Source organism: Gopherus flavomarginatus, chromosome 2, assembly GCF_025201925.1.
Source record: "Gopherus flavomarginatus isolate rGopFla2 chromosome 2, rGopFla2.mat.asm, whole genome shotgun sequence".
Lineage (NCBI taxonomy): Eukaryota > Metazoa > Chordata > Testudines > Testudinidae > Gopherus > Gopherus flavomarginatus.
This window is the reverse complement of record NC_066618.1, coordinates 93,911,896-93,983,984: the sequence shown is the minus strand read 5'-3', so window position 1 is coordinate 93,983,984 and position 72,089 is coordinate 93,911,896. Positions and strand designations below refer to the sequence as shown.

Sequence of the window (72,089 nt, the reverse complement as noted above, 5' to 3'; positions counted from 1 at the left end):
AGGCAGTGTACTTGTGGTAGGCCATCAGCATTGCCACGGTGGCTTCCAACCCTGTGCCGTATGCAAAATTGGAATGGTTGTAGGGATAAGAACCACCTGGTGACCCTTTCATTCTTTTCCTTATTCTGCTGCATCCATTGGAGGGGTGCATGGTCCGTCACAAGAGTAGATCACCACCCTAAGAGGTAATAACACAGTGTCTCCATGGCCCATTTGACAGCAAGTCATTCTCTCTTGACTACTGCATATTTCTGTTTTCCTGGGAGAAGCTTTCTGCTTAGGTAGAGGATTGGGTGTTCCTCTTCTCCAACCATTTGTGACAAAACAGCCCCCAACCCCACCTCAGAAGCATCTGTAAAATAAATTCCTTGGTAAAGACTAGGGCTATGAGTATGGGGTCATTACAGAGGGCTGTCCAAAGGTCTGTGAATGCCCCCTCTGCTGCGTCAGTTCACTTCACTATGTCTGGACCTCAAGCTTTTTCCAGATCCATTAAGGGACTTGCCCTAGTGGTGAAGTGGGGAATAAAACATTGGTAATACCCTACTACATGCCCAGGAATGTGCAGACTTGCTTCTTCTGGGTTGGCTGGGGCCAATTTTGAATAAGAACATAAGAACGGCCATACTGGGTCAGACCAAAGGTCCATCTAACCCAGTATCTGTCTACCGACAGTGGACAATGCCAGGTGCCCCAGAGGGAGTGAAGCTAACAGGCAATGGTCAAGTGATCTCTCTCCTGCCATCCATCTCCAACCTTTGGTAAACAGAGGCTAGAGACACCATTCTTTATCCTTCCTGGCTAATAGCCATTTATGGACTTAGCTACCATGAATTTATTCAGTTCCCTTTTAAACATTGTTATAGTCCCAGCCTTTACAACCTCCTCAGGTAAGGAGTTCCACAAGTTGACTGTGCACTGTGTGAAGAAGAACTTCCTTTTATTTGTTTTAAACCTGCTACCTATTAATTTCATTTGGTGATCCCTAGTTCTTGTATTATGGGAATAAGTAAATAACTTTTCCTTATCCACTTTCTCCACATCACTCATGATTTTATATACCTCTATCATATCCCCACTTAGTCTCCTCTTTTCCAAGCTGAAGAGGCCTAGCCTCTTTAATCTTTCCTCTTATGGGACCCTCTCCAAACCACTAATAATTTTAGTTGCCCTTTTTTGAACCTTTTCTAGTGCTAGAATATCTTTTTTGAAGTGAGGAGACCACATCTGTACACAGTATTCGAGATGTGGGCATACCATGGATTTATACAAGGGCAATAATATAGTCTCAGTCTTATTCTCTATCCCCTTTTTAATGATTCCTAACATCCTGTTTGCTTTTTTGACATCCTCTGCGCACTGCGTGGACATCTTCAGAGAACTATCCACAATGACGCCAAGATCTTTTTCCTGACTTGTTGTAGCTAAATTAGCCCCCATCATATTGTATGTATAGTTGGGGTTATTTTTTCCGATGTGCATTACTTTACATTTATCCACATTAAATTTCATTTACCATTTTGTTGCCCAATCACTTAGTTTTGTGAGATCTTTTTGAAGTTCTTCACAATCTGCTTTGGTCTTAATTATCTTGAGTAGTTTAGTATCATCTGCAAACTTTGCCACCTCACTGTTTACCCCTTTCTCCAGATCATTTATGAATAAATTGAATAGGATTGGTCCTAGGACTGACCCTTGGGGAACACCACTAGTTACCCCTCTCCATTCTGAGAATTTACCATTAATTCCTACCCTTTGTTCCCTGTCTTTTAACCAGTTATCAGTTCATGAAAGGACCTTCCCTTTTATCTCATGACAGCTTAACTTACGTAAGAGCCTTTGATGAGGGACGTTGTCAAAGGCTTTCTGGAAATCTAAGTACACTATGTCTACTGGATCCCAGTTGTCCACATGTTTGTTGACCCCTTCAAAGAACTCTAATAGATTAGTAAAACACGATTTCCCTTTACAGAAACCATGTTGACTATTGCTCAACAGTTTATATTTTTCTATGTGTCTGACAATTTTATTCTTAACTATTGTTTCGACTAATTTGCCCGGTACTGATGTTAGATTTACCGGTCTGTAATTGCCGGGATCACCTCTAGAGCCCTTTTTAAATATTGGCATTACATTAGCTAACTTCCAGTCATTGGGTACCGAAGCAGATTTAAAGGACAGGTTACAAACCTTAGTTAATAGTTCCGCAAGTTCACATTTGAGTTCTTTCAGAACTCTTGGGTGAATGCCATTTGGTCCCGGTGACTTGTTAATGTTGAGTTTATCAATTAATTCCAAAACCTCCTCTAATGACACTTCAATCTGTGACTTCCTCAGATTTGTCACCTACAAAAGCCGGCTCAGGTTTGGGAATCTCCCTAACATCCTCAGCCGTGAAGACTGAAGCAAAGAATCCATTTAGTTTCTCCGCAATGACTTTATTGTCTTTATGCGCTCCTTTTATATTTCGATCGTCAAGGGGCTCCACTGGTTGTTAAGCAGGCTTCCTGCTTCCGATGTACTTAAGAAACATTTTATTACCTTTGGAGTTTTTGGCTAGCTGTTCTTCAAACTCCTCTTTGGCTTTTCTTATTACACTCTTGCACTTAAGCTGGCAATGTTTGTGCTCCTTTCTATTTGCCTCACTAGGATTTGACTTTCACTTTTTAAAGGAAGTCTTTTTATCTCTCACTGCTTCTTTTACATGGTTGTTAAGCCACGGTGGCTCTTTTTTAGTTCTTTTACTGTGTTTCTTAATTTGGGGTATACATTGAAGTTGGGCCTCTATTATTGTGTCTTTAAAAAGGGCCCATGCAACTTGCAGGGATTTCACTTTAGTCACTGTACCTTTTAACTTTTGTTTAACTAACCCCCTCATTTTTGTATAGTTCCCTCTTTTGAAATTAAATGCCACAGTGTTGGGCTGTTGAGGTGTTTTTCCCCCCACAGGGATGTTGAATGCTATTGTATTATGGTTACTATTTCCAAGCTGTCCTGCTATAGTTACCTCTTGGATCAGCTCCTGTGCTCCACTCAGGATTAAATCTAGAGTTGCCTCTCCCCTTGTGGGTTCCCGTATCAGCTGCTTCATGAAGCAGTCATTTAAAGTATCGAGAAATTTTATCTCTGCATTTCATTCTGAAGTGAAATGTTCCCAGTCAATATGGGGATAATTGAAATCCCCCACTATTATTGGGTTCTTAATTTTGATAGCATCTCTAATTTCCCTTAGCATTTCATCATCACTATTACTGTCCTGGTCAGGTGGTCGATAATAGATCCCTAATGTTATATTTTTATTAGAGCATGAAATTTCTATCCATAGCGATTCTATGGAACATGTGAAGTCGCTTAAGATTTTTACTTCATTTGAATCTACATTTTCTTTCACATATAGTGCCACTCCTCCCCCTGCACGAGCTGTTCTGTCCTTCCGATATATTTTGTACCCCGGAATGATTGTGTCCCATTGATTGCTCTCAGTCCACCAGGTTTCTGTGATGCCTATTATATCAATATCCTCCTTTATCACAAGGCACTCTAGTTCACCCATCTTATTATTTAGACTTCTAACATTTGTGTACAAGCACTTTAAAAACTTGTCCCTATTTATTTGCCTGCCCTTTTCTGATGTGCCAGATTCTTTTTTATGTGACTGTTTATTATCTGATCTGACCCTTACATTATCCTCTTCCGTCCTCTGTTCCTGACTATAACCTGGAGATTCCCTATCATCAGACTCTCCCCTAAGAGAAGTCTGTGTCCGATCCACATGCTCCTCTGCAGCAGTCACCTGTAGCTTATTCATTTGGGGCTTCACTAGGCCCCTTCCTACAATATACTCAGGTACTTAGTCTCTGCTAGCCCTGTGGTGCATTTAGCGGAACTAGCAGTGAGGCCAGCCCGCCTTAAGGTGCGCAGTACTGCCTCAACTTTCTCCAAGTGGGTGGTGTATGGATGATTACATCATCTAGGTATGTGACTGTATAACTAGTATCAGAGCGCAGTAGCTTATCCATGAGGCACTGGAAGGCGACCATGTAGCACAAAAGGGAGGATGGTGTACTGGAATAGCCCCTCCAGGGTGGAGAACACTGTCTTCTCTTTAGCTTCTTTGGTCAGGGGAATCTGCCAATACCGTTTTGTTAAATCCAGGATAGTCAGGAATTGGGCAGTACCCAGTTGGTCAACCAGTTTGTTGATGCATGGTATGGGTATGATCGAATTGGGATACCTCTGAGTCATGCCAAGGTTTTAGAAGATTGATGCGGTAAGTTTGCTCTGGTTTCCGGCAGCCTGGCTGCCAAACCTTATAGTTTACCTCCAGGGGTGAAAGTAACTTAAAGGACTTACCAGTATGCCAGAGTCCTGACCAGGGGCATAGCCTCAACCGGAAGAGGCAGGGCCTTTCAAGATTTAAAGCAGTGGCAGGAGCACTGGGCCCTTTAAATCCCTGCCCAAGTCTTGTTGCTGGAGCTCCGGTGGGGATTTAAATGACCCTGGGCTCCCCCCAGTGGCAGGAGCACCAGGCCATTTAAAGCCCCGCCCGAGCCCAGCTGCCAGAGCTCTGGCGGTGCTTTGAAGAGCGGCTGGAGCCCTGGACCCTTTAAATCACCACCGCAGAAGCCAGTCCAGTCCGGCACAGCATACTGGCTCTTGCCGGTACGCCATACCAGATCGTACCAGCTTACTTTCACCTCTGTTTACCTCCCCCATGGCTTTCACCACTTTGTAGGGTCACTGCCACTGGGCCAAAAGTTTACTCTCTGCTGTGGGCACCCAGTACCATCACTCGGTCCCCTGGTTGGAACTGTTGAACCTTTGCTTGGTGGTTGTAATGGGTTCATTGGGTCTCCTGTGCTTTCTCCGAGTATTTCTGAACAATGGGCATAACTTGGGCTATACGATCTCTCATCTGCAGTACATGCTCAACTATGTTGCTTCCGGGATTTGGCTCCTCTTCCCAGGCTTCTCTGGCTATACCCAATATGCCCCAGGGGTAGTGCCCATATAGTAGTTCGAATGGAGAGAAGCCTGTGGAGGCTTGCGTGACCTCGCAGATGGCGAACATGAGGTAAGGCAGTAAGGTATCCCAGTCTTTCCCATCCCAGCTTACCACTTTTTTGATCATGGCCTTGAGGGTCCTATTGAACCTTTCCACAAGGCCATCGGTTTGTGGGTGGTATACAGAAGTCCATAGGGCCTATATGTGGAGCAATGAACAGAGATCTTTCATCAGTTTGGACACAAAAAGTGTCCCTTAATCAGTCAGTATCTCTTTGGGTAGCCCAACCTGGGAAAAGATCTGTACTAGCTTCTTTGCTATTGTCTTGGAAGCTGTGTTGCATAGGGGATGGCTTCTGGGTACCAGGTTGCATAATCCAGGACAAGAGGTACATGTTGGCATCTCTGAGCTGTCTTCTCTAGGGGTGCTACCAGATCCATGGCTATTTATTCATAAGGTACCTCTATTATTGGAAGAGGTATCAAAGGGGCCCTTAAGTGTGGGTGAGGGCTATGCAGCTGACACCCTGGACAGGAGGTGCAGTACCGCTGGACATCTTCGTGTACTCCTGGCCAGAAGAACCTCCACAGGATCCATGCCTGAGTTTTCTCTACCCCTATGTGTCCTTCAAAAAGGTGACCCGGTGAGGCTCAATATGTTTTTTTGATGCTTTCATGGCACCAGAGGTTGCTGTATCTCTTGCTCCTGCATTTGTACAACCCAGTACAGGAGATCTTTCGTCACTATAAAGTAAGGACCTTGTCCCCGGACCTTCCCATCCCTGGGCACCCCGTCTATCTTGGCCACCTCTCTCCTGGCGTTATCATATCTGGGGTCCTCCACCTGATCCCACCCAAAAGTCTCTCTTCCAGGACTAACCTGCCTGAGCTCCCAGGAGCCAGTTTTTGCTTCTTCCAGCAGCTTGCTGCCATCACAGCTGAGGCCAGCCTCTGGCTCACCTTCTGCAGTGGAAATTTCTCTGTCTGCTGCTCATGTCCATCTGCCTGCTAGGGCAGTCTTCTGGCCCTGGGTCAGGATCCAGGTTCCCAAAACCTTCACAGCCTCTCTCTCTTTTTTGGTCTTTCTGGGAGCTGGGAACAGATTCTGAGAAATCTCAGAAGACATTGGGGGTTGACATTCCCCTGACGACAAGTTGCTGCCCTCAGGGTCCCCTCCTTCCTCCAGCGTTTCTGGGGGAAGTAAATTATGAAACCCTGGATAGTTCTGCCCAATTACTACAGGATATGGGAGTTTAGGAACTACACCCACTGACACCTCAATGGCGTTCCCCTGAACCTCTGTCTCTACCAGGATGGTGAGGTAATGGCTCACGGCTCAATGTATGCACATCACTGCTACGCGTTTGGCTTGTAGCAGCTGGCAACTTTTTACCAGCTTACCCGATATGAGGACGCTAGCACTCCCAGAGTCCACAAGCTCTGTAGTCTCCATCCCATTTATTATCACCAGCCTGGTGTAGTTATGCAGGGCTAATGCGATCACTGCAAGGTGGATAAGGGAGCAGAGGACCTCCCAATCCCCCAAATTACAGTGCATATGCTTCTCTGTACTGGGACACTGTGTTGCTATGTGTCCCCACTGCACACATTCATAACATCTATAATTGCTTCTAGTCACTCCCCGTCATGTGGGTTAGGGGGTTTAGTCTCAGGGTTCCCCTCACTCAGGACATTCCCTTCCATCTGGGTTCTCAGCTGGTTTTCAGCCTCCCTCTTCTTCCACCGAGGTCTCCCCAGGTTTTGGCCACACAACCTTCCAGGGTTGGGGTTGGGTGCTTGCTTCATAAGGGGCCTTCCTTGGCTAGTTGGGTCAGTTCCCTTGCTGTCATCCGTCTTTCTACCAACATGATCATTTCATTGTAGGTGGATGAATTGTTCTGGCCTACCCATTTGCGGAGATCTGGCGGCAGTCCCTACATGTAATGATCCATGACCAAAGTCTCCAGAATCTCCCCCGGACTGTATGCGTCAGGCTGTAACCACTTCTGCATGAGGTGTAAGGTTGAATAGCTGAGACCTCGGAGGATTGTTCTCCTGGTATTTCCACTCATGTAACCTCTGGGCCCTTACTGCTGCTTTCACCCCGATCGTGCTAGGATCTCTGTCTTCAGCTGGGATAGTCAACGGCGTCCTGAGCAGGCAGATCAAAGTAGGCCTTCTGGGCCTCTCCACACAAAAAAGGGGCAAAAAGACTGATACACTGATCCTGGGGCCACACCTCATGCTGAACAGTCCTTTTGAATGAATGTCTTTATACCATCTTCTGTCATCATCTTTGGCAGACAACCAGTGGCCTTAAGGGTTCACGTCCCATTGGCCCGCAGGCCTGGGTGGTGAGGGTCTTCAGCTCATCCACTACCTCTCACAAGAGGGCTTGATCTTAAATCGTCTGGCCCACTAATAATTGGTTGATTTCCTGCTGTAGCCACATAGATTCCTGTTGTGCTATCGCCTGAACCCCAGTGGCCTCCTGGTGAGACACCATGGCTTGCAAGGGAGCTCTCACCACCTCCTCTATTGTGGTACAAAACAAAACCTCAAAACCCCAGTGCACTCTCTTTTTTTTCTTAATCTCTTTCTTCTGCCATGTTGTGAACAATTGATACCACCCCTGACACCAGTCGTGACAAAGCTCCAACCTTTTCTCAGTGGGTCCCACGCTTCCTGGCAGATTACACTAGCCTCAGAGGCTCACTGTGACCCTCCATGTAGCCCTTCTCTCTCTAGAGGCACAGGTCACAGCCTACTGAGCCATTTTCATCATAAGCCCACAAGGGAGGTAGGAAGAGGCAACCTTTCCTTGCACAGTCTCTGTTGTCTCACAGTCTCTGTGTTTAATTGTGGAGAGTGCACGGGGAAGTGGGGGGAGCCCGGGTCCACCCTCTACTCCAGGTTCCAGCCCAGGGACCCTAATAGTAGCAGCTATTTGTAGCTGATTTTTTGAAGCAGGACAAGTAAAATTCCCTGGGCCCCTTCCCCACAGCAGCCTTCCACTTCCTCAACATCTACTTCACCTCTCCTTGTGTCTGTTAGAGTTTGTACTGCTCAGTTTCTCCAGCAATGTGGCTTCCTCATACAGCTCCTGACACATGCACTTAACTGACTAACTGGGAAGCTTTTAACTAGTTCCAGCCAGCCCTTGATTGGCTTCAGGTGTCCCAATCAACCTAGCTACCTATCTCTCTCCATTGCTTTCTAGAAGGATCTTAATTGGTCCCAGGTATCTTGATTAACCTGGAGCAACTGCCATTTGGTTACTATGGTAACAGGGATTTGTTTAGCCTGGGGCTAACATACCTGTTTGTCACTACTTTCCTATAGCCATCTGGCCTTGCCCCGTCATAGCACTTATTAGAAAAGTACAACATTCACCCATTGTTAGGCAGGTCAGCAGCCATTTCCATGCCAAAACACCAATAACACCACTACCAACAAAGTGCATGAATAAGTGCAAACAGTGAAACCATGTTCAAGACAGAAGACATCTACTGTTGCATGTCTCCTGGCCCCTCACTCTCCTTTCCCTTCCTTCCATGTTTGTCAAGGTCTTCGCACCAGGGCAGGGGAATCGAGGCATCCACAGGGGAGGGGATCAGTAGAACAACTTGGGCTTTCAGGTGTGATCAGTGTCTGTGCTACAAAAGGTTTCACTATCATTTCAGGCATTCCACATTTTGGAGGCCATAAAGGTAGGTGGTGCCCGATTGGCAAAGAGAAGTGTAATTCCAAGCCACCAATGAGAAACCAGTAGTATATGTCACTGAAGTATTCAAACTTATAGTGACTGAACAGCACATTTATGAGTGGAGTGGCCTGGTCAACTACCGAGGTGGCCCTGGAATATATGCCCGTCCCCAAAATGTGACTAATTATTTGAAGTTCCTGCTACGGGAAAAGTTTGCAGCTATCAGCATCTAGAATTGGGTCGGAATTCATGAGGAGATCAAAGAATGCTATGGTAGTGTCCACATGTTAGTGTGCCTATTATGACTGCTTGCAAACACACAGAACTTCACTGCCATCCCCCTTACCACCATCACCCCCTGGCACATTTATGGACACAATTCAAACCCTCAGTAGTATTTTGGACAAGTGATTTTGCCACTTATGGACTGCATGGACTACATGTAGCTGAAATCTACTGGATTTGTAAATGGAACATATTTCCACAAACTTTCCCTCCCGCCACCTCAGTTCACTGTTTTCAGGCAGCTATGACACTGTTGAGTGGTTACAGAGCAGCATTATTATTTTTAACAGGAATGGCCTAGCAAAATGTGTGCCTTTCCAGTAAAAATTCACTTTTCAAAGCTTACTTTACAATCTGCTGTTAGTGGATATATGCTGCTACCCGGGGCTTGTAATAACTTTCGCAATGGCTCACAGAATGGAAATCTCTCCCATTCCTATATTAATAAATGATAAAGTGGAGCCAGACACTTGTCAGGCTTCAGGGTGGCTTCTGCCACTTCTGTTGTCACTAGCTTCTGTTTGTCAGAAGCTGGGAATGGGGAACAGAGAATGGATCACTTGATGTTTACCTGTTCAGATCATTCCCTCTGGGGCACCTGGCATTGTCCACTGTTGGAAAACAGGGTACTGGGCTAGATAGACCTTTGGTCTGACCCAGTATGGCCGTTCTTATGTTCTGCTGCTAGTACCACAGCATGCTGTTTGTCCTGGGTACACCAAAAAGCTCCTCTGAGTATGGCCCCACCATGTTCTGCAGCTGCTCCTGTGGCAAGCCTCCTCAGGGACTGGTGTCAGCAGCAGAATCATTTCACTGTCTTCATTCAGAACCTGCTGCTGGCTCACACCAGTTCCCATGCTGGATTCTGGGGAGAGCAAGTTGTCATCCCAGCAGACCAGCTCAACGTTCACCATTGTTAACTGTGTGCTCAGTGCAGTACCCAGCACCTGGTGAAACTCATCACAAAATGGTCATGACATTGGTGAGTTACCCGAGGTGCAGGTCTGGTGCTGGTTTTCTGGTACTTGGTCTTGAGTCACTTAAGCCACTCCCTACCCTGGCCACTGGTCTGGTAAATTTCCAATAGAGCCAGCTTCTTTGCTATTTGCTTGTATGTGGCCGTTCCTGGTGCTCTTATTAAAATCCATTCTTGTTGGCCTCGTACCAAAGATTAACCAAAATCTGGCTTTGCTTTCACAACCACAATGCAGATTTGTGTGTAGATGTAATTTGGGTTTGGGCTCACACCTGAGTCTGAGCCTAGGCTTACATTCAGTGTAGACATACCCTCTAAGTGCATGGCCTCTAGCTCTCAGGCCATGGATCATCACCTCTTTTGTGATGGAATCACATGATTTTCCCACTTGCAGACCAAGCCCTGGGCTACAGTGCCTTTATATCAACTGTTGTTACCTCAGCAAGTGTAATGTAGTCTCAGACCCAGCAGTTCTGTTTCCTCCAGGGCAATGACAGCGGTATGCAGTGACCAAGAGCTTCCTTAAAGTAAAATAACCTTTATTTGGAATAAGAAGCATATAAGAGAAAACATCTTGCAAGCAATTAAACAGATTATATGCATATTTAGTTTGCATACCCTATGGTTTGCCATTCCCTGTATCTGGGAAGGCCCAGTTCCTTCACACTTCCCTCCCAGAGTCTCTGTGTACCAGTGTGTCTCCATAGGTGGCTTCTGACAAGTGTTCCCCCATCTCCTCCTCAGAAAGGCTTTTTAGCTCTACTCTTTCGATCTCTAGCTTACCAGTCTAGCCAGACAAGGTCTGTAACTGGTTGGAGACAGGATATAACTGGGGTTATTTAGTCTGCAGAAGAGAAGAGTGAGGGGGGATTTGATAGCAGCCTTCAGTTACCTGCAGGGGGGTTCCAAAGAGGGTGATGCTAGGCTGTTCTCAGTGGTGGCAAATGACAGAACAAGAAGCAATAGTCTGAAGTTGCAGTGGGGGAAGTCTAGGTTGGATATTAGGAAACACTATTTCACTAGGAGGGTGGTGAACCATTGGAATGGATTACCTAGGGAGGTGGTGGAATCTCCATGCTTAGATGTTTTTAAGACCCGGCTTGACAAAGCCTTGGCTGAGATGATTTAGTTGGTGTTGGTCCTGCTTTGAGCCAGGGTTGGACTAGATGACTTCCTGAGGTCTCTTCCAACCCTAATATTCTGTGATTCTATGATACCAGAAGCTAACAGCTTGACATTTTAATAGAAACTTCTTATTTGTTCTTATTTGAGAATCCATTTGTTTCACTTCACTCAGCCCCAGTTTTCCCCATTATAAGTAAGATCATACATTAAAACGAGATCAATACATTATAACCCAATATAGACTTACTTCCTCTCACTGACCAGGTCACACACTGTGTTTATAAAATTATTATATAGCAACTCCACTCTTGTCACCTGGATGAAAGACAAACAAAAAACCCACCATCACTATGTCATTAGAAATACTGTCCCCAATAAACAAAGAGTGTCATACTTACTTTATTATGATGTATGTGGTGGTACACATGGCACCTGTCTGCCTCTACCCTATGTCCTCTTTATGAGGGTAAAGACAGACAATGCAACCAACGGAGGTGCTCACGTACTATGGGGATGAGCGCCATATGGGAATTGAAATAGAACAGAACTCTGCATCAGCAGATTCAAATTTCTCTCACCCTCTTTTTCCTTCTTGAGTACAAGTAACTGAGCAATTACTGTAACTGTGAGAACGTTCCTCCCTCAGAACATAGCTGGCCTTCCAGCTAATTAAAACAGTTTAAGCCACCTGCTGAAAAATGAAATATGTGACAGGCTCCAAATGAACCATTCAGCAAAGTCCTGTCAGACTTGTCTTTCCCTTGTAACAAAAATAAACTTATTAAAAGAGACTTAGGAAGGATAAAAAGCATTTAAAATGAAGTGATTAACTAAACCACTTTCTGTTCCACCACCATCACGGCTTGCAAGTGAAGGATGAACTAGGCAGCTGTTAATGCCAGTCAGGGATTGTGTACATGTGTTCAGGCCACAGCCTGCACTACTGCCTAAGGATGGTCTCAGATCCATCACACCTGGTGGCTATAGTTTAGAGGCATTTTTCCCACTGGCGAAAGATCCACAGTTCAGCAAGTGTCGCTATTGAGCAGTTCTTTCCCACCACCCAGAATGCACAGGTTCCCAGACAGACTCTTGAGCTGAAGTAGTATGTTGTTTATTTGCTGCTTGCATTAAATATGCCATAACGAAGTCATTCACTCTATATTGTATAAACACTTTTTCTGCTTAGCACTAAGATTAGTTTGCTAACTCAGTTGTTTACCTGATTGGATTGCTGGCTCAGCTTTTTATCTGGCTGTTCTCTTTCCTTGCCAGACAAGCAGGCATCTTTTCACATATCCCAACACTTAAAATATACATTCTACATCTTACATCCTACAATCAATCAATAGTAAGAGTTCCAGACCACCTTGCCTAGTGGCAAGAGTACAGAAAGCATCACCCAGTGGTAAGAGCTAAAGCCGCCTTGCTTAGCACCTGTAGCTCAGGGCTCAGGAGTGGGGTTGAGAACCCCTAGCCCACCCTACTCCACTGGATTCAGACCCAGAGTCCTTTTAAACAAAATCACCATCTGTGCCTGAGAGTCTGGTGCTCTTGTGCAGGCTCCCTGGGTCACTTCTGACCCTTGATCCGGTCCTGCCGTTGTTGCTGCAATCTGGCCTGGGGATCCCCCGGGTTGTCCTCTGGTCTGTCTCTGGAGCCTCTTCCACTGGCGGTAGCGAACCATCACCCTTGGCTGGAGGGTTCCCAGAGCCTTGGCTAAGAGGTCTGGTCCCGGGTGTTTGGAGTCCCAGTGGCTTCTCTGCAGGAGGCTGCTGCATGAGACCGCTCTTCTCCTCAGTCATCCCAGACAGAGCTGAGTCACTCCCTTTTAAATGCTTTCTCCACTGGAAGCATGCCCAACGGGGGCGAGGGGGTGTGGCCTCTTGGGCCCAAAGCAGCTCTTTAAAGTGTCACAATGACATGGAGGCAAAGAAGTGACAACATGGTACTTTAAAATCTTGTACTAAATTGCAAGTCAGTTTATAAACTACTAAACATTCAAATGAGTACAAAATACTTTGAATTAGTAATTACTGTAGGGAAGTATTATTATCATTATTTCTATTATTATAGCACCTGGAAGCCCGAATCATGGACTAGCGCCCCATTGTACTAGGCTCTGTACAAACACAGAACTAAAAGTCCCTGCCCTGAAGAGCTTACAAACTAAATGTAAGACAAGAGACAACAGATAGGATACAGACAGAGAGACAGATGGGGGGTGCAAGGAAACAATGAGCTAATGTTGGTCAACATAACAAGCAATGGTCTCAGCACACCAGCAGCCTAACTGTTGTTAAATTTTTGTAGACATGATGGCAAAATGAGTTTTAAAGTGGGCTTTGAAAGACGATAATGAGGTAACTCTGTAGGTGTTTATTGTGAGCTCCTCCCAAGTGTGAGGGGGCAATATGTGGAAAAAATATCATTCAATCCCCTAGAAAGATACAGAATTGGATTCTCCACTGCTTTACCCTTTGTTTTATCACAGGTACCTGAGTAAATTGAGTACAGAGTGGGTTTCATCCTGATTTGGTAGCGCTTTACACACACACACCCTTAGAATATAGAATATCAGGGTTGGAAGGGACCACAGGTCCAACCCCCTGCTCAAAGCAAGACCAACCCCCAGTAGGGTGACCAGATAGCAAATGTGAAAAATCAGGACTGGGGTGAGGGGTAATAGGAGCCTATATAAGAAAAAGACCCAAACATCGGAACTGTCCCTATAAAATCAGGACATCTGGTCATCCTAACCCCCAGACAGATTTTTGCCCCAGATCCCTAAATAGCCCCCTCAGGGAATGAACTCACAACTATAAGTTTAGTAGACCAATGCTCAAACCACTGAACTATCCCTCACACCCTTGCATAGATGTAAAGAACTGCATCAAGTGCAAGACAAGAGAATGAGGCCCACATTGTTCAAATTGTAGTACTGTATTGACCTGACTATAGTTCCATGTTCAATTAGCTGTAAGCTTTCATTTTGAAACACTAGGAAAAAAAAATTCATGTTGGTTTTAAAATGTATGCGTCACTTTTGTCCATCAAGCCACAGAAACTGACAAGAACAAAACGAAATAGCATCTTCTGGTGATAATGAGGTAGAGGTCTGGAAAAGTGTTGCATAACATGCAGAAAGATTCAATTTCTTCAAGTTTTTAGCAAAGCTAGTTTGTCACCTCCCTTGTTAAGGATCTTTATTTTTTTTTATGTAGTCTGTTTTGTAGTGTTACAGTTTAGCTGTTTCTACCACGCCCCATGTGCCTCAGTAGCGGGGTGCATGCCACTTTGCAAATAAAATAATGCAGTAAAAAGGTTCTTGTATTTTTGAATATGAGCTTTCCTGGTGGGAAAGTTCTAGTTTTGCTCCAAAAATACTGAAATATTTGAAAGGGCCTGAAGTTGCTCAGATGCCATTTTAAATAAATTTCTTAGACCAATTTTTTACTCCAATATGCAGAGTTTATGGAGAGTTCAGGAGAAGCAGAATTTCTTTCCAAGGACTTTTTCTTATCTGCACACAAATCTAGGCTTTCTGTGAGACTTAATTTGCTTACTACTTCTGGGAAGGGAGTTATTTTAAATATAATGGTTAACTTGCACTTAATTATAAATCAAATACTTGATGCCATTCTTCTACAAATTGAAAACATACAAGAATCAGTAGAACAAACTGAAAGAATCCGATTTACAGGGAACAAGTCTCTTTAGTGAATAGGATCATACATATTAAAATTGATCTACAGAGTTCTAGGACGCTATTCAATACAGCAATTCAAAATAATCTTGCTATGCATCAGAGGTTGTAAACACTGGACATTAAACTCAGGGCTTCCATCCTTCATACATTAGGTTTAAAAGAGGGCGTAGAAAGGTGATCCTCTTTTGTTTTTCTTCCTGTTTTACTAGACAGGATTTTAAATGTGAAATTCAAACCTTTGGTAAACATTGAAAAAGCTTAAACATTTAGAAATTCATTGAGGCAAATGGGATCAAAGTGGATTCTCCTCACTGTTGTTTTTTTTAATTGAGCATTCTTATGATGCAATCTGAATACTCAAATGCTGTTGTTTCCTGACAGCTCATGGACTCACAATTTAGAAGAAAAAACACAGTTCATATTTCCTATTATGCGGTTGTCCTCCCTCCTCCTCATTGTTGGTCACCCTCACATTTCACCATGTTTAAAATTAGATTGCAAGATCTTTGGATTGCTTATTATTTGTGTTAGAATAGTGCCTGGAGGCTCCAGTCAGGATAGGGGTCCTAGTGTGCTAGGTACTCTGGAGATACATTAGTAAGAGATAGTCTTCTTCCTGAAGAATTTACAGTTTAATTTAAGGTAGGACAACAAATGGTGTAATGAAGAATTGGAAGGAATAGGGGAAGGGAGGGTGAGGGTAACTTTGATCTAAACACATGGTTGGATTCACCCGCACTTAAAGGATATGGAGTCAGTTAATTTTGTAAAAAAAAACCTGTATAAAATATAATTAATTAAATCAAAAGGTATAATCCCTACTTGCCTTCTATCCAGTCACTATGATTAAGGCTAAGATTTAGTCACGGGTATTTTTGGTAAAAGTCATGGAATAGGTCATGGGCAATAAATAAAAATTCACGGCCCATGATCTATCCATGACTTTTACCAAAAATACCCATGACTAAATCTCTACTTCTGGGGCCTCGCTATTCTGGCGACTGCTGCCTCAGGCACCGCTCTCTGGATGGCCTCCGGGTGCCCCTGGGGCCACTGCTCCAGTCACCTTGGGACTGCTGCTGTTTGGGTAGTCCCCGGGACCAGCTGCAATGGTTGCTGCTTGCATGGTCCCCGGAGGCAATTTCCCAGGGCCACCAGAGTAGCGGCTGGTATGTCTGGCTCTGGGGGGGCCCCCGGGACTGCTGCTCTGGCACTTCCCGGGACAGCCCCCAGGACTGTTGTTTGGGTGGTCCGTGAGACCAGCCACACCGACCACTGCTGGGGCGGTCCCTGGATCCAGCTTCCTGGGGCTTCCCAAGCAGCGGCTGATACGACTGGCCCCAGGGACCACCAGAGCAGCTGGTCCTGGGTTGCTCCAGCAGTGGCTGGTGCGGCTGGTCGTGGGGTGACCAAGCAGCTGACCCTGGGGCCAGCTGCTCCAGCTGTTGCAGAAGTCACAGAAAGTCACGGAATCCATAAGTTCCTCAACCTCTGTGAAAGAATCGCAGCCTTAACTATGATGTATGTCTCTTGTCTTCCTATGTTTCTGTAAACCACGTAGCCCACCTTCAGGCACTGTAATAAGGTGACTATGTTTAAAAATAGCAACTTCTTTCTCAATAGTGTATTTAGATACTTCACTGTGGACTTAAGTTTAAGAATTTGATTTTTACTCCTGCTATCCCTGCTGCAGAGTCAGCATACCTAAGAGTGACAGAACTGAATTCTGTTCTTCCTTTTGCATCAGAGGCAGTATTGTTTGTTAAATTCCAAAGTTAGTTGAAGACACTCATGTTACATATATGGGGACATAATCTGAAGACAGTGGGGTCATGTGGAGGTAATTGTTGAAGGCATAACTTAATTTAGCCCTGCAGGACCATTATTACAAGTAATAAAGCAATCTGCTTTGCAGTACAGCTCTCATCTTGAGGACAATATGGCCCTGCTTCTGGGTGTTAGACTAGTATTTAATATTTCTCCAAATTTTTCCACCTCATGTTTAGAAATGGGCACCAGTAGTCCCAAAGGATATCCCAAGGATGTAATGCTTCATATTACAGTGTTTGTTGTTCCATGATTAAAGGAGAATTTCTCATCACTTGTTGCTGGAATGGCTTTTTGTATGGTCCATAATGATTATTTTTTTTAGTTTTCCTCCTTCTCCCTTGACATTTGATCTTTCATCCACTCTATTGGAACCGCTTAAAATCTTTGGAAAAACACAGGACCAATTTCAGTAATGGTTTACACCATTCTAAGGTCTCTGGTGGTAAAACTTCTTCACAGGGGGAGTGAGTTATGGCAATGCAAAGTGGCTACAGTCCATTTTCAGACGGTTGTGTTCTTATGGGAGTGGGGGGAGGGGGATTCACTGTGACCCACAAATGTGGGTGATGCTGTTTGAAAATTAACATGCTTTGACTGTGGGAGATTCTCTATCTCTGTGAGGAAGAATCTGCCTACAGTTTTCCAGTGCAAATCTGTGGTGCTTGCTGCTTTTGTCAGCTCAGGAGTTTTCGAGGAATAGCAAAAATATCCTCTGACATTAAAAGAAATGAAACTTATTGATCCTGATAAAGATTTTTGTTTGAGTTGCACTTAATTGCAATGGTTTCACGTACTTTTTTGCTCCTACATAGCTTTATAAGGGGTTGTTATGGTGATGCATTTTGCACGCAGTGTGTTTCCATTTGCCTTCCGTTGCCACTTTTATCACACCCATCATATATTTAAATGTGACCGCTGGTGACCCACTATCCTGATTAGATTTGGAATTTGGTGATAACACATTTCACATTTTCTCACACATTTACTTTTTCCCTCACAAAGATGCATAGTTCACAGCTTGGTTCTGCTTGTGATCTCTCTTACAGAGTTCACTTCCTAACTTCACCTCTCGGGCTTTTCATTTGCTGTTATAATTGCTGCTGCCTCATATATATCAATTCCATAAAATTAAAATTTTGCTCATGTAACTTTCTAGCCTCATCATGTGTAATTCTCCCTCCTCACCACTGCTATTTTGTTATAAACAATGCCCTTTCAGAAAGCACATACACATCTTCAGCCATTCAGATGGCTTAACTAAGTGAACATTAGCATCCTTCACCAAAAGAGGTGTCGTGTTGGGCAGTGTAATGTTTAGCAATCCTGTGTGAACAGGCTGAGAATTCCACTTTCAGGTAGCAATGTACCAACAACATCGGAATTACACAGACTGCTACAAACATTTGGGTTACATTAATTAATCCCACACTCTACTGAAATGTATTAGTTGGAGTAAAAAATTAGATATACAAAAGCAAATAATTTCTTGTTCAGATCTCCTCATTATTTCAGGATAATATGAACAATATCATTATATATTATACTTTAAAATATAATTATTATGATGGCAGCTCTGGTCGTGACTATAGCTGAGGTTGTGTTCCAATTTCCATTTAAAGCAGGAATACCAGCTGCCTGCTAAATAATTGACATATTATGTATCAGAGGGTAGCCGTGTTAGTCTGGATCTGTAAAAGCAGCATACAGTTGCATCTGAGGAAGTGGGTATTCACCCACGAAAGCTCATGCTCCAAAACGTCTGTTAGTCTATAAGGTGCCACAGGATTCTTTGCTGCAATTGACATATTGTTATTTTTCACTAGATGAGGGTCAATTGCTCTCCATAGACTAAATTTTTATAATTATCTTCTTGATTCATTACTTAGTTTTTATTAAAAATGCACCTATTTTGAAATTTAGGCTTGGCTGTTAGGCCAAATGATCTCAAAAAATACAAAACATACTGTTCAGATTTGGCCTAGTAACTAAGGCTTGCTTACAACACAGGCACATTTCTTCTAACGAGTCAGAATTCCTCTTCAAGTTATTTCCAATATTTGTCATAACTATTTTTTATTTTATGATACTGAATGCCGACAATTAACATACCCTGGAAATGAAGAGATTTTGACTCAACTGCACCCCTTTGGGTGAAGCTCTGGAACTGCAACAGAAGGAGAGAAAACAGTAACTACACCGAGTGTGGTGTGGGTGTATTCTTAGAAGAATTACTTAATCTACATATAATTTTTCACAATATATGAACACTATATTTACTTCGTGTCAACATTTTACTGTATTTATTGTATGTAACTCTATCTGTTCTGAAAATAAAATTTTACAAAACTTTAATATAAAGCAATTTTTATTGAATTTATGCATATTTGTAGGAAAGATTTGAACGAAAAGATGCGTTTGTGAGCCAAACCACCACAGTTATTATTGTTATTACAAAACCATTATATAGTGTTGTTAAGGTATAAGTTGCTCTACAGACCCTACACCAACTATATGCTGCACACCAAAGATGACAGAGAAAAAAAATACAAACACAAATTTATTTTCACCTTCTCTCCCTGGTGTTATAGCCTTTGTTGATGGTTCCAAACTCTTGTTGTTCCACATGAGAATTACTCAGTCTCTCTCAGTTCAGGATATTATAACCTGGTCAGACCTACTGAGCAATAAGTAGGGAGTTCTAAGCATGAGAGAAGGCTCAGAGAAACGAATGGTAGACATCAACACAAGGGATATTAAGGAGAGCAGCAGTACATTTCATGTCTTGACACTAGACAGTGAAACAAAAGGACATGGAAGGTGAGATATATGAAAGGGTGAAGTTGTGCAGTCTTGCGATGAGAATGTGGGCAGAGCCATGAAAAAGAATTAATCAGAGAATTTGTCCAGCTAATGCCACCAAATTTACCAAATGAGTCACATATTATTCAACTGACTCTAGATGAAAAGTTTGAACTTGATGTAGAAGGCAAAAAGAAATGGAAATAGAAATTAACCATCTACTATTTTGAGCTACAGCCATCAATGATATATGTTCTCTATTGGGACATGTACAATACAGTAGATCTGTGTAGGCTTAAATATCTTCCACAAAGTGATTATTTTACATTTTTTCCTTAGCTTGATAATGGGTAATTCTAGGTTAAAAAAAAATCTCCAATACTCACCATGTGAAATACAACTGGCTGCTCAGTCACACCACACATGCTAACCTCATCCCATCCCAGCCATTGTTTCTATCTTTTTTACTTGCCCAGATTACAAAATTCTGTAGGACTAATTTTATCCCAGGGACATTCTGAGAGGCCAGACTACGGCCTTCAAAACTGGGCAAAAGTATCATAGAAAAGGAAATTATTGTTACCTTGGAGACTAAAATAAATGACCTGGAGAAACAATACAACTGCCGTCTGATTAATATTCCAAGTTAAATTATCTGTAGCGTTAACTAAAGGAGCTCTTGAAAAAACTGGACAACTCTGTGAAGAAAGAGAATAAACACTGGCTTTTGACTTGAACTGCCAATACTGAATATAGTGTCCAGTGATACGTAATTATTTATGGAGACATTTTTACAGCACAGGAAAGAGATAAATCAGACCTTTCCCTCTCACAATAAAGCCATTTTCAAAAGAGTGAGTTCAGTGGAAAAAAATTTAAGAGATACATTAACTGCTTGCTTTTTAGGAGTTGTATCAGTTGATCAATTGAACTAGAAAGCCATATTGCAGTGTAAGCCCAAAATTCCTCAGCGAAGACCTGTAGAACCACCACATTCTATCACAGATTGTTGTTAATAAATAACCTATAAACAGTACACATACAGATCTAGGAACTTCAAATGTCTATATGTTTTATTACATAAGCCACTATTCATTGACTTTGTGCTTTATTTTTCTCTCTCCACATTCTTTATAAATCATCTTGGGCTATTGCTTCTTTTCCATCTGCAGCAGGGGATTGGAACCTTTGTCTCTATTGTGATGCAGCACAGTTACTACCAGTCTGCGAGGCTGGCACTGTGAACACTGTTAAGTATTTCACCTACTCAAAGAATCTATGTTATTTTGCTGGTACTGTGTTTAAGGCATATAAAATAAATAGATACACATAATTTATAATGCTTTTTAAAAAAATACTGACAAAGCCATATGTTTTCCTCCCACCTAAACACTGTAGTGTGGAAGATGGTCTCTAAAAATGAACGAACCTAACAGCATGTAAGCTTGTCTCGAAGCATAACAATCTTTTGCTTAAAGAAACGGCTTCCACTTATAACAAATGACAGCAAATCAAGACAGCTGATGGCAGTTATACTCAGACAGATATCATTGTAAGTTTCTGATTGTTTTTCTTCTATGTGCTGTATGTAATAGACCCTAAAGAGGTGATATGGGAGGAAACAAATGATTATCACAGATATGAACATCAAGCTTTTAATCTGGGCCCAGAATTCTTGATGTGACCAGACAGAACCTGGAAGCTTTTTCACCACCTTTAGAATGATGAAGACTTGCAACCCCAAGAAGACACATGTGATGGCAGTTACAACGGCAATTATGACATAGTTCAGTGCTTTCACACTCTCCTTCTTGAGTTCTTGTTGGAACGTAAAACATGTGGTATTTCCATACTCCCCAGAATTTCCATACCGAGCAATGAACAAAGGCAGCACAATCACAATGGCCACTATCCACACTGCAGCACTAGCAGCCACAGCATGCAGCTTCCTGTAGAACTCCACCTTGTCCTTCCATTGAAAGAAAATGAGCCACCGGATAATAAGCGTGATTATGTAGAATAGAAGAGTGAGGTACATGTGGATGTGCATCATAGCACTCACTGCTTTACAAAAGGCAAATCCAAAAATCCACTTCTGACTGATATAATAATAAAGCCTAAATGGCATAGTCAGGAGAAGCAGGCTGTGCAACACCACGAGGTTGACAATCGCTGCTGTAGTCACTGACAGAGTGTTCATTTTAACCAACAAAAATGACATTGCGATGGCTCCAATTGTACCTCCAATTAATGCTACTGTATATATAGTGATCAGTGCGTAACGTTCAATGTCATTGGGCTGAGATGCATTCGGCAAGGTTGTAGTCTCTTCAGGCATGGTCCTGTAAATCTCTTTTGGACTCTATAAAAGAAGACATCAATGTCATTAAAGATTAAAATGAGATTTAAAACTAACTGAGTCTTCAGCCTGGTTCTGGCTCCAGGGCATATATTGTATATAACCCTAGGAATGCTTGGATTATTTCATTTCTGATATCAGTTACTGCAAATGATTTTCCCCACTACTGAAATGTGCTCTGTTAGGAAAGGAAGTTCAGCATTCCTGCTAGTTAGGAACGAATGGCTGCAAAAGCTGAATTTAAAGACGGAAAAAACCCAAGCATATACATAAGTTAGAGGGAGAAGCTGATCAAGTTATGGAAATGTTACCAGCCATGTACTTAAAAACAGTTACTAATTAATATTTCAAAACAAAGATAGGCAAAAAAGATCTGCTTCTTGGCCAAATTATTTGAGTACGATCCTTATGGGGAATGACAGCCAAGGAAGGAGTACTGTGGAAAGGGATCAGGGGATCATAGTGGACCACAAGCTAAATATGAGTCAACAGTGTAACACTGTTGCAAAAAAAGCGAACATCACTCCGGCATGTATTAGCAGGAGTGCTGTAAGCAAGACCCAAGAAGTAATTCTTCTGCTCTACTCCACTCTGATTAGGCCTCAGCTGGAGTATTGTGACCAGTTCTGGGTGCCACATTTCAGGAAAGATGTGGACAAATTGGAGAAAGTCCAGAGAAGAGCAATAAAAACGATTAAAGGTCTAGAAAACATGACCTAAGAGAAGATTGAAAAGGCTGGGTTTGTTTAGTCTGGAGAAGAGAAGACTGAGAGGGGACATGACAACAGTTTTCAAGTATATAAAAGGTTGTTACAAGGAGGAAGGAGAAAAATTGTTGTTCTTAACCTCTGAAGATAGGACAAGAAGCAATGGGCTTAAATTGCAGCAAGGGTGGTTTAAATTGAACATTCCAAAAAACTTCTTACTGTCAGGGTGTTAAGCACTGGAATAAATTGCCTAGGGAGGCTGTGGAATCTTCATCACTGGAAATGTTTAAAAACTGGTTAGACAAACACCTGTCAGGGATTTTCTAGATTATACTTAGTCCTGCCATGGGTGCAAAGGACTGGACTAGATGACCTCTCAAGGTCCCTTCCAGTTATTTGATTCTATGATTCTTATCAGCCCTTTGTGTTAACAGCTCAGATCTTTATTACAGAGGATCTACTTGGTGATCATAAAGAAGACACAGTCATTGTTAGAATCCTGCTATTTATTCATTAAAATTAAGTGTGCTGGGAGAGAAGCTGAGCCTTGATTAGGGAGCGGGGCTTCTTTGACTAGGGGTCCTATAAAGGCAGCAGCCAGCCAATTAGGCAGCTGCAGCAGCACAGAACCAAAAGCAAAGTGAAAATTGTAGTTCTGCTGCATAGATGGGGACATCTTTGCCATCCTGGGGGACTATTAACACATGCAGCAGAAGACAGAGCCATGGCAGGACTCTGCAGCTCACTGGAAAGACGAGATCTTGACATGTTGAAAGGTGACATGCTGGATGGGCAGACCACAGGACCACATGACCATATACTGTTTGGAGCAAGCAGGTAGATTGGATCTAGTATTCCTTCGCATACCTGACAGTAGCTGAATATGGCATGTGTGCCCTGAATTGTGTCTCAGTCTGGGTTCACCCCTGCCAGCTTCCTCCTGGGTCCTTGCGGGCGAAGCACTTTTATTTGAATTTGACTCATTGTACTTACAATGTAAAACCTGACCTGGTTTTCGTTTTACACCAAAGCAGCATTAGATTTGCAGTATGATAAGTAGTTCTTCTATTTATTGTATCACTGATCTTTTAGGTGATTTCCATTTTAAATAATACCCATTTTGACAGTCAAAAGACTATTTAACAGTTTCCTCATTTGTGGAGAAGAGGAAATACCTTTGATATTTCTAATATCAGGTTTCAGTTGCAATGGGACATTAATAATATGATATTTCTCAGTGACTTCATTTTTTAATAAAGATTTTAGCTGTTAACACGTTTTTAGCATGCCAATCATTGTAGTATCTGAGCTTTCTTTATACAATGGCCACTATTTGAAAAGTCAACACTTACTTTAACTGTTACCTCAACATATCCAAAGGACCAATTATTTCACTATATTTAGTATCAGCAATAACCATGGGACCTTAGATATTGTAGAGGAATTGCTGGTAAATACTGACTCTCTAATGGTTGACTCTGTATTTTAGAGGTTAAAATTATATTTGTACCTCAAAATGAAGTTCTCTCAACATTTTTTTCCAGTAAATTATGAGCAAGTAAAATGTGTTGCAAAAGGGATTTTTCTCTAAGGAACTACAATTTACAACATATTTCAACTATTGTACTGGAAAGGAAAGAGTACACATTCCTTCCTATTCTAATTATTGCCACTTCTATAACATTTCATTTTAGCTTTCAAATGTTCATACCGGAAGGGATTAGCAATAGCTGTTTGTATGTCAATTTTTTAAGTTGTCGAACTGTAATTAGAAAACATGTCACTATAATGTTGCATTATCAGACAGTCTCAAGTTGGAATGTGTATTTACAGTTTTAAAGTACTACTATACTAAAGGCAACTGCTGCAAATCTGGGTTGCTATGACAGACATATGATTATCTGCATCATTAACAGTAGTTCTGTGGTTGGGGTTGGATGACCCCTGGTGGTTGCTTCTCAAGTTCAAACAATGAACCCTTTTCAGAATGCACATAGAAGAAACAAAGTAGAAACACCACGTTTTGAATTTTTCACACATCTCTGCTACTGTTCAGACAGTGAAAAAGTTACCTGTGGATGGGTATAGTTTGCTCAGGAAGGATAGACAGGGGAAAAAGGGAGGAGGTGTTGCCTTATATATTAAAAATGTACACACTTGGACTGAGGTGGAGATGGACATAGGAGATGGAAGTGTTGAGAGTCTCTGGGTTAGGCAAAAAGGGATAAAAAACACGGGTGATGTCGTGCTGAGAGTCTACTACAGGCCACCTAATCAGGTGGAAGAGGTGGATGAGGCTTTTTTCAAACAACTAACAAAATCATCCAAAGCCCAAGATTTGGTAGTGATGGGGGACTTCAACTATCCAGATATATGTTGGGAAAATAACACCGCGGGGCACAGACTATCCAATAAGTTCCTGGACTGCATTGCAGACAACTTTTTATTTCAGAAAGCTGAAAAAGCTACTGGGGGGAAGCTGTTCTAGACTTGATTTTAACAAATAGGGAGGAACTCGTTGAGAATTTGAAAGTAGAAGGAAGCTTGGGTGAAAGTGATCATGAAATCATAGAGTTTGCAATTCTAAGGAAGGGTAGAAGGGAGTACAGCAAAATAGAGACAATGGATTTCAGGAAGCGGATTTTGGTAAGCTCAGAGAGCTGATAGGTAAGGTCCCATGGGAATCAAGACTGAGGGGAAAAACAACTGAGGAGAGTTGGCAGTTTTTCAAAGGGACGCTATTAAGGGCCCAAAAAGAAAGCTATTCCGATGGTTAGGAAAGATAGAAAATGTGGCAAAAGACCACCTTGGCTTAACCACGAGATCTTGCGTGACCTACAAAATAAAAAGGTGTCATATAAAAAATGGAAACTAGGTCAGATTACAAAGGACGAATATAGGCAAATAGCACAGAAATGCAGAGGCAAGATTAGAAAGGCAAAGGCACAAAATGAGCTCAAACTAGCTATGGGAATAAAGGGAAACAAGAAGATTTTTTATCAATACATTAGAAGCAAGAGGAAGACCAAGGACAGGGTAGGCCCACTGCTCAGTGAGGAGGGGGAAACAGTAACGGGAGACTTGGAAATGGCAGAGATGCTTAATGACTTCTTTGTTTCGGTCTTCACTGAGAAGTCTGAAGGAATGTCTAATATAGTGAATGCTTACGGGAAGAGGGTAGGTTTAGAAGATAAAATAAAAAAAGAGCAAGTAAAAAATCACTTAGAAAAGTTAGATGCCTGCAAGTCACCAGGGCCTGATGGAATGCATCCTAGAATACTCAAGGAGTCTGAGCCTCTAGCTATTATCTTTGGGAAATCATGGGAGACGGGGGAGATTCCAGAAGACTGGAAGGGGGCAAATATAGTGCCCATCTATAAAAAGGGAAATAAAAACAACCCAGGAAACTACAGACCAGTTAATTTAACTTCTGTGCCAGGGAAGATAATGGAGCAGGTAATTAAAGAAATCATCTGCAAACACTTGGAAGGTGGTAAGGTGATAGGGAATAGCCAGCATGGATTTGTAAAGCACAAATCGTGTCAAACTAATCTGATAGCATTCTTTGATAGGATAACGAGCCTTGTGGATAAGGGAGAAGCGGTGGATATGATATACCTAGACTTTAGTAAGGCATTTGATACGGTCTTGCATGATATTCTTATAGATAAACTAGGAAAGTACAATTTAGATGGGGCTACTATAAGGTGGGTGCATAACTGGCTGGATAACCGTACTCAGAGAGTAGTTATTAATGGCTCCCAATCCTGCTGGAAAGGTATAACAAGTGGGGTTCCACAGGGGTCTGTTTTGGGACCGGCTCTGTTCAATATCTTCATCAACGATTTAGATGTTGGCATAGAAAGTACGCTTATTAAGTTTGCGGACGATACCAAACTGGGAGGGATTGCAACTGCGTTGGAGGACAGGGTCAAAATTCAAAATGATCTGGACAAATTGGAGAAATGGTCTGAGATAAACAGGATGAAGTTCAATAAAGATAAATGCAAAGTGCTCCACTTAGGAAGGAACAATCAGTTTCACACATACAGAATGGGAAGAGACTGTCTAGGAAGGAGTATGGCAGAAAGAGATCTAGGGGTCATAGTAGACCACAAGCTTAATATGAGTCAACAGTGTGATACTGTTGCAAAAAAAGCAAACGTGATTCTGGGATGCATTAACAGGTGTAAACAAGACACGAGAAGTCATTCTTCCGCTTTACTCTGCGCTGGTTAGGCCTCAACTGGAGTATTGTGTCCAATTCTGGGCACCGCATTTCAAGAAAGATGTGGAGAAATTGGAGAGGGTCCAGAGAAGAGCAACAAGAATGATTAAAGGTCTTGAGAACATGACCTATGAAGGAAGGCTGAAACAATTGGGTTTGTTTAGTTTGGAAAAGAGAAGACTGAGAGGGGACATGATAGCAGTTTTCAGGTATTTAAAAGGGTGTCATCAGGAGGAGGGAGAAAACTTGTTCACCTTAGCTCCAATGATAGAACAAGAAGCAATGGGCTTAAACTGCAGCAAGGGAGATTTACGTTGGACATTAGGAAAAAGTTCCTAACTGTCAGGGTAGTTAAACACTGGAATAAATTGCCTAGGGAAGTTGTGGAATCTCCATCTCTGGAGATATTTAAGAGTAGGTTAGATAAATGTCTATTAGGGATGGTCTAGACAGTATTTGGTCCTGCCATGAGGGCAGGGGACTGGACTCGATGACCTCTCGAGGTCCCTTCCAGTCCTAGAGTCTATGAGTCTATGAGTCCCTCGGGGCATGCCAGTGCATTGTAATGCAAGTTTCTACAGCATTATGGAGAATCTACACACCATCCTTGCAATGATTCTGCAGGAAGGCTCATCTTCATTGTGTGTAAAAAGCATTCCTCAACAGTGATGTTAAAGCACACAAAATCAGCTTATCTGCCCACCACTGTTACAGCCATCCAGTTGAAACCTATTTATGTTGAGAATACATAACATAGCATGACATAGCATAATATGTTGCACAGAGAAAATTGCTAACTTCTCAGAAGGCACAGTTTCCTACTGTGCAGACACCTGAAGGGCCAGAAAACAATGACCAGAATTGCAAGTGCCAGGTCTTACAGACATAACTTTTAGCAGGAGACACATGGAATGAGAACACGAAGTCTTATGTATTGAAAGGTAAACACTTTATGACATTAGTCCAGGATCTTGGAATCTGTGTGCAGCCCAAGAGATAGACTGTATATGAGGGTCAAAGGGCAGACAAATAACTGCCATAGGCTGAGAAACAGCAGAGGAAACCACTCTGTGGCCACTAATGCAGCCTCAGGGTTGGTTGCAGTAGCTTCTGAGAGAGATGACTCTCCCATGTGGTTTCCCCACTCAGATTATATAGTTGCAGATCTGCTGGCTCAGTCCCACCTCCAAAAGACTCCTCCACACTACGGATTCGCTGCAGGATTGTGTTTTGTTGCTGCATAGGGTTGCTTTCATTCTGGCCCTCACCTCTGTGTTGCAGAATTACACCAGTTTACTATGCCCATGAAAATGGAGGGGGATTGGATTGACCCTGAAATATATATGTTCAGGGCTCTTCAGGGAGGGGCTTGTGTCTCCTTCCTTTCCTGGTTCCCTCTCACCCAGGCTACATCATGGTCAACGGTATTACGTGAGATCAGAAGCAAATCTCGAATCCTTCTCTACACTGTCTTCTTGTTTGGCTAAACTTTTGGGAGACAGGAGTTTTGAAGAATAGTAACACAAGGGCACACAACCACCTCATTCGGCATTATATAGAAGCTAAAGACACATCGGTCGATGTTGGGGGCTTTCAGGAAATCATCAAAACATCAGTATTTTGTTTCAGCAGAGGAGGTAGCAGATTGTGCTAGGAAGAAGTCTAGAAATTAGAGTCTTTCAGAATGGTGATTGACAAAAGGATTTTTGTGATAAATTTGAGCATTGATGTGTCATAAATTCATAGATTACATTATTATTATATGTTATTAATATGTCACAAGCCATAGGACTTCTCTGAATCATTCTTGTTTGAACTACAACATATGTTTTAGAAAAACATCCAATCTTGATTTAGAATTTCCAGTGATGGAGAATCCAATACAAGCCTTGGTAAATTGTTCCAGTAGTTAATTACCCTCACCGTTAAAAAATTAGCACCTTATTTCTAGTCTGAGTTTGTCTAGTTTCAATTTCCAGGATCTTATTATACCTTTGTCTACTAGACTGAAAAGCCCATTATTATCAAATTTCTGTTCCCCATGTAGGTACTTATAGACTACGATCAAGTTGCCCCTTAACCTTCTCCTTGTAAACTCAAGGAGCTCAGTCTATTTAGCATATCACTATACAGCATGTTTTCCAACCCTTTAATCATTCTTGTGGCTCTCTGAACATTCTCCAATTTATCAGCATCCTTCTTGAAATGTAACCACCAGAACTGGACATAATATTTTAGTACTTGTTGCACCAGCGCCAAATAAAGAAGCAATATAATTGGGGCTGTCGATTAAACACAGTTAACTCATGCGATTAACTAAAAAAACACCATGATTAATCACAGTTTTAATTACACAATTAAACAATAAAATATCAATTGAAATTTATTAAATATTTTTGGATGTTTTTCTACATTTTCAAATATATTGATTTTTATACAACACAGAATACAAAGTGTACAGTGTTCATTTTATATTAGTTTTAGTACAAATATTTGCACTGTAAAAATGATAAACAAAAGAAACAGTATTTTTCAGTTCATCTCATACAAGTACTGTAGTGCAATGTCTTTATTGTGTAATTGCACTTTACAAATGTAGATTTTTTAAATTACATAACTGCACTCAAAAACAAAACAATGTAAAACTTTAGAGCCTACAAGTCCACTCAGTCCTACTTCTTGTTCAGGCAATTGTTCACATTATTTACATTTACAGGAGATAATGCTGCCCACTTCTTATGGACAGTGTCACCTGAAAGTGAGAACAGGTGTTTGCATGGCACTGTTCTAGCCGGCATTGCAAGATATTTACATGCCAGATATGGTACTTTCATACTTGGCCACCATTCCAGAGGACATGCTTCCACACTGGTGATGCTTGTTAAAAAAATAATACATTAATTAAATTCGAGATTGAACTCCCTAGGGGAGAATTGTATGTCTCTTGCTCTGTGTTTTACCAGCATTCTGCCATATATTTCATGTTATAGTAGTCTCGTATGATTACCTAGCACAGGTTGTTCGATTTAAGAACACTTTCACTATATATTTGACAAAACGCAAAGAAGGTACCAATGTGAGATTTCTAAAGATAGCTACAGCACTTGACCCAAGGTTTAAGAATCTGAAGTGCCTTCCAAAATCTGAGAGAGACGAGGTGTGGAACATGCTTTCAGAAGTCTTAAAAGAGCAACACTCCAATGCAGAAACCGAACCTCAAACAGAAAATCAGCGTTCTGCTGGTAACGTCTGACTCAGATGATGAAAATGAACATGTGTTGGTCCACTCTGCTTTAGAGCGTTATGGAGCATAACCCATCATCAGCATGGAAGTATGTCCTCTGGAATGGTGGCTGAAGCATGAAGGGACATATGAATCTTTAGTTCAGCTGACACATAAATATCTTGCAACGCTGGCTACAACAGTGCCATGCGAATGCCTGTTCTCACTTTCAGGTGACATTGTAAAAAAGCAGCGGGCAGCATTATCTCCTGCAAATGTAAACAAACGTGTTTGTCTGAGCGAATGGCTGAACAAGAAGTAGGACTGATGGGACTTGTAGGCTCTAAAGTTTTACACTGTTTTATTTTTGAATGCAAGTTTTTTCGTACATAATTCTACATTTGTAAGTCCAACTTTCTTGATAAAGAGATTGCACTACAGTACTTGTATTAGGTGAATTGAAAAATACTATTTCTTTTGTACAGAGCATTGTACACTTTGTATTCTATGTTATAATTGAAATCGGTATATTTGACAATGTAGAAAAGATCCAAAATATTTAAATAAATGGTATTGTATTATTGTTTAACAGCGCGATTAATTGCAATTTTTTGAATTGCTTGACAGCCCTAAATATAACTTTTTTATTCCAACTTGATATTCCTTTGTTTATACATCCAAGGAGCACATTAACCCTTTTGGTCAGATGATTGCAATGGGAGCTTATGTTCAGCTATAATTCGCCATGACTCCTAGGTCCTTTTCAGAATCACTGCTTCCCAGGATAGAGTCCCCCATCCCGTACGTATTTTTTTAATTCTTCTTCCCTAGATGTATGACTTTATATCTTACTATACACATAGTAATACACATATTGTGTGCTTGTACCCAGATCCAGGAATACTCTCTATCAGTGACTCGTTCTTTTCCTTATCTACCACTCCTCTAATCTTTGTGTCATATGCAAACTTTATTATTAATAATTTTATATGTTCTCCCAGGTCACTGATAAAAATATTAAATAGCTTAGGACCAAGAACCAATCCCAGTGGGACCTCCCTAGAAACACATGATGATTAATGATGATTCCCCATGCACAATTACATTTTGAGATGTATCAGTTAGCCAATTTTTAATCCATTTAATGTATGCCATGTTGATTATGTATTGTTCTAGTTTCTTAATAAAAATGTCACGTGGTACCAAGCCAAGCGCCTTACAGAAGTCTAAATTCATTACATCAACACTATTACCTTAATCAAGAAAACCTGTAATCTCATTTAAAAGAAATCAATTTTGTCAAAATCTCTAAAACGTATTATAATCTGTGTTGACGAATGAATTAAGCTCTCTCTGTCTTTCTCTCTCTCTCGCAAGTGTCTTTGCAAAATTTACCCTGTGATAAAGATCTGTATCAGGACTGTCAGAGTTGCCCTCCATAATCATGTAGATTTCCATGTAATCCAAAGGTTGGACTCCATTGAAGAGGCATATATATTCTTTGTACAGCTGACTAGGACCTGTTTTCCCTCTCAAAATCTCAATGAGAATGAAAATTTTCCTTTTGAGTTGAAGTTTTTAGTAGAAATTGTTTTGGTTTTCATGATAGCTGAAAACCCTAAACCAACTTTTACCAATTATCGACAACCAAAAACCAATTTATTTTTTTTTACAAAAACCTGGAAATTTTAAACAAATTTTTTCACAAAAAATTTCATTTAGTCAAAAAGCTATTTTATGTTAAAAAAAGTACATCAGTTTTTGACTCATTCTAATGATTTTTGACTAATTCTAATTAAGAATATGCCTATAAAATTTGCAGATGACACCAAGCTGGGAGGGATTGCAAAAACATGGGAGACAGGATTAGAATTCAAAATGACCTTGACAAATTAGTCTGAAATCAACAAGATGAAATTAAATAAAAACAAATGCAAAGTACTTCACCTAGGGAAAAAAAATTAAATGCACAACTCTTAAATGGAGAAATAACTGGATAGGTGATGGTACTGCTGAAAAGGATCTGAGGGTTATAGCAGATCACAAATTGAATACAAGTCAACAATCTGATGCAGGTGCAAGAAAGACTAACATCATTCTGGAGTGTATTAATAGCAGTATCATATGTAAGACACAAGAGGTAATTATCCTGCTCTGCTTAACACTGGTGAGGTCTCAGCTAGAGGACTGTATCTAATTCTGGGTGCCACACATTAAGACAGATGTGGACAAATAGGGAAAGGAAGAGGGAGGGACCTACAATAAAGATAAAAAGTTTAGAAAACCTCACTGCTGAGGAAAGGTAAAAATAACCTTGAGAAAAGAAGACTGAGGGGGACCTGGTGGTGATCAATTGTCTTCCATGTCCTCCAAGTCCACTGAACATAAGACAAGAAGTAATGGGCTAAACCTTCAGCAAGGGAGGTTTAAGTTAGATATTAGAAAATCCCGCCCTATGTTTCTATGATTCTTCATGGTGTAGATTCATGATTGACAGTAACTACAATACCCACACTCCAACAAACAAACAGACCCATATGAAACTTGTAAAATAAATTTCTGCTTAGAAAAAACTGCAGTGATTAAATATATCAGATAGAAGAGCAGACATTTACTGTACATACCTATGATTTTTCCAAACAATTTTTGGAGATCTCTGTCACTTTTTCTGTAGTTCATTTACTGGATGTGAGATGGAGGTCCCTCTGTGTGTGCTGCCATTTGACTGAAACTTTGCAGTAAAAATCCAGTCTATCGAAGTAAATGTAGACAAAGGACATATAACTCACCATTGAACAAAGGAGACTTCCAAAAATGCTGTATTCTTAGTTCTGTTTTTTTGAAAATAAATAAATAAAAATTGTGTGATTACACAATAGAACTTTCCTCACAATCTTCTTTACCATCCTTGCTGCCATGGGCATGTTATCTGACTTACCACTAGCAGCGTAAGAGAAAAGAAGGGAGAACAAACCCAAGATTTATGCACAAAAGAGGGAGGAGGAAGGGAAGGAAAAGTGACCTCCGTATACCGGAAACCCAAAAGAGTATGTGTTAGGAAAATAATACCACAAAAGAGCAATGAAGAAATGTTTCTTCACGTATCAGAACAGCAGAAATAAGTAACAGTTATGAAAAATGGCCATACAGAAAAGATCTTAGATTTGTTTAAAATAAGAAAGAAAAAGAGCCAGTTGGATGCATTTCTTTAGTTACAAACTTTGCTTTAAAACCAGTTACAAATTGAATCACAAAATGGATTCTGCTTTGCCAAACACATACACTTTGTTCCTAATCAGGGTTTGTCCTCCACATTTTGAAGCTTATTGATTTGTATCTTCATTTTGTACAATCTAAAATAATTAAGATCCAGATTCTCAAAGGTATTTAAGTTCTTAACTCTCATTGAAATCAGTGAAAGTTAAGCACCTGAATACCTTTGAGGATCTGAGTCTAAATTAATAAGTGGTTTTCAATTTCAAATAAATGTCATTATGTTACTTTCTCCTTTGGACCCTGTCAAAATTGGTGACCCTGATCCTCAGCTGCATTAGGCAGCTTTGGGCCTAAAGCTGTTTTATCTAGTCCCTGGGTTTCCCCTGCATAAGGAGATGCTGTCATAAACAGATAGCTAAGGGTTAATGTCTCTTTAACCTGGAAAGGGTTAACAAACAACACCTGACCAGAGGACCAATCAGGAAACAAAATACTTTCAAATCTGAGTGGAGGGAAGTTTGGGTGTGGGTCCTTTGTTCTTGGGCTGTTCTCTTTCTGGGCTCTGAGAGTGACCACACAAATCTCCAGGCTCTTTAATCTTCTGTTTCCAATTGAAAGTACAGAGGTAGAAAGACAATATAGGGTTTTACATTGTTTTTCTGTATTTGCAAATGTGTAGTCTGCTGGAAATAGTTTAAATTGTATTTTTTCTGGATAAGGCTGTTTATCCATTTTCTATAAGCTAAAAGACCCTGTAACTGTTTACCATCTAAATTGCAGAGATAAACCTTTTACTTTTTTCTTTCTTTTTGATTAAAAGTTTTGCTTTAAGACCTGTTTGATTTTTTTCACCTAGTTAAGGCTCAAAGAAACTGAGTCTGTGTACACCAGGGAATTGGTGGGGAGAAGGGAAAGAGAGCAGAGGGGAGGGAAGGATAAGTTTCCTCTTTGTGTCACATTCAAGGAGCTTGAATCTGTATTGCCCTGAGGGAGGGAAAGGTAAATTTCCTCTTTGTGTTAGATTCACGGAGTTGAATCACGGTGATCTCCTAGTGTACCCAGGGCGGGAAAGATCTGGGAGGAGGTAAAGAGGGGGAAGGGAAATGGTTTATTTCCCTTTGTTGTGAGACTCAAGGAATCTGGGTCTTGGGGGTCCCCAGGGAAGGGTTTGGGGAGACCAGAGTCTATCAGGCGCTCTTCCTAAGTCCTGATTGGTGGCAGCCTATCAGATCTAAGCTGGTAATTAAGCTTAGGGGAATTCATGCTAGTACCCATATTTTGGATGCTAAGGTCCAGATTTGGGAATTATACTATGACAGATGCTCAAGTGGTTTAGAGCCTCAGTAACAGCTTTTATACCTTTTCCACCTCCCTGGAGTCAGTCCAGAGGATATGGGCAGGGGAAAGGACACTGGAATGCCATGATACCTTAGTAATCTCTACCTGCCTCAATGACCCTTTGGCAGTACCAGATTTACCATAGTGCCACTGGCGCCATGGCTCCGGGCCCACAGTCCAAAGGGGCCCTGGCACAGCCTGCTCTTCTCTGCCCCCCGGTCTCTCCTGTGGGGGCAGAAGCTTGATGCTCCCAGCTCCTGGGGCTCCTGCTGCAGCAGGGCAGGCTCCGCCGGCAGCCAAGCTCCTCCCCTGCCTCTTCCCCCAGTGTGCCACATTCCCGCCCCTTCCCCTCCCTCTCCCTGCCACCGAATAGCTGTTTGCTGGCACGAGGGAGAGGGAGGAGCGGGGCTGCAATGCGCTCGCCACTTGAAGGAGGAGGCGGAGATGAGGCGGGGGCATGGCCTTGGGGAAGGGTTTAGAATCGGGGCATACTCCTTCCAGCCCCCTGCCATAAGCTGCTCAGGGCAGGGGGCTGGGAGCACACCCATGCCCCCAGCCCCCTGCCCTGACTCTGGCACCCCCTCACAGACCGCCATGACCCCAGCCCTGACTCCTGCACCTGCCACGCATACCTAGTTCCCCCACATCCTATGCCCTGACTCCTGCACCCTCCACAACCCACCCCCACCACCAAACAGGAGCTGCCCCAGGTAAGTGCTCCACACGCCAACCTCCTGCCCCAACCCTGAGCCCTTTCCCTCACCCTAACTCCTGGCCAGACCCTGCACCCCAACCCCCAGCCTGCTCCTGCACCCTAACTGCCTCCCAGCCCCTGCACCCCCAGCCCTGTGCTCAGTGCACCCCACCCTCAGCTCAGTGCAGAGAGAGATGAAGAGAATGGGCTAGAACCAGGGAGAAGGTAGGTACCTGCTCTATGTGGGCGGGAATCCTGTTTACCCCCTCCCCAGCCCTGCTGCGCTTGCAGTTTACCCCCAGCCCCTCCCTTGCTCCAGGAACCAACCCTAGCTCCTGCCCCGCTGTGCTTTTGCCCCCAGACCCTGCCTTGATCCAGTCAGCAGGGACTAATCCTTCCCCCATGCCCCACTGTGCTCATCTTGCTCCTGGCCCCTGCCTTGCTCCAGCTGGGAACCAATCCTTCCCCCACCACACCCATGCCCTGCTGTCAGGGTGGATAAAAATCAATGATTTAAAAAAAAATAAAATAAATGATTTTATTTATTTAAATTAGATTTTTGAGGGAAAAACCGCATCTAAAGATAGTTTTAATTAAGATACATTATATCTCATCATGAAATAGGGATTATAAATTCTAATTCTATAGTATGAGACAATATATTCATGTAATGTTTAAGAGTTTTGTAAATGAGTTCTAATAGTTCATGGATTAGGGACCCAATTTTATGGGGTTCCACAGGCTTCTGTATAGATTATTTAGGTTAATCGTTATAGCTACTCAATGGGACTCAGTGCTTAGTCTAGAAGACACCATCCAAGATGCTTAATTTTGCAGTTCTCAAACTGTGGATTTGTGTCACCAGAGGTAATATGCTTGTTAACAGCAAAAATGTTTTTAAATAAATAATATAGAGAGGTGAGAAATAACAGACCTCAACTCTGTTGTCCCTCTGCAAATTTGTCTACATAGAGTCAATCCCTTACATCTCTCTAAAAGTGCAAAGTTTCAAAAAGTTCAATGAATAGAAGATTGTTGAGGGCAGAATAGATCTGGACAAGGAGAAGAAGTCTGTGAGAAGCGAGGGACATATGCTTTTTTGTTAAAATATTATGTTTGCTGTTGAAGAAAAAAAATCCAGAATACTTAATGTTGTTGTTTTAGTTAAATAAAACAATTTAAATGTCTGTCTGATGATGTTCTCCTCCTAATACAGCATGGTAAGAAAATCCTCCAAATATTAATGATTAACCTGTTGAATTGAAGATAGTTCACCTCCCAATGACTTCATAAATATCTGCTTCAATTATCTTTGGTAAATGAAATAACCAAACAATCATTCATTTTCTGATATAGCTGTAAAACTCATCTGAAAATTTTTCAAAATAAATCACTGTTTAAAAATGTATAGTGTGTACCTTCTAAAAACGAAGCCTACATCTCTGAGTTGTGAAGAATATGTATTAAGGTTATAACAGCCAACAAGAATGCACTTTTATGTAGAAATACATGATTAAATCGAGTCTTCCTGACTAGTGATTTAAATCATGATTTAAATCAAATCCACCCTGTCCGCTGTGCTCTTGCCCCTGGCTCCTTCATTCCCCAGGGGGGCCCACAAATATGTTTGGTGCCAAGCCCACAAAAAGTTAATCCGGCCCTGCCCTTTGGTGTAAGGGCATTCAGCACAATTTAGAGTAAGCCACAAGTTCCTTTAAATTATGTCAGGAAACTGAAGGAGAAATCAAACTAGGCTTGGAAAAAACAAGAAAAAATGGCAATACGAACCATAATAAAATCTTATAATAAGATTCTTTGTCACTTAATCTCAGTCTGGAAATTTTAGAGAAGCTTCCCCTTTCCCCATTCATCAGTCAAACTTCTGAAGCTTGACCTATTGTTCTTCACTCCCAGGGAGCCTCTAAGATAACTACTTCTGTTAGTACTAACCCCTTCTGTCCACTCCTCAGATGATCCTTGGATTTCATTTCCACTCTAAGCAAAGGGTCCAACCTTACTACCCAACTGGCTTTTCTTTTTTCTCTGGAAAATTTTTAAAATAGGCATGCTGTGAGTTTCCTTAGCAACTGGTATTCAGTCAGCGTAATGTTTTCTGTCGTATGCCCTTTGTATGCCACAATGGATTCTCAGATTTAAAATCTGAACAACACTCCTTTTCCTTCTGTGGCTCCCAAAACACCCCATATTTTATCCTGTGATCTTTATGTCCCAGAATCCTTTGCGTTCCATATCCCAGAATCCTTTGTGTTCTATATCCCAGAATCCTCTGTGCTGTTTCAGGGGAAAAAACACTGTACTATATAATGTTTTGCTTTAAAGCCATTATGCATATTATGCCAAAAGGACCTATTTACTCTGAAGTCAACAGGGTTTCTCATATGAAGGAGGTCTACCTATGTGAGTAGTGGTTTGCATGTTGGAGCCCTCAATCCATATAATTTTGATATTGTTACACTCTTCAGAAATATAAAAGTATCATTTATACATAGTTATAGAAAATTCTGTAAATTATACATTCCCCGGTGCTGAAGTGATTGAGGAGTGGGTGGATGTGGATGTGGAGAGTGTGTCTGTGATAGAGCAGTGAAATAAGCCAGCAAACCAGGATTAAGGCTGCGATTCTGTCATGGAGGTCGCGGATGTCACAGATTCCATGACTTTCTGCGACCTCCGTGACTTTCGCAGCTGCAATGGCCAGTGTGGTTGTTCCCAGGGCCGCCAGAGCAGCTGACCCTAAGGCCAGCTTCTCGGGCACCCTGCGGCCAACCACACCAAGTGCTGCTTGAGTGGCCCCGTGGTCAGCCGCACCAGCTGCTGCTCAGGTAGTCCCAGGGCGACTAGCCCCAGGGACCATCTGAGCAGCGGTCCCGGGGACGGGGCCAGGGCCAGCCACACCAGCTGTTGCTCGGGCGGCTGGCACAGGGAAGCACCCAAGCAGCGGTCCCAGAGCAGCAGGCCCCGGGACATTGGTCCCAGGGACAGCTCTGAGGAGTGCCTGAGCAGCTGTCTCCAGGGCAGCTGGCCGTGGGGAACACCTGAGCAGCAGTCCCCGATGCCTCGGAGCAGGGATGGCTGGGGGCAGTCAGCCCCTGCAGCCGTTGCAGGGGCTAGCACAGTGTCCTGGGGTCCCCCAGAGCAGCAGTGCCCAGGCCTCCGGCAGGGCCCTAGGATATGCTAAGTTTTAGTCGGGGGTATTTATAGAGTAAAATTCACGGACAGGTCATAGGCTGTGAATTTTTATTTATTGCATGTGACCTGTCCATAATTTTTGCTAAAAATACCCGTGACAAAATCTTAGCCTTAACCATGATTCACTGGCTGGGGAAGTTACAGTGAGAAGTGAGAATCTCAACCAGCAATCCACAGATATGTGGCTGGTTGAGGCTGCTTGGAGAATAGTGGACCTTGGAGCTACAGTCCTCTTAGCTTCTTAATTAGCAGCTCCCCACTCTTCATTCTCCTCCAGACAAAGGACTTCGCTGAGGTATAGACAGAGGAGATGAGCAGTAAAGATCAAAGCTGTAAGTTCTACTGCTGCCCAAACAGTTATAGTTGGTGATTTCTCGATGGATCATGGGTTGACACTCTGAAGAGCCACACATGGCTTTCCAAACTGAGACTGCTTGTGAGATTATTTCTTGGAATCTGGGAGGACATCTGTAGGAAGGGCTTTGAGAAGGCTTTCATGAGCTGCCTAGCTGCACTGACCCTCATTTATCCCCCACACATCCTTCTCCTCTACCTCCATATCCATCATTATTAAAGCTATCCCTCCAATTTCTCTTACGTTGGATGTCTTACTCCCACATGTATGTTCTGTGGATGTAGCTTTTCCTCCCCCTCTACCGTTCTGGTAATGATGAAAGTTTTTGTCAAACAGAGGCCACCTCAGGGATGAAACTCTCAATTCTGCTCTGTGGGAGTTGACACTTTTCCCCTCTCCCTGTTCTGTCTCTGCTGCAGTTGGAAAGACTGAAGGTAGCTCATGCTACAACACAAAGACCTGTAACATGACCTCACCGTGATTAGCTTATGTTGTGTGCTGTTATATGTGCAGTGACTCAGGCCTGGTCTATGTTAAAAAGTTTTACTGGTAAATGTGCCTTATTTCTGCATATCCTTGCGTGAGTCCACACTCAGTTTTGAGTCCTGTCGGTGAAACCCTGACTTTCTGTCAGTTAAATTAAACCAGCTCCTGAATGACTTAATCCCTCTACTGGCACTCATTCCACAGGTACAGCACCTGTGTATCACCTGTACCAGTAAAATGGTGCACCAGCAACAATTCCCCAGTGCCCCATGACAATGACTGCTCTGGTCACAGTGTTGAACTATTCTGCCCAGAGGTCACACTGACCGCAAGCCTACCCCCCACCTCCTTTAGAATGCCCAGGATGTTCTGGAAATGCCTCTCTTCCTGCTATCCCCCCTTTTTGAGCACACAGGATATGGCATCCTGTAAAGCTGCAAGGAAGCCTTGTGCTGCTGCCCAGTCCTGGCCCTCCTTAGCTTGGCGAGAAGGAGAAGTGCAGCAGGGAATGCCACAGGAATAAAAACATTTCTGCAGATGTTTCAAAGGAGCTGCAGAAGCTGGAGTGCAACAGGAACAAACAGCAGTATCAGGCCACAGGGAAGGAACGGCAATAGTGCTATCAAAAAGCAGCAAAGAGTCCTGTGGCACCTTACATACTAACTGACTTTTTGGAGCATAAGCTTTCGTGGGTGAATACCCACTTCGTCAGATGCATGTAGTGGAAATTTCCAGGGGCAGGTATATATATGCAGGCAAGCTAGAGATAATGAGGTAGTTCAATCAGGGAGGATGAGGCCCTGTTCTAGCAGTTGAGGTGTGAAAACCAAGGGAGGAGAAACTGGTTTTGTAATTGGCAAGCCATTCACAGTCTTTGTTTAATCCTGAGCTGATGGTGTCAAATTTGCAGGTGAACTGAAGCTTAGCAGTTTCTCTTTGAAGTCTGGTCCTGAAGTTTTTTTGCTGCAGGATGGCCACCTTAAGGTCTGCTATAGAGTGGCCAGGGAGGTTGAAGTGTTCTCCTACAGGTTTTTGTATATTGCCGTTCCTAATATCTGATTTGTGTCCGTTTATCCTTTTCCGTAGCGACTGTCCAGTTTGGCCGATGTACATAGCAGAGGGGCATTGCTGCCATATGATGGCGTATATTACATTGGTGGACGTGCAGGTGAATGAACTGGTGATGGTGTTGCTGATCTGGTTAGGTCCTGTGATGGTGTTGCTGGTGTAGATATGTGGGCAGAGTTGGCATCGAGGTTTGTTGCATGGATTGGTTCCTGAGCTAGAGTTACTATGGTGCGGTGTGCAGTTACTGGTGAGAATATGTTTCAGGTTGGCAGGTTGCCTGTAGGCGAGGACTGGCCTGCCACCCAAGGCCTGTGAAAGTGTGAGATCATTGTCCAGGATGGGTTGTAGGTCTCTGATGATGCATTGGAGAGGTTTTAGCTGGGGACTGTATGTGATGGCCAGTGGAGTCCTGTTGGTTTCTTTCTTGGGTTTGCAGTAGGAGGCTTCTGGATACACGTCTGGATCTGTTGATCTGTTTCCTTATTTCCTCATGCGGGTATTGTAGTTTTGAGAATGCTTGGTGGAGATTCTGTAGGTGTTGGTCTCTGTCTGAGGGGTTAGAGCAGATGCGGTTGTACCTCAGTGGCTGGCTGTAGACAATGGATCATGTGATGTGCCCAGAATGGAAGCTGGAGGCATGAAGGTAGACATAGCGGTTGGTAGGTTTTCGGTATAGGGTGGTGTTAATGTGACCATCACTTATTTGCACCGTGGTGTCTAGGAAGTGGACCTCCCGTGTAGATTGGTCCAGGCTGAGGTTGATGGTGGGGTGGAAGCTGTTGAAATCGTGGTGGAATTTTTCCAGAGACTCCTTCCCTTGGGTCCAGATGATGAAGATGTCATCAATGTAGCGTAGGTAGAGAAGGGGCGTGAGTGGACGAGAGATGAGGAAGCATTGTTCCAGGTCGGCCATAAAAATATTGGCATATTGTGGGGCCATGCGGGTGCCCATAGCGGTGCCACTGATCTGGAGATATATATTGTCATCAAATTTGAAATAGTTGTGTGTGAGGATAAAGGCACAGAGCTCAACAGGCAGTTGTGCTGTAGCATCATCAGTGATACTGTTCCTGACAGCTTGTATTCCATCTGTGTGTGGGATGTTCGTGTAGAGAGCCTCTACATCTATGGTGGCTAGGATGGTGTTTTCTGGAAAGTCACCAATGCATTGTAGTTTCCTCAGGAAATCAGTGGTGTCACGGAGATAGCTGGGAGTGCTGGTGGCATAGGGTCTGAGTAGAGAGTCCACATATCCAGACAGTCCTTCAGTGAGAGTGCCAATGCCCGAGATGATGGGGCGTCCAGGATTTCCGGGTTTGTGGATCTTGGATAGTAGATAGAATAACCCTGGTCAGGGCTCTAAGGGTATGTTGATTTGTTCCGGTGTTAGTGTAGGGAGTGGCCTGAGTAGATGGTGCAGTTTCTTAGTGTATTCCTCAGTGGGAACTGAGGGAAGTGGCCTGTAGAATTTGGTGTTGGAGAGTTGTCTGGCAGCCTCCTTTTGGTAGTCAGACCTGTTCATGATGACAACAGCACCTCCTTTATCAGCCTCTTTGATGATAATGTCTGGGTGGTTTCTCAGGCTGTGGATGGCATTGCATTCTGCACGACTTGGGTTATGAGGCAAGCGATGTTGTTTTTCCACCATTTCTGCCTGTGCACGTCGGCGGAAGCATTCAATGAAGATTTCCAGACTGTTGTTTCCACCCTCAGGAGGAGTCCATGTGGAGTTCTTCTTCTCGTGCTGTTGGTAGGAGGGTACCTGTGTATCAGTGCGCTGTTCAGTGTTGTCCTGAAAGTATTCTTTTAGTCGGAGACGGTGGAAGTAGGCTTCCAGATGGCCGCAGAACTGTATCATGATGGTGAGGGTGGCAGGGCAGAACGAGAGTCCCCGAGATAGGACAGACTTTTCTTCTGGGATGAGTGTGTAGTTGGATAGACTGACGATATTGCTGGGTGGGTTGGGGGTACCACGGTTGTGGCTCATGAGGCAGGTAGGAGTTTAGACAGCTTACAGTCCTTTTTCCTTTGTAGAGAGGTGAAGTGAGTAATGTAGATCTCCTGTCTTATTTTAGTGAAGTCCGTTTGTATAGAAGTTTTGTTATTAATGAGAGTCTCCAGGTTTTTTGATGTTTTCCTGTTTGCTGTATTGGATGCTGATCAAGTGGTTCCTCAGATTCTTTGATAGAGTATGGTATAATCTCTCACTGTGGTCTGTGTAGTATGTAGTATGTAGATAGCAGTGGATTTTTTACCTTTAGTCCATTTGGTATGATGTCCATCTGTTTGCATTTGGAAAGGAAGATGATATCTGTCTGTATTTGTGCAAGTTTCTTCATGAGGTTGATCCATTACACATCCACCAATGTAATATATGCCATCATATGGCAGCAATACCCCTCTGTTATGTACATCGGCCAAACTGGACAGTCACTACGGAAAAGGATAAACGGACACAAATCAGATATTAGGAATGGCAATATACAAAAACCTGTAGGAGAACACTTCAACCTCCCTGGCCACTCTATAGCAGACCTTAAGGTGGCCATCCTGCAGCAAAAAAACTTCAGGACCAGACTTCAAAGAGAAACTGCTAAGCTTCAGTTCACCTGCAAATTTGACACCATCAGCTCAGGATTAAACAAAGACTGTGAATGGCTTGCCAATTACAAAACCAGTTTCTCCTCCCTTGGTTTTCACACCTCAACTGCTAGAACAGGGCCTCATCCTCCCTGATTGAACTACCTCATTATCTCTAGCTTGCCTGCATATATATACCTGCCCCTGGAAATTTCCACTACATGCATCTGACGAAGTGGGTATTCACCCACGAAAGCTTATGCTCCAAAACGTCAGTTAGTCTATAAGGTGCCACAGGACTCTTTGCTGCTTTTACAGATCCAGACTAACACGGCTACCCCTCTGATAATCAAAAAGCAAGGAAGGCCAACAGAAAAGCTGGAGCTGCCCCCTCCCCCACATCCACTACTATGTGGAGCATAGTAAATGTGTCATTTCTAGTGTGTGTACAGAACTATGAGGTTTTGCAATAGAGCCTGGTCTATGTCAGTGTGTTATGTGCAGTGTGTTTCTTTCTCACTGGAGGGTGGAGGTTCAGAGCCTGTCAGTGACAATGGAAAGTGTAATAACACATGTGTGTTAAGAAGCGTGGCTCAGCTTTGGATTTCCTTACTCGTATGGGTTTGTATGAGCGGGTCTTGCATGTAAGGAGCCTTTCGTGGGTTTCTAATGAAGTTGTTTATTAGAATATAGAATACTGGATTTGAAAGCAAGCATGCAAAGCTTTCACCATTTAGATACCGTCTTACGTTATTACATCCTGTTGTTTCCCAGTGAGTTAGCACACATGATGCAATGTAGTTCTGTGGTATTTACACAATGGGACACTAAACAGTGGTGTTAAAGGCTCTTTGGCTTACGTAGTCCTAGTAATTTGGGTAATGGGTAATGACAATAGAGATGGTCAGGTATCAGATAATAGTAATAAAAAAATCCCTAGCTCTTTTTCAGCAGTAGATCTCAAAGCACTTTACAAAGGAGGTTAGTATCATTATCTCCACTTTACAGATGGAGAAACTGAGGCACAGGGATGAGAACTGATTTGCCCAAAGTCACCCAATGGGCCAGTGGTAGAGATGCAAATAGATCCCATGTCTCTTCAGTTCCAGTCTAGTGCTCTATGTGGCTAGGCCACTCTGCCTTGTCTTCTGCATCGGGTGGGTCTAGAATGTTTGTGTATCCAGGGGTCAGATTACTGATGGCAGAAATAGTCACAGTATTCTTAAGATCAGCACAGAAACCCACATTAGCTGACTGTTTCTAATGAAAATTACGCAACATTGGCATTTTCAATTGTTTTCATTAGGCTTCAGGGTTAATGTGCCACTATGCTTAATGGGAGCAGTGCATACCTTTGTATATCTGTAGAGTCAGATCATGCCATATCCACAAGGTTATGGGTAATAAACTTTGTTTTAAACGAGTGCATAATTTTTACAGAAAATGGTGAGGGCATAGGAGAAATAGTTTAATTTTGGTGGTTGTGTTTGGTGTTGGAGGGTGCAGTTGATAGCCTGTGATATACAGGAGGTCAGACTAGATGAGCTACTGGTCATTTATCTCTAGGATTCTCTGAGAACAGAGATGCAGAGTCACACTCAGCGCAGCCCTTAACAAGCCTATATAATAGTTTTGCTTTGGTTGGTATTAGAGCTAGTGGGAATTTTCTCCGATTTTCAATAGAAAATGCAGTTTCTGCATAATCAAAATTTTCCATGGGAACATTGCAATTTTGCTAAAAAAATATTGATTTTCCATGTAGGAAAATAAAAACAAAATGTTTGCTGTTGGACTCAAGCAATCTGAATTAAAACATTCGGGTATGTTGAACTGAAATGAAACATTTTGTTTCAAACCAGTTAGACACTGAACAGCATCTGGCTAAGGTGCCTCATGGGAACTGTAATGCAGTTGCCTCATGCCCCCATCTTTCCTTATGGGCTGGGCTCCCTGGCAGGATTTCATTACCCTGTGTTTCAACATTTCTACATTGAAATTCTTCAGAAATTTCCATTCTGTCAAAAAAATATATATTTTACTTTTCATCTAGATTTTGGATTAAGATATATGTTGATACCCTGGAATTTACTTTGGGACAGAAAATCTGATTTTTACTCAGCCCTAACTGGTGTCTAGTTTCAAGCTCTAGATAGGTATGGAAAATCTGGGTACACCTACTTGAAATTCAGTCATCCTCACTAAGCTAATGGCCAAGAATTTGCTACGGTATATATCTATATTTTTCTTTGGACAGTAAAAAAAAAACCCAAAGTGTTACATACCACCTTGCAGAGAATAGTTTATGGGAAGGAAAGTTTACATTTCCATCAGCAACAGACAGCAGCAAACAGGGGCTCTGATTACTTTAGCAAAGCTATATTACACAACTCCAGCTGTGTTAGAATGCAGGTGCTAGAAATCTACATTATTTTAAATTTGTGACTAACAGGGAAGTGCCTTAATAAAATGCCAAATAAAACAAATGCAAATAGGTAGTAGTTGCAGAATCACTATTTCCTGTCCTTTTGGCATCAGGGTCAGATACTCAGTTGGTGTAAATCAGCATTACTTCATTGACTCCAATAGACTACACTAATTGACACCAGTTGAGGATCTGGCCAGATTACTAAATCTTCTTGGCCTGACTGTATTGTGAGTGATTACTTCTGATTAGGGCTGTCAATTAATTGCAGTTAACTCACGTGATTATTTCAAAAAAATTAATCGTGATTCATCTCCGTTTTAATTGCACTGTTAAACAATAGAATACCAATTGAAACTTCAGTCACCATTCCAGAGGACATGCTTCTATGCTGATGACACCCATTAACAAAATAATGCATTAATTAAATTTGTGACTGAACTGCTTGTGAGATAACTGTATGTCTCCAGCTGCTTTATCCACATTCTACATATATTTCATGTTATAGCAGTCTCAGATGATGACTCAGACATGTTGTTCATTTTAACACTTTCACTGCAGATTTGACAAGACACGAAGAAGGCACCAATGTGAGATTTTTTAAGGTAGATACAGTATTCAACCGAGGGTTTAAGAATCTAAAGTGTCTTCCAAAATCTGAGAGGGATGAGGTGTGAAACATGCTTTCAGAAGTCTTAAAACAGAAACACTCCGATGAGGAAACTACAGAACCTGAACCACCTGGCGTCCTCCTCCACTTCCCCCACTGCAGCCACACATCCCCTTTTGCTCCTTCCCCTGCCCCACTGCGGCCCCAAGACAGGAGAATATCTGGCCCCGTGCCACGGCACTGGGGTGCAGTGAGGAGTGAGAGCTCCTCCAGTCCAATGGCTGCAGTGGGAGTTCAGCTGCTGGGGCTTCCCCTGCCACCTCTCATGCTTTTGCAGGAGACTTGGGTCAGGGCACTGGGGCTTCTCCTGCCCTGTCCGCCCTACTCTTCCGCCAGAGAGTGGGGTCGAGCGTGGGGGCTTCCCTGGCTGCCCGCGGCTTCTGTCAGGGATGAGTGGGGAGCGCTGAGGCTACCTCTGCCCAGGGGCTTAGGATGGGGAAGGGGTCGAGCCTACTGGAACGGGCATCTCCCATCCCACGACTTCTGCCAGGGACAGGTCAGAGGGTGCTAGAGAAGGGTTCCCCTACCCTACCTGCCCTGCGCTGCTGCCGCAGAGTGGATTCGGGATACAGGGGTGTCCCATGATCCACCCCACCCAGCAGCCAGGGCTCCAGCAGCGGATTTTTTCCAGAGACCCCCAGTTGGCTGAGGCCCAGGATATGGGCCCCATCGGCCCAGTGGCTAATCCACCACTGACTGACCTCTCATTTCATGTTAGACACAAGGCTTGTCTACACGGTGAACTACTACATGACCATCTGCAGTGCTATGGTGCTTTTATGACACTTTCATTGTGTGTTGTAGCAAAGCTGGTGGGCTATAGATTCGCACCTTGGTTTACTGCAGTGTAATTCGCAATGTAGACGATAATAACCCATGATCATGATTCTGCTCTCATCTACCATGGCTTTACACCAGCATACATCTTATCATAGCAAGGATTCAAATTCTGGCTGCTGTCATGTGTGAACTAAATTAGATGGTCTAATGCTGGTTCCCTTTTCCTACTTCAAAAAACCGCCAGACAATTCATCATGACTGGCTGTCTCCGTTCAGGAGGCCCACGACAGAAATGCCTAGGGTGTTGCAGATCAAGAATGAGGAGAGGAGGCAGGATTATGTGGAGAAAGTTTATATAGTGGTAGCCAGCAGCTCTATGTCTGGGCCAAACCAGCGTTGGTAATGTCTCACTTACAAGCACGAAAGTGACTCACCATATTTTGTTAAAGAATAAAGTATCAAAACCACCCACAAAGTTTCATGGTATCTGTTCCCTATACCAGAACTTTCATAAGGGCAATACTGTAGATGATTACCCACTAAAACATCACAATCCATTGTGCTTCTCTTTACCAATGAACAATGAACTTTTTTTAATTCACAAATCTATAAAAATAACAGCTCTGACTCTAACAACCACCCTAACGTTTCCTGTTTCTATTGACATCCTCTACTGACATTCTGCTTTGCCCTTGTCACTTATTACTGAGAGCATTTGAAGTGTCCAGAACAATTTACACAAAATGCCAACTCAGACTCCAATCTAGACTCTGATATTTTCAGAAAGGCTGTTATTTATTTTTAATAACGGCACACTTCCAGCAATATATCACCTGCTTAATTTTATCTCTTCCTGCAGGTTTTTGCTGGTTCACATCTGTCACATACCACTAGATGTTCAATAGACATGCTTTTCATCAAAAATCCAGTACAGCCATTCACTTGTTATCAGAACTTGTTCTCAGCAGCATGATAAAAATCACTGAGGGAAAAGTGATTGACAAGGAAGGACACTTGCTCCCAGCTTAAAGGTGAGATTAGATTGCAGGGAATAGACTCACTTCTACTTTACAAGCCATTCCAAGAAAATAAAGCACTTGTGTTTTCAGAAAGATGGTATTCACCCTAACATTTGTTTCAAATGCACGTGGGTTCATCATTACCTGCTTGTCACCACAGGTAGCATATTTTGAAGACGTTTCTTTCAAAAGAAGAAAAAGTTCTGTCAAAATAGCAAGTCTCACACTACTGTCTATCAAAACTGTTATTGAAACCACTGCTCTCATGCTCTTATTCCCACAATTTTTTGCCTTTGCTGTCCATTTAGAGAGGTTAATACAACGGCTGTAAGATGCGCAGCAAATTTTAATTTTTGTAATAAACATCTCTTTCATGCTGCAAAAACATAATCTGTATGAAGCATAATATAATAAAGTGTGCTGTATGAATTCCCCGATTTAGCTACATTACACTCAAGTATCAATATTAAAAATACCATGGGAAAAGGCTTGTAGAAATACCATTGTTAAACAGAATAGATACAGAAGATTCTTTCCTACTTCAACATTAATAAATATTACGTACTTTATTATATCACTACAGTAAAGAAAGCATTTGGGATAAACAGGGGCATGGATGAAAGGTTTCCTCGTACCTCTTTCAGGGGAGTTACAGCACAGGAATAGCTATGTGTTGTATTTTAAAAGTACAGTGGTGTGCAATAGCCTTTCCTAATTAGAGAAGCCAAAGATGCATAATTAAACAAGACACTGTAAGCGCCTACTGCTCTATTACAGACAAAGTGTTTGGCCCAACACAGTGTGTGTTGCAGTAAAACGATAAACTCTGAGATTTCTATTCCAGGCCAATGCATGTTAGATTAAGCGCTTTAATGTGAGCATTTGCAAAAGTGTGAAACTAATGGCATTAACAATAATCTCATTACCAGCCTTTCTTAGAGAACTGTGTGCATTTTTGCTGCAGCAGTAACATGTTAAGAGCTGAAGCCTGGATTCTCTACATGTCCTCCCTTTTTCAGCCTTCACCCTGGGGAGTTTACAAGTGCGCCAGTCCAGGAGGGTGTTAATTCCCCAGCATCCTCACACTGAAGCTGGATTGGCAGCATACTGCTGTCTGATATGAGAAGCACTACACTTAAGACCTTAGTAGCAGGCACTACAACAGTAAACCCCAGCCTAGAGGATTGCTAAATGAGAGCCTCACCCTCTGTGCTACCTCAATTCTGGGTACTGCAACTAACATTCCACCACCAGAAGCTATGGCTGCGACTCAGCAGGGTCAGGTGACCAGAAGCAGACTGCTGATTTGATATCACCAGGCATAAATCTTCATGTTCCTGTCTCACTCCTTGTCTAACACCTAGTTGCTAGGGGTTGTTGCTTATAGGTGACAGCTATGGGGAGGGCATCCTGGGGCTCAAGTGCACCTCCAGATTTCTGCTTGGCTTGCTGGGATGCGGGGAGAGGGAGAGGGGCTCTGTCCTTCTGCTGCTGCACCTGCCGGCCAGCATGCTCAGCCCCTGTCCCTGGCAGGGAGTGGAGGGGGTGGGACCAGCCAAATCTCATGCCAGCTGCTCCAGGTTGCTGCTCTGTGCCGCACTGCAGCTGCCTGCGAGAACCTGGCTGGGAAGGTGGTGGCAACCCACCCTCTCCGCTCCCTGTTCAGGCCTGGCTGCCAAAGACAGAGGCTGAGTGGGGCAGAGTTCCCCCATGCCTCCAGCACATTTCCAGCTTGCTTGGCCCCTGTCCCTGGCAGCCAGGCCTGGGTGGAGAGCAGAAGGTAGAGTGACCAGCCAGCAAATGTGAAAAATCAGGATGGAGGGGGTGGGAAATAGGAGCCTATGTAAGAAAAAGACCCAAAAATCGGGACTCATACCTCTTTCAGGGGAGTTACAGCACAGGAATAGCTATGTGTTGTGAGTCCCAACACTGTCCCTATAAAATTGGGACATCTGGTCACCCTAGCAGAAGGGGTGGGCCACTTCTGCTTTCTCAGCTAGGCTCTCTCTCAAGCTGCTACCACGCTGCACAAAGACAGTGACCCAGAGCAGCCACCTTCAGCAGGATGAGAAACATCTCCCTCCCACGCCCCTCCTGGGCCTGGCTGCCAGGAGAGGGACTGAATATGCCAGTGGGGAAGCACAGCGGGAGAAGGACAGAGCCTCCCCACCCCACAAAGTAACTGTGGTGGGTTTGGGATAGCGTGGCAGCCCCATGCTGTGCACTGGGTGGGGGGTCTCTAGGGAACGCACTGGGAGCAGGTTCCCTGGTCTCCACTCAGCTGGAGGTAGGGGCATTGCCTTATGGTGGCCATGTAGCAAGTGTGAAAAATTGAGATGGGGATGGGGGTAATAGGATCCTATATAAGAAAAAACCCCAAATATCAGGACTGTCCATCTAAAATCAGGCCATCTGGTCACCCTACATTGCCTGCACTTCCCCTGCTGACATGTCTGTGAGCTCTGAGGAGACACTAATGCTGTGAGTCTCCCTAGGCTGGGCCTATCCCCAGCCAAGCCCAGAGGCACATGCTCCCTGGTCTTGTGGCTCCAGCCCCTCAGGAGCCAGCAAGATAGGCTGACCTGGCCCAGGGAGGTAGGGCTGGAAGTTCCCCCCAGAGGCAACACATTATGGGGTCATGTGTTTTCCCCTCCTTTACATTGTTCCCTCTCGCCCCCCAGTATCAGGAGGCACCAGTCATCTATGCTTTGGCTTGACCTTTGGTGTGGCTTTGGACTCTGACTCTGATCTTTGGCTTCTGACCCTGGCACAATGCCTACCTCCAACCACCAGGTCAGACTGCCAGGTTACAGGCTCTGACACTTAGCCAAAGCCAATTGACATCAGTAGAAGTTTTTCTGCTGACTATGGATTTAGGGTCTTCACCATTTCTTCCTGAGAGACTAGTGCCCCTATTCAGCAAAACACTTAAGTGTGTGCTTAATTGATTTACTGAATTTGGACCAAAAGGCATCAACTTGTCCAGGATCAATTTGCTCAATCTACCTTTTTCTCCTTTCAAATATGTGATAGTGAAAGTGAAAGTGATGCAGTGTCTCCTTGGCTCAAACCCAGATTTTTTTCTTAATTTGATTAAGGGAGAAAAAAAAATATTTCATTGTCTACATTAAGCTGACAAAGAAAAAAAAATCCCACTCAGTATTAAACAAGAATCCCTAAATAATTTGTGGGTTCATTTTCCCCATGTAGAAAGTGTTGGACATATGAACTCTAATCCTACATCGTTGCTTATCCAGGACTCGACATGAAGGGAAATCATTTCCGCCTTGATTTCATGTTTGAACTGTGGGAGCTTTTCTGAATGTTAAACAACTTGATGAATTCATGTTGTTTGCATATGGTGACAGTGTCAACTGTTATACCCTTTCAGGAACTTCCACATTATTTTGTAGGTAAGATTGCTCTGATTCAGACTTAGCTGTCTGCATCTGTCGTTGTGAAGTTGTATCTGAGGCCATGGCTACACTAGAGAGTTGCAGCGCTGGTGAGGGGGTTACAGCGCTGCAACTTAGGATGTGGCCACACTTGCAAAGCACGGCCAGCGCTGCAACTCCCTGGTTGCAGCGCTGGCTGTACACCCGGTCGAGCCTCGGGTGTAGCGATTCCAGCGCTGGTGATCCAGCGCTGGTCAGCAAGTGTGGACCCCACCAGTGCTTTTATTGACCTCCGGGGTATAAGGAGGTATCCCAGAATTCCTGTCCACAACAAACAAGAAGAAAGGGGGAGCTCGGAGTTCAGCCAAACTGCTTATTTAAAAAACAAACACAGCTCCTGTTTGCTGAGCGAGCGGAGGCAGGCAGGGGAATTACTTTGGAATGTTCACAGCTGTTTGCTTGAAGAGAGAAACAGCACGCTCACACGGCAGAGACAGAGGGGGAAGTCCATGTTAAGCAGATGCTTATCTGGTCTGACAGCTATTTAGGAGTGCATAATTTGCATTTAGTGAATGAGAGAGGGGTGGGGGAAGGGGTCAGAACTTTTAAAATGATTGACAGTAGGCACTGTGTGTCTTCCAGTCCTTAGAACTTGCAAGGCAGGGAGCTGAGAACAGTGTGAGCTCCAAAAATCCATTCTCTCTGTCTCCCCCATGCTCTCTGTCACATTCCACCCCACCCCTCTCTTTTGAAAAGCACGTTGCAGCCACTTGAATGCTGGGATAGCTGCCCATGATGCACCACTCCCAACAGCGCTGCAAATGCTGCAAATGTGGCCACACTGCAGCGCTGGTAGCTGACAGTGTGGCCACACTGCAGCACTGGCCCTACACAGCTGTACGAACACAGCTGTAACTACCAGCGCTGCAGAACTGTAAGTGTAGCCATGGCCTGAGACTAGAGGTGGAGCACTGCAACATCTCTGCTTCATCTTCAGCTAATAGCACTGACAGAGATGTTCATGCTGCCACATGAGTTAAATCCCTGCTGTTAATGGCAGTTAATGGCTAGCAGAGAGAATACAATACTTCCCTACAGAAGGTCATAATGCCATTCTTTTCTTAAAGAAGTGATTTTCAGATCCATGCTCAAGAAACCATCTCTCGACACTGTCAGTCTCTTCATTTCCTCCCAGTTAATTCCTTCTCTCAGATATTCCTTAACAAGAATGACAATTGCAACACTGATACCCCTCATACGGCACCAAAATATTCTTAGCTGTTGAGCTAAAATACAACGATGGAATGATTCTCCCCCCACCACGCAAAAAAGACTTGTTTCCAGCAAGAGCCTAGTTCTTAATTAATATTTTATTTTATTTTATATGACCTTATCAATGGCAAATGAAAGAACAAGAAGTTTCCCAGATTGAGTAACCTATGTCACTTTTGAATTCCAAGTATTTCATCTGTTTATATTTTTCTTTCTTTACACCTTCAAAATGAGAAGAGGCACTTTTATGACATTCTAGGTGCCTCTGACAATTTATTTTAAAATAGAGTAATTCAGTTGTGACCCTAAGAATCCCTCAATTCCAGCTGTCAAAAAGGTCCCTGTTCAGTAACAGCAACTTCTACCAGGCCTGACAAATTCACTACACCTAACACATTGCTGCAATAGTATTTATGTATGAAGAATATCATGTGAGATCTTAAATGAAAGCTAGGATCATGATGGTCATTTATACTGTTGTGAAATGTATGTATTGATTATATTTTAAAAGTTATGTCTATATGCTGAAAATATGTCCTTATAGTTTGTATCAAGGTGTTATTCCCCAGCAGAGCTGAAAATCTGGTTTTGACAGACAAAGGATTGTATATTCATACATTTGCCTAGGTTCATATGTAGATTAAATATTGAAAGCCAGACACAATTGGAGTTACATTTCCATTTCAAGTCAACATATGGATATGAAGACAACTTGGACGAGCACATCAGGAAGGGAAACACAGGAGGTCATCCTGTCACTGGGGTCAAATCAATGAGTTTGGGGAAATATAAGGAGGAACATAAGGCCATTTTGCTATTCATTTACTGAGGAAACACCCTAGAAGGGCATAGGGTATTCATGAAAACTTAGATCCTGGTTTGACTGTAAACCAGCAGCTCGGTCAAAAACTAAATCCTTGGGAGAAAATCTGCTGTATTAAATAGGAAAGGTAGCCATTAATAAGTGATGACCTAGGACTGTGGTTCGGTTTTGTTTTGTTCTGTTTGTAACCATTCTGTTTCCAATATGTTTACTCACTATTTATCTGAATCTTTGAATCTCTGTTCTGTGTTAATAAACTTATCCTTGTTTTTATTATAAATGCATCTCAATGCTAGGGTATTAAGCTAAGTGTGAATCCTCAGTTGAACCAAATAAGCTGATGTGTATACTTGGGGGACAGTGAACTTGCTTATTTCTGACAGGTTTCAGAGTGGTAGCTGTGTTATTCTGTATTAGCAAAACAACAAGGAGCCCTTGTGGCACCTTAGAGACTAAGAAATTTATTTGGACATAAGCTTTCGTGGGCTAGAACCCACTTCATCAGATGCATGGAAAATACAGGCGCAGCAATACCACTCTGCCATGTACATTGGCCAAACCGGGCAGTCTCTACACAAAAAAAAAAATGGACACAAATCTGATATTAGGAATCATAACATTCAAAAACCAGTAGAAGAACATTTCAGTCTCCCTAGTCACTCAATAATAGATCTGAAAGTGGCAATTCTTCAACAAAAAAACTTCAAAAACAGACTCCAGTGTGAAACTGCAGAACTGGAATTAATTTGCAAACTAGACCCCATCATATTAGGTCTGAATAAAGACTGGAAGTGGTTGAGTCATTACAAAAACTAAACCTAATTTCCCCAATACTAATTTCCCCCTAATGTTACTCACACCTTCATATCAACTCTCTGAAATGGGCCATTCTCATTACCACTTCAAAAGTTATTTTTCCTCCCTTTATTTATTTATAATTTATTTTATCCTGCTGTCAATTGAATTGTCTCATTAGACTGACCTCGCACTTGGTAAGGCAAATCACATATTTTCATGTATTTATACCTGCTCCTGTATCTTCCACTCCATGCATGATGATTATTTCTGTGTGTCCAGTGATAGGGGCTGGACCTTGCAAGAGCCGCTGCTAGAGGGACTTAGGGATGAGGTATATCTTGTGTTCCCTGCAAGGCAAAGGAAGGGCTGGCAGAGTTCTGAGGAGAGTGCTTGAGTGGTGGTGAGGCTGATTGTGATAGGGAGCTGGCTCACAGCAACTACAAGAAAGACCCCTTCATGCTGGCAGGCAGTGGGTAACAAGGTGACTCACAGTCCTAGGAACTCCAAGAAAGCATCCATGTCAGTATAGCAAAATAAACAGCACTCCTGCAGCATATGATCATACTAATAATCGTGCAGTAAGACAAAGCAAAATAAACAAGCATACTTCCCACTTCCCTACGCGTTAGTCTTGAACAACATGTGCCTCTTCAGCAGCCCTCTTAAAAAGATGTGCCTCGGAGCATGCCCTGAAGGTCAGCACATTCAGGCCGCTTTGGACAAAGGGGCAGCCATATATTTCAAAGGAAAGGATTCCTCACTGAGAATATCCTATTTGGTCCCTTCTCTTTTATAATGAGAGGGCTCTGGCTCAAGTGCCTCTGTAGATCTTAATTGTGGCAAAATATCCCAGGGAAAGAGACAGTCTCTCAGGTGGGACGGTCTTGAGCCATTTGGGGCTTTAAATGTCAGAACCAACACCTTAAAATATCCACAAACTACAGGCAGCCAGTGTAGAACATTGAGCACTGCTTAAAAATGCTTGTGGCTAAGAGGCGATTCATGCGAGGAGACTGACATATTCTTCGTTAGCTTTAAGAGGTCGACTTAAATACAAAAGTCTAGTTTTGAGGTGTCAAAGGCCTGAATTATACTGGTGAGGTTCACAACAAAAAAAAAAGCTTCAACCTTCTAGCTTGAAATGAAATGAAAACAAGCCATCTTGACTACCGTTGAAAGACAATCATGCAATGATATTTGAGAATCCAGCCAGACTCCTTAGTTGCAGATACATAAGTAATTATCAGCAAAGACATGACTACAGTCAGTGGTGAGGGAATGGTGGGGGGCAAAATGGGCAGTTTGCCCCAGGCGCCCTGTGTGAGAGTTCTCCTAAATTAAGTGACATTATGACGTGGCACATGGGGTAGCAGTGGCACTCAAGTTTTGGGTAGTTGGATATTTGCTTTTCATCCATCGTTAGGAAAAGACCAGTCACCAGCACTACTCATAATGTTAATGTTTCCGTTCTGCATTTTCTTTTCAGAAATGCATATTAAACGCTGGAAAGGATTCCTAGGGTGTAGATGTGATGCTCCCCAGGTGTACCTAGGGTTGTGAGTCACCTCACCATTATCTGACCTTAGCATGAAGGAGTGCTTGCTGTGGGTCAGCTCCCTGAAACCAACAGCCTCTGGCAATACAAGCACTGCCTCCCGGGCCTCTACAGGCATCACGCATTCTATATACGTAGCGACAGGCACACATCAGCCCCCGAGTACTCTGAGTGTTCTGTGCAATGTCCAGCCCCCTATCTACTGAACACTCCCAGAATTACCAGGCCTACTATTCCCAAGGGAACAGCACACACCAGACTGCAAGATTCAACTCAGGACCAGCGCTTTGCTTAACTCTACAGTACTCAGATATATTTATGGTGAAGACAAGAATACATTTATGATCAGAGATTCAAGGAACTGTGAGTAAGAATATTGGAAACAAGTGATTACATATAAAACAAAACAATAAAACACATTCTAGAGACTAATAACCTCATGTCTAAAGAAGTTCTCTCTCACCTAAAGTTCTCTTCAGCATTTTCAACCAAGACAGAATGAGTCTTCAACCACATTCATGAATGCAGAAGCCCTTGTTTTCTTCCTTAGCAAAGGGCCCCTGGGTGTCTTCCTTGCCTTCTAGAAATAACCCCAAAGTCCATTGTCTTTACTCATAAACAAGATAACCCTCCAGGACTTGCTTTTTCCTGTGTGTTCTTTTCATGTTGATTTCACATCTCTTCATTAATATTTGACTTCATATGTAAGTAACCATCCCTTGTGTTAGCTTACAATGCTTAATTTACATTCTGACAGAGAGAGAAACATTTTTGTCTAAGAGAAAACCTGTATTTTACCTTTGCTGGTGACTAATACCTTGATACGGACTCTAAGGACATGTTTTCCATACATATACATAGCTCCTTACATAGTATCTGTACGTACATTTCACAATGGTAGTGATGACCAGTGTGACACTAGCTTTTAATTTAAGACCTTGCATGATAGTCTTTGGTGAACCAGAATGTATACATCAGAATCAGGATATTCCTGTAACCACCTTGCCAATTGGCATTAAGAGGTTTTGGTGGTCACAGCATAGATGCTGGAACTAGGGGTGCTGGTGGTGCAGCAGCAGCAGCCCATGGCGTGAAGTGGTTTCCATCACATACAGGGTTTACAGTTTGATTCAATGGCTCTGAGCACCCCTACTATACAAATTGTTCCAGCACCCCTTGGGTCACAGTAGATGCTATGATAGAAGCAGGCCGATGTTCCTGTACATGCATCCCTGACCACTAAGTAAACACTTTTAACATTATTGTACTTATCTAACATAAACTTTACAGAGCACAATATTCACCTCAGCGGCTGCAGCCTAAGTACAAATGTGACTTTTTAAAAACTTTATCCTAAAGATTTTTCTGGTAGCTTTTTTTTCTTTTTTTTTTTTTTTTAAGTTTTATCTCCTGATAGAATCTGGTAAATTCAGTTTAAAGCTGAAGTGTTCTCGTCTGAGTTTAAGAGGACAGCTCAGTGGCTTTGTCTTCTTGTTCCTGAGAACAAGATCCTAACTTCAGTATCACTGTTAAATACAATTAAAAGTGCCTACCTCACATTCATTATGCAGAAGAATGCAGATATTTATCAGGAGAATCACAGAGTTCACTGGAAATTCAACACTGTACAAACAGCTGCTGCTGAAGAACTGAGACCAAATGTTTATGGTTCCTGAAATGTCATAACCAACCACTAAACCACAAACGAATGTCTGACAGACTCACTCTGCCTGATCCAATGACCTGATGTAAAATTTCTAAGTGTCTTATTATATTTTAACGTACATTAAATATTTTCAATGATTATAACAGACAACTGTTTGAAAACAATTGCACTTGCATAAAAAAGGGATCCAAAGTAACTGAAAGGGGAAAACAAGGTGTGTGAAAGTGTGCATGTGAGAGAGTGGGAGCAAGTTCTAATCTGTAGCATGAGGTGCAAGCCAGCATTTAAAATTTGATTCAGTGCTTGCAAGATTTCATAGCTTTATGTAGCTCTTGTGGCTGTTCTTCATTCTGTGGTCCTGGTTAAACAGCTCATTAGGACTCCTGCTGGTCTTTGGTTTTTGTCAGAGTCAATAAGCATAAAGTTGAATTTGCCTTTTTTTTTTTTTACCATCTGTGTCTGATTTGAATGGGACTGCTGCCATAAGTAAATTGAGGGGGGATTTAAAGTCAGTGGGATTTAAATTCTATGTTATTACACATATGAGTATGGTAAGGAGAATTTGAGGATTTGGCACTGTGATGGGTTGGATCACAGAAACTCCCCCCTGATGTGCCAAGACTACCTCTGCTCCTGCCTTCCCTGCCAGCTCAGGACTCCAGCACCCTGTCTTGCTGAGCCAGACACTCTCGTCTGCTCCAACAAAAACTCAGGGTCTGGATTGCTTGCCCCAAAGCTGCAGGTTTACCTGAAAGCAGCTAACAGAGTGTGCTTGTCTCTAACACTCAGATGCCCAACTAACCCAGTGAGGTCTAAACCCAAATAAATCCATTTTACCCTGTATAAAGTTTATGTAGGGTAAACTCATAAATTGTTCATCCTCTATAACATTGATAGAGAGATATGCACAGTTGTTTGCTCCCCCTGGTATTAATACATACTCTGAGTTAATTAATAAGTAAAAAGTGATTTTATTAAATACAGAAAGTAGGATTTAAGTGGTTCCAAGTAGTAACAGACAGAACAAAGTAAGTCACCAAGCAAAAGAAAATAAAATGCACAAATCTATGTCTAATCAAACTGAATACAGATAAGATCCTCACCAGTTCCACAATGCTCCCTTTTACAGACTAATCTCCTTTTAGCCTGGGTCCAGCAATCGCTCTCCTCCTTGCACACTGTCCTTTGTTCCAGTTTCTTTCAAGTATTCTGGGGGGTAGACAGGGCCTGTGCAAGGATGTTTTGCGCTCTAGGCAAAACTTCCATCTTGCGCCCTCCCTCCCCCACCCCCACAGCAGCTCCCTCTCTTCGCCTGAGGCGCCCCCCTTGCGGCAGCTCCCCACCCCACACCCTCTGCCCTGAGGCACGTCCCCCCTGCCCCAGCTCACCCCTGCTCAGCGCATGAGCACCCCGAGCATGCCGTCGCTGCTTCACTTATCCTGCCTCCCAGGCTTGCGGCGCCAATCAGCTTAGGCACCGCAAGCCTGGGAGGCGGGAGAAGTGAAGCAGCCATGGTGTGCTCGGGGAGGAGGAGGCGGGGCAGGGGTGAGCTGAGGTGGGGAGTTCCCCTGCATGCCGCCCCCCACACCCGCTTACTTGCTGCAGGCGGCCCTCCCCGTGCTCCCTTGCCCCAGCTCCCTCTGCCTAAATGCCAGCGGCAACTGGGGTAGCCAAAGATCCGGCCGCTGTGGTCACTGCTGAAGAAAATGGTGCCCCCCCAAATCCTAGTGCCGTAGGCGACCGTCTAGGTCGCCTAAATGGTTGCACCGGCCCTGGGGGTGGAGAGGTTCTCTTTTTAGCCAGCTGAAGACAAAATGGAGGGGTCTCTCAGGAGTTTAAATAGGCTTTATCTTGTGGATGGAGACCCCCTCCTTACCCCTAAGCAAAGTCCAGCTCCAAGATGGAGTTTAGGAGTCACCTGGGCAAGTCACATGTCCATGCACGACTCAAAGTTTTTACAGGTAGCATCCATTGTTTACATGTAGATTGGAGCATTCCAAGATCCATTGTCCTTTAAGTGTTTCTTGATTAGGCACTTAATTTCAACATTCCTTTCTCCAGGAACTGACCAAATGCTTTACTAAGGTTACTTAGAAATCAAGCCAGTACACAGCCAACATTCATAACTTCGAATACAAAAATGATACATGCATACAAATAGGATTAATACATTCAGTAGATATGTTACATGGCATATATAGCATAAAACACATTCTAAGCATATTTCCATAAAGCCTTATGAGAGATATTGTCACGGGCCTATTCTGTTGCTTCAGACTTGTACAAATAAAACTTATCAAAGCAATCCTTTTGTAAAATAAATATTTTCAATTGCCACACATAGTCTCATATACATAAGATCATTGTAGCGAGGTGGTCACATTCTCCTGCCTTAAAAGGCTTAACACAGCCCGGGGAGAGGGCTGTGGTGGGGAAGGAAAAGCGGAACTGATTGGGGAAAGCAGCCTCAGCTAGGGGCCATTCCCCAATCAGGCCCAGGCTCGCTTAATGAGGGCCCAGATGGCCCTTATAAGAGGGCTGGGGCCAGAATCCAGAGAGAGACTCTCGCTAGCTTTGAGAGGGAGGGACCTGGCTGCAGGGAGCTGAGAGAAGGTACCTGGAGTGGAGCAGGGCTGGGGGAAGGCCAAGGGAGCTGGGGAGCTCTGGCCTGGAAACCCCCCAGGCTGCGGCCTTGTGGAAGGCCAATTAGGTACTGGGGTTGCAGGGGGCAGCCCACGGGTAGGCAGGTGCAGCAGGTCCAAACCCCCCTTGCGTATGATGAGTGGCTTTTACACTGCAGTCTGCCCCCGTGAGTGGGGGCTAGATGGTGACTGGCAGTAGCCGACAACTGAGACAACGTGGGAATTAGAGGGTTGGAGGTTCCCCGGAGAGGGAGACCCAGAGGCAGAATGTGGGGGTATTGCCAGGAGGCAGCACCCCAGATAGAAGGGGCACTAGGTCCTGAGAGGGACACAGAGGCCAGCGGCAGCGGGACACCGGCCTGCAGAGGACACTCCGTAGGCTGGAAACGCTAATTCTCTGAGATGACCAGCAGAAGGTGCCGCAGGGGTGAGTCCTGTCCCATTACATTATGGTGCAGAATGCACGCACGTGCGGTCCGCCCTTGATTCAAGGGGCCAGGGCAAGGACTCTCATAGACTCACAGACTTTAAGGTCAGAGAGACCATTATGATCATCTAGTGTGACCTCTTGCACAACACAGGCCACAGAATCTCACCCACCCACTCCTGTAACAATCCTCTAACCTATGTCTGAGTTATTGAAGTCCTCAAATAGTGGTTCAAAGACCTCAAGGTGCAGAGAATCCTCCAGCAAGTGACCCAGGCCCCACGCTACAGAGGAAGGCGAAAAACCTCCAGGGTCTCTGCCAATCTGCCCTAGAGGAAAATTCCTTCCCAATCCCAAATATGGCGATCAGTTAAACACTGAGTATGTGGGCAAGACTCACCAGCCAGCACCCAGGAAAGAATTCTCTGTAGTAACTCAGATCCCACCCCATCTAACATCCCATCACAGATCATTGGGCATATTTACCCGCTAATAATCAAAGATGAATTAATTGCCAAAGTTAGGCTATCCCATCATACCATCTCCTCCATAAACTTATCAAGCTTAGTCTTGAAGCCAGATATGTCTCTTGCCCCCACTATTCTTCTCGGAAGACTGTTCCAGAACTTCACTCCTCTAATGGTTAGAAACCTTCATCTAATTTCAAGTCTAAACTTTCTAGTGTCCAGTTTATATCCATTTGTTCTTGTGTCCACATTGGTACTAATCTTAAATAATTCCTCTCCCTCCCTGATATTTAACCCTCTGATATATTTATAAAAAGCAATCATATCTCCCTCAGTCTTCTTTTGGTTAGGCTAAACAAGCCAAGTTCTTTGAGTCTCCTTTCATAAGACAGGTTTTCCATTCCTCAGATCATCCTAGTAGCCCTTCTCTGTACCTGTTCCAGTTTGAATTCATCCTTCTTAAACGTGGGAGACCAGAACTGCACACAATATTCCAGATGAGGTCTCACTAGTGCCTTGTATAATGGTACTAACACCTACTTATCTTTACTGGAAATACCTTGCCTGATGCATCCTAAGACCACATTCGCTTTTTAACAGCCATATCACATTGGTGGCTCATAGTCATCCTGTGATCAACCAATACTTCGATGCCCTTCTCTTCCTCTGTTACTTCCAACTGATGCATCCCCAATTTATAATCGAAATTCTTGTTATTAATCCCTAAATGCATGACCTTGCACTTTTCCCTATTAAATTTCATCCTATTACTATTACTCCAGTTTACAAGGTCATCCAGATCTTCCTGTATGATATCCCGATCCTTCTCTGTATTAGCAATACCTCCTAGCTTTATGTCATCTGCAGACATTATTAGCACATTCCCACTTTTTGTGCCAAGGTCAATAATAACAAGATTAAATAAGATTTGTCCCAAAACCAGTCCCTGAGGAACTCCACTAGTAACCTCCTTCCAGCCTGACAGGTCGCCTTTCAGTATGACCCGTTGTAGTCTTCCCTTTAACCGGTTCCTTATCCACCTTTAAATGTTCATATTGATCCCCATCTTTTCCAATTTAACTAATAATTCCCCATGTGGAACCATATCAAATGCCTTACTGAAATTGAGGTAAATTAGATCCACTGCGTTTCCTTTGTCTAAAAAATCTGTTACCTTCTCAAAGAAGGAGTTCAGGTTGGTTTGGCACGATCTACCTTTTGTAAAACCATGTTGTATTTTGTCCCAATTACCACTAACTGTGGGACAGTTGCCCAGATCCGAGTGAAGGAACTGAAGGTGGAGATGCAGGACAGAATGAGGGACTATTATTGGAGAGCCTGTGTGGCCCAGCTCGCCGAGCAGCAAGCGGGGCTGCTTCAGCTGCAGGAGGGGAGGGCATATGGTCCTCAACAGGGGCCAGGCACCTGGGGCTGGAGGCCAGTGCCGGGGCCTAAAGACTGTTTCACCTGTGGGCAACAGGGACACTTGAAAAGGGAGTGCTCCTATCGGGACAGAGCAAAGAGGCTCCAACTGGGACATGGTGGAGAGACTCGAGTACCCCCTGTGAAGCTAAAAGGGGGGCTCCAAACTTGTTGGGCCTGTGGGGAGCCTGGGCACAAGAAGAGGGAGTGCCCTCATGGAACTCTCAGCGCCAGGCCTAGACCAGAGGTGGCCAAAGGAAGGCACTGGCTGTGCTTCCTGTGCCACAAGGATGGCCTGAAAGACGAAAAAGGAGGGGGAGGCCAGAGGATCAGGCTCGGACTGAGACTACTCGAAAGGAGGGGATGGGGAAGACCAGGGGCCCAGAAGAGAGATTGTCTGGGACAGAAAGGCCCCAGATAAAAAGTGGAACCCACGCGGGAGCGAGACGACCTATGGTGGGTACTCAGACTGCAAAAGAAGGAAGCAGGTTGCTCCTCTTAATAGAAAACCTGCAGTGGGAGAAAGACCTCCTGCAGGCCCAGCTGAGAGGGAAGCTAGGGAGATAGGAACACCCCCTCCACAGTGGAGGGGATCTTGAGGTGGGAGGTGTAGTGGGGTGGTCACCCACTCCTGCCTTTAAAGGCTTAAAACAGCCCGGGGAGAGGACTGTGGCTAGGAAGGAAAAGCGGGGCTGAATGGGGAAAGCAGCCTCAGCTGGGGGCCGCGAAAGAAGGATAGAAATAAATCGTTTTTGTAATTAGGATTAGAGTCCCAGAGGTTGTGTGGTTACCAATAAGCATGGTGTATACAAGTCACTCAGGGATCTAACCGATCTGTGTAAGGTCTTCTGCAAAACTTAAACCCTGCAGTGCCTCTTCTCTGGTGAGTGCCTCTCTCTATTTGAGTCCTCTCGTGTGCCTCCCTCTCTTCTACTGGAGAATCCACCAGAACCCTGGCAGTGTGCCAGTATATAAATGTAGCTAGGCCTTGTATGCTTAGATATAGTTAATAAACACAGTTATTTGGAACCCATCTACGTCTGGGCAGTCTCTTCCTATTCTTATTGTTGTATAGAGACTCAGCAGAATGCCTTCACATCCCTGTGTATTGCAGAGTGCTAAAGGAGTCCGTCCTGCTGCGGACTTCTGGGGGTGAGCTAGAGAGTTGTTCTAATCCCTTCTCCAAGCACTCTCCAATATTTGCTTAAAATGTGCTTTTTCTGTGAATCTTTGTGCCAGTAAACGCGTTTGCTAGACTAGCCACAGGAAGTGCCCACAATCAAGTTTGTCCAGTTCTTATGGCGAGCACATGTTGTTAGTCTAACAGTCTTTTTGTGTAGTTTAGGGTTAGATATTGTAATCTGGCAAGAAACACTGAAATATTACTCCACTTCCATTGCTTGTTTAAAGCATGCTGCTGCACGGCACATAGTAACATTTGAAATATATGTATATCATTACTTCACATGTGCTAACTGTCCCATAGGTCGATTCAGCAGGTGCAACCAAGTGATTATTCTTAAATGTTTTAACTCTTGGGACTATATTATCCATATTATATTCTGTAGCATCGGGTTTAATTTAATCTATAGACAGACATGTTCTTATTGAAGCTCATTATCCAATTACTAAACAGAGCGAAAGGGCAACACTTGAATTATCCCTGCTTCTGTGGTATCTTATAGCAGTATATTTTATAATATTAGACCAGGTTGAAGAAGTTGAATCCTTTGCATTTTCTTCAAACAGTTTACAAGGAAGAGAGAGAAGGAGTAGCATTAAGAGTGAATGCCATAGAATGGTTTTAGATGACTCTATTCCCTACTATACCACAGAAGACTGTATCACTATGGTATATACATAGGTATTTTACCTATTTTACATATCTGTTTGTAAACTTTTAGAGCTGCAGATAAATGCTATCTATACTCAAAAGTGGTAATTATAATAGGATAATAAAAGGTGATGATATTTTCTAAGGCATGTGCAAAACAAGAATATTCATTTTCCACAAAACTAGGAGGATATTTATTTTGGAAAACTAGAGAAACCAGAAAGGTCATTTCATTTTCTGTTCTAGTCTAATGTAAAGATCGTACAGGATAAAGGACAATAATGAAAAAAATGATGACTGCTTCTAATGATGGCTAGACAGTTGGGTTTTTTTTTTAATTTAATAAGAAAATTACTTCTCCAATTACTGGTAGGTTTTGGTTACGAAACCTATTCTATAAAATTGTAATCATCCTGGATTTAGAGCTTACAATCACTTTAATCCTCAAATGGAATAATCGTACTTTCTGAACGATAACAATAATACTTTATTATGTTGCTTTCATCCCCTCACATCCATCTGAGGAGCTAAAGAGCTTTGAAAGCACAGATTAATTCCTCTTAATAACTCTGTGGTGTACTATTACCCCCATTTTACAGATAGGGAAACTCAGACACAGTTTAGAGGATTTGTTCAACGTTACATAGCAAATGTGGAGGAAAAGCCAGGATTAGAATCCTGGTCATCTGATTCCCATTCTTGTGCTATAACCAGTCCCAGTATTAAGTTTCTCATCTGAACTTGTGAAAGCTAATGACCTCACTAAACATTTACTTCAAGTTGAAAATACATAGAAACATAGACTATCAGGGTTGGAAGGGACCTCAGGAGGTCATCTAGTCCAACCTCCTGCTCAAAGCAGGACCAATCCCTGTCTCTGAATGTATACTGAATGTTAAACACTTTGGCTGCTTGGAGAAGTAAAGGAAGGAGAGCTGAAAGAGGCATTGGAATCAGACTTCTCTGACTTGGAACTGTTTGCGATGTTCTTGACTGTGATGTCAGCAATGTTCTGCATTACTTTTATGGCAAATTCTGAACGTTTGCTCTCACTAAAAGCAGAAGGATCTGCACCCTGGTGAAAAAGGTCACTGTGTTCTCCTTGTAAAGAAAATGAATAATAAACCCAGCAGCTTGTGTTCAGTCATGATTTTAAGGAGGAGGCAGGGTAATTCATCAGTATGGCTTGGTTGTGGTGGTCAGCAAATTACATTTTCTTTTTGTTTTAATAAGATGATTAGAAATCTGAAGGCCTGCAAACATTTTTTCACATTTTCAAATTTAATGATTGCAACCTGTGTGTCATCAGTTAAAGTTAAAAGCCACAAAACTATTTAAAGAGCACAGCTCCAACCACAACATTTGTATTGAAAGCTATCTTTAAAACAGAACTGTTTACCAGTATACTCTTCAGCTATCACGTTCTTGTTCTGTATTTCCTGTCCTGCCTGTGTGAAACTACAAGAGAGCAGGACAATGAAAATGAACTGATAAGTGTCTGTGCAAAAGTTTTAGTTTTCTTTTTTTTTTTTCTCAAGATACATTTTTTTCTACTGTAGGCAGGGTCTGAATTAGCTGTCCCTGACATCTAGGAATGCAGGGAGGGAAAAAGACTTCAGGAGTAGATCATGTTTGCACAGATATGTCTACTTTGCCTAGGTGATCAGCATGACGGAGCTGCTTTGCCAAAATGATCGATTTTGGCTGGTTTGAGTTACAAATCACTCCAGTATTTCAATGCAGAGGTAATGAAATGTTGTTATCCTTATTATATGAGTGAAAGGTGTTAACACCCCTGTAGTCAGAAGACAAGAAGAGGGTTAGTTGGTTACAACATTCTTTAACTCACTAACCTCCCTTTCTGACCTATGACCTATGAGTGTTTACAGGTCGTGCCTTGAATGGTCCCTTAGAATATGTGCTGACCACTTAGGTTGAACTATCTGTATTTAGCTGTGACACTGAGGCCATGTCTACATCTAAAACTTTGCAGCGCTGGTTGTTATAGCTGTATTAGGACAGCTGTATAGGGCCAGCGCTGCAGAGTGTCCACACTTACTGCTAGCAGCGCTGTAAGTGCTGTTAGATGTGGCCACACTGCAGCGCTGTTGGGAGTGATGCATTGTGGGCGGCTATCCCACAGGGCACCTCGTCCCACAGCGGCGCTGGGGCTTGTGGGAAGGGGAAGGAAGTGTGATTGTCCTTCTGCTTCCTGTTCCTGTTCCAACGGCCAGCGTTGCTTTGGTACACATGCGGAGCACTGTGGCAGCATTGTGACTCTAAAGCGGTTTTTCTGCATTATCTTTCAAGAATGGATCCTCAGGTACTGAATACCTTACTAATGACTATTGCCAGCACATCTCGCCTTACTGTGGATCTAATCCTTAGGCTGCTAAATGTGCGTGTGACTGACATTGAGGAGTCGGACGATGGTACTGAATCGCATCAATATGCAGACAGTACAATGCTAGTGGCAATAACAGACGTGCTCTGCTCCGTGGACCGGCGCGTTTGGGCTCGGGAAACCAGCACTGAGTGGTGGGATCACATCGTCCTGCAATCATGGGATGACGAGCAGTGGCTGCAGAACTTTCGTATGAGGAAAGCCACTTTCATGGGACTTTGTGATGATCTCGCCCCCAACCTGCGGCGCATGAACATGAGATTTAGAGATGCCCTTTCTGTGGAGAAGCGGGTGGCTATTGCAATCTGGAAGCTGGCAACTCCAGACTGTTTCCGATCTGTGGCGAACCAGTTCGGAGTGGGAAAGTCCACCGTTGGAATGGTGCTGATGCAAGTTTGCAGGGCCATTAATCGAACACTGACAAGAAGAACCGTGACTCTTGGTAACGTGCAGGACATTTTAGATGGCTTTGCAGAAATGGGCTTCCCTAACTGTGGAGGGGCAGTAGATGGGACGCATATTCCTATTATCTCTCCACCCCACCTGGCATCGGAGTATATTAATCGCAAGGGGTACTTCTCTGTGGTTCTGCAAGCACTTGTGGATCACCGTGGGCATTTCACTGACATTTACTCTGGATGGCCTGGAAAGGTGCACGATGCATGCATATTTAGGAACAGTGCCCTGTTCAGGAGGCTTAGGGCCGGGACCTTTTTCCCAGATCACAATATAACAGTAGGGGACGTGGAAATGCCCATCGTGATTCTGGGAGACCCCGCTTACCCATTAATGCCATGGCTCATGAAACCATATACTGGGAAGCTTGACAGGAGCAAGGAACGTTTCAACTACAGGTTGAGCCGCTGTAGAATGACTGTGGAGCGTGCTTTTGGCCGTTTGAAAGCTCGCTGGCGCAGTCTGTTCGGGAAGCTAGATTTGATGGAAAGCAGCATTACCGCAGTTATATCCGCGTGCTGCACCCTCCATAATATTTGTGAAGGGAAGGGTGAAAGGTTCAGTGAGGAATGGACCTCCGAGGTTATACGTTTGGAGAATGAGTTTGCTCAGCCAGAGAGCAGGGCTAATAGGGAGGCCCAGGAAAGGGCTTCAAGGATTAGGGATGCTATAAGGGAGCAATTTGATGCTGAGAGCCAGCAGTAATGTTTGGTGCATGTGTTGTGCTTTGCTTTACCTTGCTGTGTATAATTAGCCATTTCTATCACCAATAAAACATATGGAAAGAAATACAAACCAAAACCTTTTATTTGTCATACAGTAAAAAACAGGTAAGGGGGTATGGGTGGTTCACAGTACATTCAGAGGTTTTACTATTTCCTATTTTACTCAATTGTAACCGTCTGATGCAACTCACCATTACTTTGCTGCAGAATGATGGGGGTGGAGTGCACTGGGTAAGAATTAAACATATCTTGGTTACTAGGTGATGTTATAGGTGTTGGGGGCAGCTGATGATAATAAGGAACTGGGTGCTGCATAAAGCTATTTTGAGGATACACAGGGGGACAAGGAACATTGCTTTTGGAAGCCTGTGGGTTATCACGGTATATATTTGCCTGCATGGCTACAAGAGACTCAAAAGACTTGGTTTGGCGAGACAGGAGTCTCATCATCTGCCTGGCTATTCTGTTGGCAGACAATTCCTGTCTCCTGCTTTCAGTCAGCCTCCATTCCTGTACACTTTTTCTCCACTCCTCAGTCTTCCTACTTTCCCTGTTGTAGTGGTTCAGAACGGTCTTGATCAGCTCTTTTGATTTCCTAGGATTGCGCCTCAAATTCTGCAATCTACGTGAGGCCGGTGACACAGCCGCATTACTCGAGTTGTCTAGAAAAAATAGAGATAGAGACATGTAATACACAGGGGCATCATTGTTTATTATCAACTTTTGAAGGACATTGGAAACTGTAGGTAGCATCCCTCTCACATACCTCACATAACACTGTAGAGTTCAAGAAAGCTAAGACATGTCTAGCAATGGGGTGAGTACTTTTGCTTAAAATTCTCCCATGTTAGTGGGATGCCTTGGTTCCTGCTTGGAAGGGGGGATCGGTGAGGAAGAAGCACCCCGCAGGACACGGTTCCCGCTTGGAAGGGGGGGTGGGGGACGGACAGAGCACACCGCAGGGCAGGTTTCACGCTTGGAAGGGGGGATCGGTGAGGAAGAAGCACCCCGCAGGACACGGTTCCCGCTTGGAAGGGGGGGTGGGGGACGGACAGAGCACACCGCAGGGCAGGTTTCACGCTTGGAAGGGGGGGTGGGGGACGGACAGAGCATTGCAATCTACTTACCACGAGCACGATCCTCAGCTTCCTCATCAATGTCCGCTTCCAGCTGCTGTGACTGGCTAGTCTCCTCAGGGCTGGAGAAGAGCTCCTGGCTGCCTGTGTCCTGAGACTCTGGGGTGTCCCCCTCAATGCCAGTAGCATCACTGTATTCATCCTCTACACCATCCCCCACTTCTCCCTGCTCTGAACTCTCCATCGTGCTCCTAGGATTCACGGTGGGGTCACACCCAAGTATGGCATCCAGCTCCTTGTAAAACCTGCAGGTTGTGGGGGCTGCTCCTGAGCGTCGGTTTCCCTCACGGGCTTTGCAGTATGCACTCCTCATCTCCTTAATTTTTACTCTGCATTGCAAGGCGTCCCGTTCGTGGCCCCTTCTCAGCATGGACTGCGATATCTGACCATAGGTATCGTAGTTTCTCCTTCTGGAGCGCAGCTGTGTTTGAACAGCCTCATCTCCCCACACACTAATTAGATCCTGCAGCTCTGCATTGGTCCATGCTGGGGCTCGTTTGTTGCGTGGAGGCATGGTCGCTGAATGATTGATTGATTAATTGCACTCCACGCCTGACTGAGCAAACAGGAAGGTGATTTTTTAAATTTCCCGGGGGATTTAAAGGAGGGGTCAGGTGAGCACAGGGCAGAGGAGTTTTCTTGATTACCAGAGAGGTATCCTCAGGTATGCTGGGATACCTGCTTATTCCACGGAGGTCAAGAAAAGCGCTGGTAAGTGTCTACATTGCATTACCAGCGCTGGATCACCAGCGCTGGATCCTCTACACCCGAGACAAAACGGGAGTACGGCCAGCGCTGCAAACAGGGAGTTGCAGCGCTGGTGATGCCCTGCAGATGTGTACACCTTCAAAGTTGCAGCGCTGTAACTCCCTCACCAGCGCTGCAACTTTCTGATGTAGACAAGCCCTGAGTAGCTTTCCCAGACCTGAGGAAGAGCTCTGGATAGCTTGAAAGCTTGTCTCACTCACCAACAAAAGTTGGTCCAATAAAAGATATTGTCTCACCCACCTTGTTTCTCTTATTTTGTTGTACACAGACTCAGTGCTTGCAAGAGGGGAAGTGTTGCTTCTTAGGCCTTGCCTACACTACCAAGTTTTGTCACCAAAAACTGCATTTTGACAACAAAACAGCAAGAGCGTACACACTACAATGGGACTTTTGTTACAAAAATTGCCCAGTTTTGGTGACAAAAAACTTCCACCCCTATGAGAGACTTTTGTCTTTTCCTCTCCCTTTACCATTGACAAAGAGCCAGTGTAGACACTGCTGATTGTTTTGTCGACAGAACTGGCTTCCACCAGTATCCCACAATGCCTCCCGCTGATTGCTGTGCTCAGTGTTTTGATCTCTGCTGCCCTGCAGGCATGTGCCCTTCCGCTTTCAAAGCTCCGGGAAGTATCTGTGTGCTGCTCCCTTTGGGGAACAAACAAAGAGCAAATCATTGGAAAGCTCCTGTTCTGCCCTGCACTAGGAACACAGCATCAGGCAGACGCTGCTGCAGGCGGAGGGGGACAGACTGCTGTGCTGCTTTGCCATTCTTCAGCATAGATTGCTCACAGAGATACTCATCATGCTGCTCTTAGCAGCTGAGGGGGCTGTGGGAGAACTCCCAGAGAAAATCCCAAGATACGCAGCGATCAGCTCTTCCTTCCCACAACACTGCACTGTGGGATACATACCCACGGTGCATTGCTTACCCTGTTGATGATGTGTCCCCAGTGTGGACATGATCTGTCGACAGAGGGAGCTAGTGTGATCACCCTTTGGTGATTTTTGTTTTGTCGACTTTTGGGTGTCGACATAGGTTTTGTCAACAAAACTTGGTAGTGTAGGCAAGCCCTTAGAGGCTCCTGGGGGTGGTGTTTAGTTTTCCCAGATTACTGGGTGGCAGCTCAAGATGGTTCTATCTCCTGTTGTTAAGAGGAACCCCTAGAATAGATATTGAACCTGGCCCTTCTTGCTGCTGACTCCACGTGGCAGAAGGTTTACACTTTTTTTTTTTAAATTAGAAATAGGATCTGATGCTTTCTTTTTTCCCTCCAAAACCCTGGCAACCTTTGGAGGACCAAAAACATACCATCACAGGATGTTGAAACATTAGTGGCATCTCTCCCAGACACCAACTGCTTAGAAAGGGATTGTTGTTCCTTTACAGTACATCATCCAGATTTTTACTTGTGGATCTCTCTGTATGGAATGCACACTAGTCTCTTAAGTAAATATGGGTAAGATATCTTTTTAACTCGCTTATTTGAGATAAACTATATCCTTTTTTTCTATCCTAAATGCTATCCTCTTTCTTAGGTTTATAAATTTGAGTGTAACTTTTAACTCACGCCTATCATTCTGTAGGTATATTGAGTCAATTGGCAAAGATACTTATTAAAAACAATGCAGCCACTTTCACTGAGAACACTTCCTTTCTTGTTCTCATGTGTTTCATCTTGGTGTTTGCTAATTGCACTGTCCTGTAGGAGCACAGCAGCCTTTGTGCATTGCAGATGGAAATTCAATTGCAAATATAGCTAGGTTCTGAATTATTGGTGACTTTGATGCTAACTACTGAGACTTCGAACCAGCAGTGGAACCAGAGTAGGAATTAATGGAGGAATCTGAGAACTGCAGTATGGTGTTCATAGTAGCCTGTCCTATTGAGGCTACAGGTACCCTGATTCTGCACAAGTAGGAGCTTCTGCATTGCTTTCATCTTTAGTAATAGCTAGTTACAGTAATCCAGTTGAGGAGGTGAGTGCATGAATCACTTTGGGTAGATCATCCAAGAGAAAAAAAGAGTGAAGTGTCCTATCTAGCTGATGGCCGAAGGTGACTTTTTTGCAATCCATACTTCTTGATAACCTGTGCTTACTTCTAAGTTGAACAGGACCTAGAGGTTTCTCAACCCTTTGTTAAAATGGGGTAGAGTTCTTCAATGGCATCTTGCTAGTTTTCCAAAGCAGCCCTTCCAACCAGCATCACTTTGGTCTTGCATGGGTTGAGTTTGAGCCAGCTGGTTTTCCTCTAGGTGCTGCTCTCCTGTAGGCATTATGACATCCTTGTGGTGGCCATGGCTGCATCTGTTGAAAATGATACACAAATGAATGTCCTTGGCATGTTGTTGGCAGCAGAGCTCATGGCATATCCCTGCAACTCAAAATAGTCTGATGTATATTGAAGAGAAAGGAGGAATTTCGTAATGCTCTAAGAGACTCCACTATTGAGGGCTCCCTGAGGTAAGCAGAAATTGTCCACTGTCACTGTATCCTGTTAGAGGAGAAGTT

The 72,089-nt window shown here is 43.4% G+C and overlaps 1 protein-coding gene across 2 annotated transcripts; it reads right to left on the bottom strand.

Annotated features, from left to right (window-relative positions):
• Nucleotides 1–19,032: 19,032 nt before the first annotated feature.
• On the bottom strand, nucleotides 19,033–57,276 carry GPR141 (G protein-coupled receptor 141). 2 transcript variants are annotated; one of them, XM_050937795.1, is made up of 3 exons: nucleotides 57,186–57,274; nucleotides 32,576–32,702; nucleotides 19,033–21,796 (listed from the first exon to the last, which is right to left on the bottom strand). In XM_050937795.1, exon 3 carries the CDS (start codon nucleotides 21,770–21,772, stop codon nucleotides 20,864–20,866), a length of 909 nt encoding a protein of 302 aa, XP_050793752.1. In that variant the 5' UTR covers nucleotides 21,773–21,796; nucleotides 32,576–32,702; nucleotides 57,186–57,274; the 3' UTR covers nucleotides 19,033–20,863. The 2 variants fall into 2 exon arrangements, with proteins under 2 accessions (XP_050793752.1, XP_050793753.1); XM_050937796.1 differs by lacking the exon at nucleotides 32,576–32,702 and having other exon boundaries at nucleotides 57,186–57,276.
• Nucleotides 57,277–72,089: the final 14,813 nt, after the last annotated feature.

Bases quoted from the DNA above. Each gene is read 5' to 3' on its own strand.
- GPR141 (XM_050937796.1), bottom strand. From the start codon at position 21,772: ATGCCTGAAGAGACTACAACCTTGCCGAATGCATCTCAGCCCAATGAC.